Raw genomic sequence first — 72,089 nt, forward strand, 5'->3', positions numbered from 1 at the left:
ATCTATGCTAAACACTGACTGCAGAAACATTTATAAGCCTGTGTAAGAAGGGAAACCCTCAGCCAATTATAGTTAAACTATTAGTTTGCCGTATTTAAATGTATTTTTAATCTAGACTAAGCCCACACTTTGCAATAGCAAACTGTGCTACTCTGGTGAGTGGGAAGTTTATTCAGGAGACAGAATGTAGACATGAAGAACAGGATAGCTATTTTGATTTCGTCCTATGCTTTCTGCACAGCAATGAAGCAAGAAAAACATGTTCAACTTAAACACACATTTGCACACACACCAGCTCGGCAGGAGGCTGTCAGATACACTCTCCATAGCACCGACTTTCTCGTTCTTTGTTTTTTTTTTTTTTTACCTCATTGCAAGAGACAAAGTATACATGCTGCATATAAAGCATGGCCAGGTGGCAGCTCTCCTTCATTACCGCTCATTCTTTCTGACTTTTCCTCCAATTCACAACTAGTGATGCATTCTTAAAAGTATTCGGTTTACCTTGAATTTAGCTGTGTCAGACATCAACAGCTAGACACGAAAAATGTGTCCAGCAAGTTATTCACATTCATTTTTTGAGTGTGAGAATTAAAAAGGCATTCTGGCAACCGTGAATTGAATAGAAAAATGCGATTTTTGCCAAATTGAACAGTATAGCATTCAAAGAAGTATTTAAAAGTGAAGCCACAATGTGCTGAGTATCAGTAATTCAGGGACAGTTCATTCTCTTTTAATCCTATGCCTACGGTCGACATTCTCCACTACCTTCAAACCAAGCCAGGTGATCTTCAAGCAGGTCTGATTGGCAAAAAAAAAAAATAAAGGCCTTTTCTCAGATTCTTTCTCCACCTGACAGATGCTCGGTTCATTTCATGGCTTTATCTGTCAGGAAAACAACAGATCTTTCCATTGCACTGACTTTAACACCTCATTTACACTTTGATCCTCTTGCAATGAGGCTTCATAGATCTTTGCCCTGACCCCTTCGTCTAGCCATTTAATCTATTCAGAGTCTACACCTGTCTTTGATCGTGTTTGGTAGAAACAAAAGATAAATAGTCATATTATGCTGAACACATTTGTACTGAGTTTTAATTAAACAGTGATATATAATTACCATTCCCTCTAAATTCAGTAAGAATGCTGAGAAGACGTTGCTGTAAACCGCAAACAGAGCAAAGATGTGTCCGAGAGAGACAGGAACATGGCTTTGAGGACACACGTGCAGGAGAGCTTTTAATTAGACTGATCCTAAATCATTAAGCAAAGAGACAGGTCAGCAGGTGAGATTAATCCTGACACATGAGGTAAACAAGACAGGGGTGGAGACAAGACATGAATCAAAACAAAACACAACGTACACAAAGCAATGAAAGCATGGAACAGAAGTGGAAGTGAGTGCCGTAGTGCACTCGGCATGAGGGGAAGATTCATGATAATATGTTACCATGATACTTTGCTGGTCAGCTCACTTTATTTCCTATGCAGCAATTTATGGAACTTTATACTGTAGTCCACTGTTGAATCCACATGTTTTTTCAAAAGCATGATGGGAGATGTGACTTCCAAAATTACTAAAATGACAGTGCCATTGGATTCCCATGTGGTTCACTCCCGGAGCAGTTTCTTTTCCTTTCTGGTGCTCCACTTTTGACATGGCCAAACATGGCTGTTCAGGGTGGTATGACAAGTTTCATATTGGAAACACAGAATGATGGTCAATTCAGCAGTTTTGTGGCTGGTCCAGCTTTTAGGTGACCTCACTGATTTGGGACAGATGTACCTGGGGTTTAATTTCTTATAAACCTGTGGTTGTTAAAAGTCTTTGTTAGCAACTCTGCCAGACTCTGTGTCCCAAATCATAGTGAGGGATTTCTCCTCAGTGCCGTTCAGAGTTCTCCTTTTTTGTCTCTGCCACTTGTTTTTAGATGTTGCTGGATGCTTTCCCACACCTACTCACTCCCCGAAAAGCAGTCATTCACTGCTGATAAGTCAGTGGATATAAAGTAAAGGCTTAGCATTTCAGGTGGACAGTGAAGGCTGTTCCCAAGGCTGATGGTTCCCAAGCACACACTCAAACTGGATTAGCTGAGTGGCTAAGTGTTGCAGTTTGAGTTTTGGCCATTTTATGTTCATGGTAGGAACTGGGCCAAATTCTCCTGGCACAAAATATTCTTTGGAACCCTCTTCACCTGGGCGGTATACCGAGGTTAAACTGATACTTCCTCCCAGTTTGCCCATAAAGCTTGTCCAAACTCAAGAGGTGAACTGAGGGCCTCTGTGACTGTCTCTGCCCTCTGGAATCCCAAGATCCTGGAACACATGAAGAGAGGCTTAGTTGTGGCAAAGACTGTGGGCCAGCCAGGCAGTGGAATGAGGTGTAGTGATCAGAATCAATGGTGAAACTTCTCCCCTATATGAACAGCTCATTCTATGTGAGACGCTGGAGATCCTGGCAGACATGGTGCTCATGAGTCTTAAAGGAATGGGTAGAAGATCAGAATATTGTAATGTATGTGATAACGTATTTCCCCAGCATGTTGAGTTCATGGACAGACATGAATATGACCTGACAATATAAAGGCTGGAACATGACTACCACCCTTAAATGGAGGCTTATATGCCACCTAAAGTAAGTGACGGGGCCCCCTGCTGGGTTCATGTTCTCTTGTGTTTAGCAAGGTTTATTGCTCTTCAGAGAAAGCAATTTAAGAATGGCTAAAAGAAGATTTATACTGCTATGACTCATGGATTATCACTGTGACTGACCAGTATTTGAGGAGAAAGGCATGAGTGGGGATGTCATATCAAAAGATGGATAACAGTGATATAGAAATGATCACAATATCTGTATATAAAATTTGCAAATTTGCGTAATGTGTTATCGATGTCAGTTGTTGACATTTGTTCAATATATAAGCCATACAGTCTTTCATGAAATACATGAATAGTTATGTACATTATAGAGACTGTTTAAACACTGTTTACATGCTGTTTTGAACACCACAATTCAATGCTGCTACCACCTGCTGCTATTATTCAAGTGTATGTATGTTTACAAGAACCCTCTCATTGTTCAAAATCCTCTTATTTTGCACAAATGCTAAATTACATAATGTATATTGGTCGGCGCTGTTTTGTGTATCTGTCCTGTAGTGTTTTGTTTTGTATTGTATTGTCTTTTGTCTTTTGTCTTGCACTGTTTGCACTAGGTTGTACACGCACTTTATGTGGCTGGGACAACTTACTTTCAGTCCTTATGTCTGTGCTGTTTATGTAGCTCTGTGTTGTTTTCTGTAGCACCAGGGTCCTGGAGAAACGTTTCATTTGGCTGTGTGCTGCGTCTGCTATACATGGTTGAAATGCCAATAAAAGCTTCTTACATGCAAGCAATCAATATCACACAAGCAAGAGTGTACAGCTGTGATTAGGCCATAGACATAAGGTTGAAGGCCTGACTTTTCAGAAAAATTGTGGTTAAAGATTTTGTTCATTTTGCTCCATTGTGTGTCTCTTACCATGCAACAAACAGACTGTAGTAATGGTTTCAACATAATGAACTACTGCAAGAAATGGAAAATCTACCAGTGTTATACTGCATACCAGTATTTTTAGAACATTGCTTGTCCAATCAAATAAATGGAACAGAACTGTTAGTAATTAGACAACAGTTAGTTCTAGTTCACTAATCTGATTTGAAGAGCAACGTTCCAAGCGTGCTTATATTTAGTACAACTGGGAAGTTTCACTGTTTATATCACGCCACATCCACGTAACATTTTAATAATAGAAACATTTACAATGCTAGACTTAGAAACATCATCAGAAGATGTTTTGTTATTAACATAGCTGTTATAGCTGTTTGACTTAAAATATGGAAACTCATCAGCTGAAATAGGAAGGGAAGCCAATCTGACTGGCTGTACCTTTAAAATGAATGTACAAATCAATACATGTCCAGCCAGCAGCAAACTAGCCAGCTAGCTGGCAGGCTATCCGTTCTTTAGCCAATATTTACTTTTTTGTAAGAGTAAACAAAACCTTTGGCTTTATAGTGTCTGAAAGGTCAGTTAATGAATATTAAGTTTTATATAAAAGCAAAATGGCACTCACGCTGGTGCATTTATACTGAATATTGTCCCTGCTGTGACTATCCGCAGCCTCGTGCCTATGGCTGAAAATCACAGCCATGCTGATATTCAGTAAAAACACACTCTTGCTCATGTGATATTGCTTAACGATATCACAGTGTGGTAGAACACATGTAGTTCTGGTTGTAATATGAATGATATTAATGTGCTCATTCTAATACATCATTGTTTTTATAGTAACAGCTCATATACAGGGATATAATGACAAGCCTATTGTGTGTGTGTGTGTGTGTGTGTGTGTCTTTGTGTGTGATAGTGTATAAGAGCATGGCCTGTCATGTTATTCTTTACACAATAAGTTAATATAGGTTATTATGTTTAGATTGCACAATATGTGATGAAGACCCAATTATGTAATAAAAGACAGCAGTGAGGCAGTGAGAGTCAGACAGAGAGACAGTAATTATTATAAAATTTGTGCCTTGATATACATACAAAACCTAAGTGCTGTTTTATGCTAGTGGGGGACAATTTTCCACACTGAGTTGAATTCAGAGCTCCCAGCTAGATTTTGGTGTGCACACTGTTCACCATTTGATTGGAAGAATAATTAGCACCACAAAAACTAGAACAAGGAATTACTTTTCAAAGCAGAGATCTCAGAGACAATGTGTGTTTTTATTTTATTAGGGACTTTTTTGAAAGAGTTTAGGCAGACTGTTCCACTGTATATTTACATCACTGTTATATCAACGTATCTGTAAAACAAACATTACATTTTATGAAAATAAGTATGCACATAAAGCAAAATACAGGATCAGGTTAGACCCACATCTCTCCAAAATCTTGCGCAGGGGTGACTAGAGATTCTTGCCTGGCTATTATGGCAGGAGATCACTGTATATGTAAGTGGTTGGCAACAATAATGCAAATAATTCAAAAATAATCACGCAGTATCTAGTCTTCCTTTTGTCTATGCATGTATACTCTTTAATATTCTATGACTTCAGTATGGACAGTATGACAGTACTTTCTGTACAAGTAAAAAAAAAAAAAAGAATGTTCAAACATACAAAAATATATATTCACTGTAAACAAAAGAAACGAAAACTGCATACATTATGTACAGAAAAACTCGGTAAAAGATATTTTTTAGAAATAAAATAGAGGTAGGCATAAGCTGCAATACAAGATAAGTGCCAAGCATGTTTTGAAGTTCATGTATTGAAGAGGAATGGATTTTTCCGGAATGGCAATAATCTCTAGGAATTCTGTGCTCTTTAAGAATAATCGGCAAACTGCACCTGCATGCATAATTTATGTAAATAAGAAAATACCATGCAAAAACAAAAGTGTGGGTTATCACTTTATTTTAACCCTTTTAGCCCTGGCAGTATCTATTGTAACTGAAATGTGTCAGATTTTAGCATTAATGTAAGAACCAGAAGAAGAAACTTAGTTTGTCATGATATTAAGCTTGCGTGTTCCACAGTGTTTACTACATGACCATTCAGACACACTCAGATCCTTAATATACATCCATTTGCATTCTTTAAATTACACACAGCCTCTCACTCATTTTTATAGTCTAAAAGAAGAAACAGCAAATCAAACTGTGAACTCCATGGATAACCTTTGTTTGTAGCCAACATATTCACCGATAAAAGATCCATCCTCACTGAACTCGCAGTCCTCGTTCCCGTAGTCATCTGAGCTGTCCATGCTGCTGTTGTCTTCTTTGATGTCTCCCACTAGCATAGGCCGACTGTTCTTAAGAGGCTTTTCATCACTGTCGCTGTAATAAAAAACAAAACAAAATGACTAGCTTTACCTGAGGAAGCTGAGAGAAAAGGTTAATAAGAAGGAGACAAAAGAGGTCAGGATGGAGTCACCGTTTTGCCTCTAATTGCAAACTGCAAATGACAACAGCTTCAAAGGACAAAAGTTTATAGTGCATCCTCAGAGACAGAGTGCTAAACAATGCGAGGAACAGTGTGTGTAAACAAACAACCTGTTTGGGCTTCTTTACCTCATTGAGGAACACACTGAGAAAAAGCCGTAAGTGGACAATGAATCTCACTGAATACTAGATTCAAACACTGTATTGAACAGACAATGTGTTTAAAACAGACCCACAAAAAGATAAATAGAAGGAACACTATTTTAAACATTGCAAAAAAGATTGCGACTGGAGATATAAAATATAGGGAGGTTTTTTCTTTTCACAGCTGTACATTAATATTGAGTTTGGGGGTGAGTATGAAGCTTACAGAACAAAGAGAAAGTCCTTTAGGAGATGTAGTATTAATAGGAAAGATGAGGGACTTGTGATACAACAACGTTTCTCAGACTGCAATGATGACATTTAAACATAAGGAATTTAAAGGAAGTAAAAGGTTAATTAAGGATGATTTGCATCAGTGGATGGTTCGAGTAAACAGAAAGCTCCAAAAGTGGTGGAAAAAGTATTGAGATTTTTTGTTCTTTTGGGGTCGCCACCGCAGATCATCTGGTCCGCATATTTTGATTTTGGCAACGTTTTAATACCGGATGCCCTTCCTGAAGCAACCCTCCCCTTTTATCCAGGCTTGGAACCGGCACTGAGAGTGAGGGTTAGCTCCCTGCCCAGGAATCAAACCCGGGCCGCAGCAATGAGAGCATGGGATCCTGCCTCTACAATTAAAAGCCCTGCACTTAAAACCTTACTTAAAGTATTATCAGCAAAATGTACTTAAACTCTCAAAGTAAACATACTCATTGTTCAGTAAAATTATCCCTGCCAGCGCTTTACTATTATATATCATGCATTTGGATTAATATTACTAATGCATTAATGTTTGAGCTGATTTGAACTTCCTTATACATTGTTTGGTAGTTCCATTTCCAGCAATACATCATATTCTATAAGATCGTCACATGACATCATCATTGCTGTCCTGTGAGAACCACATATCTCAGAATCCAACTTTTCATGAGCTCAGATGTTTTCAGCTTTGGGAAAATGTATTTTCTAGCTAGTCCAAGGAGAGGTGGGTTAAATAGATTGTTCAGATTAAGAAGTACAGTAACAAAGATACTGTATTTGATTGTACACTGTATATAATTCCATACCACATACACTATATTGCCAAACGTTTTGGGACATCTGCCTTCACATGCATAAGAATGTAAAATGGAGGTGGCCCGCCCTTTGCAGCTATAAGAGCTTCAACTCTTCTGGGAAGGCTTTCCACAAGGTTAGGAGTGTGTTTATGGGAATTTTTGACCATTATTCTAGAAGCGCATTTGTACGAGAAGGCCTGGCTCACAGTCTCCGCTCTAATTCATCCCAAAGGTGTTCTATCGGGTTGAGGTCAGGACTCTGTGCAGGCCAGTCGAGTTCCTCCACACCAAACTCACTCATCCATGTCTTTATGGACCTTGGTTTGTGCACTGATGTGCAGTCATGTTGGAACAGGAAGGGGTCATCCCCAAACTGTTCCCACAAAGTTGGAAGCATGAAATTGTCCAAAATGTCTTGGTATGCTGAAGCATTAAGAGTTCATTTCAATGGAACTAAGGGGCCGAGCCCAACCCCTGAAAAACTACACCTGAATTCAATGATTTGGAGGGGTGTCCCAAAACCTTTGGCAATATAGTGTATATTATTTTCACTAGACTCTTTCTTGGTACCTACATCTACAGAACAAACACGCACACATATACACAGATTTGCACAACATACTGCTTCACTTGCCATGCTTTCTGTGTGGATCCAAATAAGTGCCAAAATTGTAAGGTTTGCTTGCAGGAGAGAAAGACACGGTGTTATGAACACTCATTTATACAAAAGCCTCACATTAGCATCCAACCACATCAAAGAGTATCATTTACCTGTATTCACAAGAAGTCTCATCATTCATGCCTTTAGGCTCCAGATGTGGTCTCATGTCTTCCTTCTCTTTCACTGCAGAATGAAGAATTAAAAAAAGAATCAATGAACTGCTTTCATCAAAAAAAAAACACCTTTATATTTCACAGTAAAAAACACTGATGCTTTTCTTTGAGTTATATTCATATGCAACTGTGTTGAGAATAAGACTAATGTTTTACACTGTGAGATGAATAATGAAAGAAGGATCCAAGGACATTGATTACCTTGAACATTGAATATGTAAGAGTCCAGCATTTTGTAGGAAGCAGAAACACGTATTAGAATATCAATGACAGCTATAGCAACATAAATAAATGCTGAAGTTTATATGTAGTGTCCAAGAAGGTACTTTAAGGAAAACTCCCAAATGTTAGCTCACAGAAAGTGGTGTCAGTGGCACCTTACTCTATTCTAAATATTCCTTGCGAATCAGTATGTTGGTACTAGAACACGCTTTTATTCGCCACAAATACAAAATAGAACGGTGAAATTATTTCCCTTGCATATCCCAGCTTGTTAGGAAGATTCGGACAGACATTAAACCATGCCCCTGAAGCAGGGAAGGTTAAGGGCCTTGCACAAGGGTACAACAGTAGCAGCTTGGTATTGCTAAAGCTTAAAACCTTGACCTTCTGATCAGTAACCTAGTGCCTTAACCATTGAACCACCGCATAAACAGGGAACTGGCTGCAAAGAGAGTACGTTTGCAAATGCAACACTCAAATCACTGTGTACTGTAACAAAAACAGCATCTCTATATACAAAAGATCTTTTCTTTTCTATCATAATGTATTACATTACTGAACAACGAACAATCCGAATAGTATGCATCTAACATTTAACACTCCCTCACACACTTCACATCAAATTTTTGATACAGTAGTCTGTAATAGCAGTTCAGTTTTTTTTTTACTCCATGGTTTGCATCTTTTTCTTATGTATTTAAGCTTCTGCCGTTCTTTTTACGTCTTCCATTTCCAACCAAAAAGGGTTTTCTTTTTTCTTCCATTTTGGCCTGTTTCTACCTTCACATTTACTTCCGGATTTGTCAAATGAAAAAGATGAAATTTGCAACTCATCTCCGCAGGCATCCGAGTGAAACCTTCCCATATTAATGGACATAGTGAGTGAATGTGACTGAGAAATAAGACATGGCATGAATCTATGCAAACCTATTTCCAATCAGGGAGAGATGAGATGAAGGAACTAGCTATGATTGGTTCCACTTTGGGAGAGGTGTTAAAACACCTATAAGCAGATTAACATTCACCTTCTGACTAGCTCTGCTTCAAATCTGTCTCTGACTGCAGCTGCGACTTCTACAAAATATCCATCTTCCTTGCTGGCTTAGCTTTAACAATTGCTTTAATGGCAAGTCCTCACAATGGTGTGGTTATGTGCTACAATGGTCACTGTATTTCACCCATCAAAAAGTAGTTTCACTTAATAACAAAGCATCAGAATGGGCTGCTGAAGTCTATGTATGAATGATTCCTGACTCTATTCAGAATGTGCTTGATCAAACTTGGGAAAAAAATGTGGGTGGAGAATGAATCTTCACTGATAGCCGTTTCTACACCTTTGCGGCAGCCAGTCGTTGGAATGATGAGTGGATCTGGTCTACATGAAGGTGCCGTGATGGCATGTAAGCCTCGACTCTCTCATTAGTATCTCTATCTTATTTTGCTATCGTGTTTTATCCAAGATGTCCATGTGACCATTTCCACACAAAACTTAAAGACAACTCTGGAAGGCATTCAAGATCCGAGAAAGAATCGTAAGATGCCATTTCAGCTGATGAGAAGTGCATTCAGACCAGGGTAATCTCTCATCCTTCTTCCTTTTCCAAAAAGCAGATTCTAGTACTCATAACATTATATCACAGGAACCAGTGACTCTCTCCATTCCAGCTCTCTTGGTTGCAGCAGCTATCTTGATGGCAGCAGACCTCATCAGCCAACTGCAGATTCTGACAGCTTCCATGTAATGACTGTTTTATCCATTCATGCATTCAATTTTAATGAAACTGGATACACATCTTTCATCACACTGCAGGACTGACCTCACCATCAAATTATTATAGGGTACTACACCACCAAAAATGTACCCTTTGTCAAAAGAGAAGATTCAGGTGGGCTTGAGGCCTTAATATGGACATTCTCTCCATATCCTTTGAATAACTATAATTTCTTTATACACCTCCACCTCATACAAGAGAGAGATGAATGGAAGACCTTCTGTAATGCTATAAGGACTGGTTAATGTTTCTTCAGTGTTTCAAGCATTTATCAATTTTATGTTCTGTGACATAGTAAGTAATAGTATATTACTATATTGGTGACATCTTGATACCCGATGCTTCTCTGACCAAATGTATCCAGCAGGTTCTGAGACACGTACTTGATTATCAGTTTTACATGAAGGCAGAAAAGTGTATTTTCTAATAGATTTCAATCTCATTGACACTACTGACAGTCAAAGGGTCAAGGTGCATGAGCACAAGGGGGCAGCAGTGATTGACTGGCTTAAACCATATACAGTCAAAGAACTGCAGCATTTTATTGAAGCTTCTATTGCCACTTCAGCAGGAACTTGAGCTATATTGGGCTCCCCTCACATCTCTGATCAAAGGAGGTGAAAACTAAACTCATCTGGAATTCTCAGACCACAGAGGCTTTCACTCAAAAAAAAGAGATGTAGATCAGCTCTAATTCTCATGCATCCTGACTCTAAGCTCCTTTTCATGCTGAAGGTGGATGCCTCAAACATGGGAGTAGGAACCATTCTGTCTCAATGATAAAGCAATTCTGTCACAAACATCTCCTGTAGACAAAGATATACATAGTATTTATGACCTACCTAAGTATTTATGGCCTAGGCAAACAAGACTTTCTGACTCTCAAATTGCCACTGAAGAAGTGGACAGATTGGCTTGAGAGGACCTTGCATCTCTTTCTAGCCCTGATGGATCACTGGGAATATCCAGTCAAGAGCTTGACCCCTTGTTAGGGCAAGTGGTCTTTGTTTTTTTCACAGTTCAATATTACTATCTCTTTTCGTTCATGCTCCATGAATGGGAAAGCTGACAGCCTTTAAATAACTCATGAAAAGGAACCTGCCAAAGTTGAGAAGGGTTTCATCATACCAGATTCATGTATCCTAGCTCCAGCACCCCTGAGACCTCAACAAAGAAATTGGACATGCCCTGGAGACAGAGAATAATTGCCCAGAAGGTGAAGGTATGTCACACAACAAATATGAGACAGAGTCTTAGTATGGGCTCACATAGTACTAGCCAGTGGACACCCAGCTATTTCCTGCACTATCCAAATATTAAGACAGAGGCCCTGGTGAACTTTTCTGACCCAAGATGCTATTATGTGAACTCTTGCAGCATATGTGCAGCTACTAAATGTCCTTGATCTCATCCAACAGAAAAGCTCAAGCTATTACCCGTACCACACCAGCCACATTTTGCCATGTGCTTTTACTAAAAACAAACCAATAACCTGTAAGATAAGGATAAAAAATTCTTGATCAGTCTATCTATAATAGTCATTTAGGTTTCTTTAATGGCAAAGTCACAAAAGCCAATAAACCTTTGACAAACCTTATAAAGGGTTCCGGCAGTATTTAAAAACATGTATGGTCATTAATGTGTTATAAAGATCCTAATGTGGACACTCAACTCTCCGTCTGCATTCTGTAATAAGTAAATAACCCAAGAACCTTACAATATAAAGTATTATTGCGTTCCAGAGTTGTCTTTTTCAGGAATTTAAGAAAGCCATGTGGAGTTTTTTTCCTCCAAAACATTCCTAAAATAGCACAAGTAAATATAATTAAAAAGTAAACCACTGCCAATGACTAGTTTCATGGGGAAAAAGTCACATTTTGTGGGCACAGAAAACCCAAAAGATGATGAAATATTTAGTGTTTTGTGCACAGTATCGTGTGTGTTTGTGTGTACATGAGATGAAAGCTGAGAGAAAGAGCCTTAGGCATGCAGCTTGGATGAAGAAAAGTACAAAGCTGTTTTATCTTATTTCGACTGACACTCCTGGTAATGCAAACAGTGAGTGTAGTACTTCTGGAATCAACACCCTCATACCTGCATACATTCCACCTTTGTTCTTGGTCACAAAGCAGGCAATTAGTGCTACCAAAGTGAGCAGTGCCACGGCACACATGATTCCGATGAACCAGCTGTTAGTAGAAAAACTCCCATATGCGCCTGTTGCACCTGCGAATACATAAATTAATCAGCATTAGTTCACAGGCTAACAGATCGTTTCTATAGTATAGAAAGTAGTATGGAAGTATAATAGTGCCAAAGCCCATAGACAAACCTAATTACAAACTTTTTTTTTTTTTTACAGCTACTAGTTTCCCCAGTGCAAACTATGTCAAGACTTTGTTTTTTCAGTTACCTTACATTTATTGTTTTTTAGAAGCACTTTACACACTATGCGTTGCCACAAAGCAGTGTAAGAGATTCAGATGTAGATTTCTACCTCTAATGATGACAATATAAAAAAGAAATCCATATGACAACATGAGGAAAAAAACCTCATGTGGGAATCTATCCTCTTGTGGGTGACACTAGATAGTAAGCTTATAAATCATTACTCTTCTGCAGTTACATATTCTAAAAACAAACATTATAAAGTGTGTTAAAATTATGTTCAGGGTGAGCATTACAGTCTGAAACTGTTCTCATAATTCTTTGGTACACGTCTACAGTACCCGAGGGTATTATCCACCGAAGAAAGGGTAAGGCTTAAGACTGATTTTGGAAGTGTATTCTGTATAGGACTATTCACAGCAGCAGACAGTCAAGTGGTGAATCTCCACGCAGAAGTATTAGGATGAATCAGGCACGACCGGATGGTGAAAGGAGTTCGCAGTAGAAATGTGTCAGGACCAGGCAACAGGATTACATGAACGATACCATTTAAAATGGATTAACTTACTTTTTTGGCCTTCAAGCTTCAGGCAATAACTCATAGTGAGAAAGTGATTTTGTTTTGAGAGATTTATCAGGAATCAAAAATTGAAATATCTCAGTTAGATCTCACTTCCATTTGAAATGATGTGCCCTCTGGATCAGGAACTCTCTGTATTCAGTTGCCTTTTCTTCAATTCTGATCAGTCCTTTCCTGCCACTAAGAAGCAATACTATGATACCAATACTATGATGCTGTCAGCACTGTGCTTCACAGTAAGCGAGTAGAGAGTTAGCAGTACGTGGTTTGTGCACTTAGAGTTCAGCCTTAACCGTCCATTAAGTGCCCGCCATATGCTTTTTACTCAGGAGTGGCTTCTATCCAGCCACTTTACCAATAAAGGCCTGAATTTATGATATGGTTGTCCTTTAAAGAAAGTTATTCTATCTCTGTAGAGGACATCTGAAGCTCTCTTGTAGTGGCCATTGGTTTCTTTTGTCACCTCACTGACCAAGCCCCTTCTAGTCTGGGTAATACGTTTAGTACTGACTTTAGCTAAAGTCCTGATGATTCCAAACTTATTCCAACATGATGGAGCCCAGTGAGCTTCTTGAAAATGTTCAAAGCATTACAAATGGTTTTATACCTTTGCCCAGATCTATATCTCAACATAGTTTAATCGTGGGGGTCTACAGAGAGTTCCTTGTGCTTGTAAATGTGAAATGTGGTTTATTATACACACAGATTTGTGCTTTTGTAAATCTAGTCAACTGAATTGTCACCAGACAAATTCCAACATTTCATGATAATCAAAGCAAACAGGTGCTTGCAAGCTACACATTTGTTAAACTTTCTAAAAAATCTCTTTTTTATCATTACTTTGTACAGATTAATGGCCAAAATGTAATTTACTTTAAATTAAACCTATATTCAACAAAATGCGAAGGGGTCTGTAACCAATTAAAGTAAGGCAAAACCCGTAGATAGCATACCGTTTTTGGCTACATCTGTTAGATTAATGAAAAGTACCTCAAAATTGTATCCAGATTTCTGAGTAACAGAGAGAATTGTTGCTATAAATTATATATGGGTGATTTATATAGACATATCTGGGATGCCTCTGAATTCATTCATGGGTAATACTTATTATCCTGTCTTACTTTTTTAGCTTCTGTTAAGCTAAGTACTTTAAATCCCCGATCAGTTAAAGTTTCATCTACAATAAGCCTCAGATGTGAGGGAGCTAATATTTAGCAGATAAGATCAGAGATCGGTTGCTGTATGAATTTTCAATTATGTTTAGCTCTTCAGCTCCGAGTCTCAAGAAAGTAAAATCTGATGCCTCAACACAGCTAGCAGATTAGAGAAAAAGATTTCGTCTTTTGTCTCGCCCTAACTCTGGATTGTCATTGATTATCTAGACCCTGTCACAATGGGTTACAAGAACAATACTTTCCCAAGTGTGATGGATACAGCTCTGCTGTAAAATGTAAGACTTGCCCTCAAATGTCACCCAATCTATAAACCTTCGTTGTTTTTGGAACACCACTTGGGCATCTAGCAGGTCAGGGATTAAGCCAGAGCATATCACAGCATTGGGCATTGCCTTCATGAATTTACACATCTCTGCAGTTTTGCCTTTTATCACCTCTAAGTAACAAGGGCGTAAATCATTAGTATCTACATGGTCCTCTGTTATACAAAGGTCTTAGTGAATCCTGTGCATTTGTGTTGCTTAGAGTTGCTAGGCATATCAGTCTTTTAATATTGTGTGCAAATGTTTGTGTAAGCTAAACTGAAGTTTTGTGGATAAACGTTTCAGAAATCTTTAAAATGAAGTTAAATTAAAAACTACATTGTGTTTTTGTACCTTGCCTCCTGGCCTGCACACATCTGGCCCAGACTCTAGTCTAGTCTAATCGTTGTGTGTAACTCTGCAGGAGAAACTTACGTGCTGAAGTAGCCGTTAAACTCTCTTCACTGACAGCTGGTCCACAGCCCACATGTGTACAAGCACTCAGATCAAACTTGTAGTAGCTGGCTGTCTCCAGATCATGTAGAACCCACTGTGTAGTGTCTGGTCCACTGATGTTTACTCTGTATACTTCACCAACATCCACTGTACCATTGTCTGAAATAAGTCAGATAACAATGGGTTTGTTTGTGCATATTTTCATTTAAACAAAAAAATGTTCTATGTTGTACAGGTCTTAGCTTTCTCAGTAAAATCAGGCAAGATTTCAAATAATTAGGTCCTTTCTGCTTAAATTAAAGCAACTTAACTTCAGTCTTCACGAATAACTTTTGATCTGTTCGAGAGTGTTTTCTAGAAATTTGCAAACTGGTCAAAATGTAGCTAGTGTTAGTAACTCCAACCCTCTAACTAACTGCTGGCAAGCCATCAGACTGTTTGTTGGAAAAGAAACAAAATAATACTGGCATACATATCTGGTACTGCAGATTGTATCCTGTGAGGACACCATTGGCCTCAAGTGGTGGAGCCCACACCAGTGTGATGGAGTTATCCTGAGGATTTGTTGCTCTGAGTATAGGAGGCCTTTCAGGAACTGTGCACAACGAATATCTTACAGTTACATTACTTTATAAAAGGATGAGACCCAAATTTTTCATTATTTTGTTTTATAGCAACACAATTACTAATTTAAAATGTACGTATATGTAAATTTTATAAAAGTAACTAAAATAATGATATTGAACATAATTTCCTTTTTCATATACAGACAAATTATTGCTGTGCTATTTACCACACATATTTTAAATGGCTAAATTTAATACTATGGCTGTAATTTCACTCAGGATTGCCTTGGTTTATGTTCATACTACTAATTCAATCTACTAATGAAGAAATTTGTTTACTGTAAGAAATGGAATATTTTTTATGTTATCTATTATGAATTATGTTTTTTTTTTAAATCTGACCACACTGAGTGTGTGTGTGTGTGATATATATATATATATATTTAAAATATGCCATTTTGAACAAAACACCATAAAGGTTAAACCCATTTGCAGCCCAATGTGAAGCTCTAGTTATAATGTAAGTGATGCAACTAGTGCTTGCCTCCCTGCGGTGTTGTGAAGGTGATCGGCTTGCTGCTGGGACCATTGCCCTTCCTGTTAAAGACATTGACAGTGAGGCGATATTGGGAGAAAGGTTTCAGCCCAGGCACTATGGTGTCCGTGTGATTGCCTGGGAGGATCAGAAACTGCTTCTCAGCATGAATTTCTGTAGAAGTCAACAGGCTTTTTGTTCTCCGCAAATGCACCTGAAAGAGAGAGACAAAAAAATGGAAATAAGGAAAGGAAGGAAGAGAAAGTGTGTGTGTGGGGTGGGGGGTTGGGGACACATATTTTAATCATTTGACACAACTTCATATTATTGTATAATGATTTGTGAAACGTTGCCACAATTTCCAGTAGCCTACTTCACTTCCGTTAGATTTTCTTGCCTTTCACCTTAATTTTAACATTAACTTCACACATTGTAGAAGTGTTACTTTTAATAGTGTAGAATACCAATATTTCAACACTCAGAGGAAAGAGAGAACATAAAATGATTGTCTATTTATAAGGGGATTCCTTGTAGAAAAATGATGTTTCTCTTCAGACCCTATCTAAAAGATGGACACTCACATTGTAACCTTCAAGATGGCCCCTGAGCTGGGCTTGTTGGACAGGAGACCATTTGACCCGCAGCAGCGTGGAGTTCAATACCTCTACACGCACATTCTCAGGAGCTGCGCCTGGCACTGGTGAAGAAAAGATAGCGTTAACCTTTATAAGGCTTTAGAAGTAGGCATGCAGATGATTGAGAGAGAAATACATTTACATTCATATGCTATAACTAGCTACTACTGAGGATATGGGTTATAGTACAAACAGGCAACACATACACAGTGAGTTTTATTGTAGTTTACACACTGTTTTGTTTTGTTTACATGGGCTTGGTTTTTCACATCGACAGTCACTCTAATTATGTTAATGACAGAATGTCCCAAATGGTATCAGTAAGCTCAGGCATAAGCCAGTCTTACTGCAAATAATCCGTAAAATAAAAAGCTACAGTACATAACATTTCTTGCTGACAAAGTAATGTACATTTCTGTAACTTCACCTTTAATTATTCTTCTTTAGCCATCAACATCACTTCAATAATTACACCAGAGAAGGGAAATCTACAAAACTCCATTCTCAATGAGCTGCTTAAACTCAATATTTTGCAAAAAAAAAAAAATGTTATAGGAAAAGAAGCCACAGAGGATCTGCTACAGAGGTTTCACGGTCAGAAAAGATTCAATGAACTACAATTAGCTCTGCTACAGAATGAATGTTATAGATCCACCACTATTTGGAAACATTAAACATTTAATAGCATAGCAGTATTTTACTCACTGTCTTCTCCAGAAAATCCAGTCACCACGCTGGGTTCCAGTGCCCAACCATAATCGTTATAGGCGTGGATCTTAACTTCATAAGGAACATATGTCGGGGTATCTGTCACAATAAAGGAATGCCTCTTGAGAATCTTCTCTGTCCAGCTTTCCTCAACACCCATCTGCCTGTAGCTAAGCCTATACTCTAGGCCAGGTCCATTGTGTTCAATTGGATTCAAAGGCTAAAATATAAAGACAGTGAAAGCAGCAGTTATCAAAGTGGAGTTGCACATCCTTCTGATAATTGAAACTTTGGGTGATTTCACTAGAATGGTGTCATACAAAGCTACTTAAATTTACATTACTGGAAAGGAATGTGCTGAAAAGTTACAAAGGTCAAGGTAAGGCATATATAAGTAGCAATATTAATGGTACTGCTTCAAGAGAAAATTCCTATAAATTTGCATGAAATCAGGTTGCTCCTGATTTCATGGGGCAAAAAAAAACTGTTTTCAAACTTCTCAACACACCTGTTAAAGTATATACTTAATATACACAGATGTTTGGCGACGGCCCACATATGTGGTCATGATCAGACATCCATACCTTTGACCGTATAGTGTAGATGAATTCACATTTACTCATATTTTCAGACCTCATTAATGAGGATTTTATACAGTATATTTATTTTGCAGTACAACTGCAGTATACTTATAATATATCAACAGCAATGTCAAGTTTGTTACCTCCCAGGTAATGTCCATCTGATGAGGTGAATGACCAACAATCGTTACATTTTCCGGATTCCTATCTGGGGCTGTTAAGGAGGAATTCTGAATTAATAAAATGTGTCTTAAATATAAAAAAAATATGTACATATATTATTGTGAAAGCACTTTTCAAGGACTTTCGTGGTCTGCCGTCATTTGAACCCTTGTCTAAACATGCATAAACATCCCCTGAATAAATCTAAAAAATATAAAAAGAAAAGGTCAAGGTAGCAAGGTTCAGGGAGACCAACTGCTATAGCATGAAACATGAAATAAAAACTTAGTGGGTTTTTTTTTACCAGCAGGAGGAGTTTTATATCTCTCGGACGGTTTACTGGGATGACCTCTGCCAATGGCATTGACAGCACTGACTCTGAACTGGTAGTTAATGTGTCCATATAATGAGAGAGGAGCAGAGTTCTTTTGGCCAGATACTCGCAGCAGTGGCCTCCATTCGCCTGGGTCCCAGTGGTTCTCCTCAAATTCAATGATGTATTCTGTTCAATAATAAAATAATCAGTAGTCATTAATTACATTGAATATTTTACACACATTGTTCAACAGCATGCAGTGGTGAACCTTTTTGTTTGTTTTTTTTTTTTAGATATGTATTAAGTGTAAGCTCTCAACATGTGCATTACCTGTTATAGGGCTTTTATGGTCCTCGGTAGGCATCCAGTGAAGCTCCACACTACGAGCTCGCAGATCTGATAATGTTAAGTTTACTGGAGGGTCAGGAACATCTACAGTGCACCATACATATAAAAAGTGTACATTATTGTCATCAAACTAACCAGCAGTTTGCGTTTTATGACATTTGAATAGCATGACAGCATGAATAAATGTTTTTAATATGTTATTGACAACAAACCAAGAATTATGGTTAATTATGAATAAATTATGTATTACGAATTATGTTTACTGTGGTACCAGCTTTCAACAAATTAGAATGAAAAATTGTTGAATTCTATTAAAGACTAATTCCGTACAGAAATTTCTTGGAGTGTGTTAACCTTCTGTTGATGCATCATCATTAGCATACAACACTACATATTATATGGACAATCATTAATTATATTCCAAAATGATTATTTATTAAAGCTAATGATAAATAACATACCTAGCACAGTTACATATGCAGATGCTGTATCTTGGTCGAGAGACGTTCTAGCAATACATGTGTACATCCCTTTATCTGTGTGGCTCACATTGTTGATCTGCAATATGGCCTTATCATTGTAGAAGCTGTTGATATGACAAAATATTCTTCAGTAATATAACTGGGGGGGGGGAAAGCCTGCAGTCCTCATAGCAGCTCAGTATTCTTCAGTTTTCGAAGATGTGCAATTTCAGTCATGATGTTTTGCTTACAGATGTGAATGCAGTTTTATCTTACTTCTAATCAAAACAATGATTGACTTAAAATATTTTTTCAGTCTCTAGACAATGATAGCACGTACACTTATTAAAAATGTTGTTGACTTGCCGTAATTATCTAATAATTTACAGTTAAGCTATGCTGCCCACCTTGAATCATCAGTGTAGTTGGAATCTATCTCTTTCCCATCCTTCTGCCAGAGAATTTGTAGCTCATCAGTGAATGACTGATCATACTGCACCTTGCACAGAAGCTCTGCCATGCTCCCTCTCTTGACTTTTATATCTTGAGGAGGGGTCACGATTTTGGTTGGTTCTATCAGTCACAAACAATATATTTCACTGACCATAATCTCAAATTAAAAATAAGCAGTGTAGTTCAACCAGTTTAGTTCAAGAACATCACTGACCTTTTATATGAAGATGTGCATTAATGCTGGAGCTGCCTTCTGAGTTGTTAACAAAACAAAAATATTTTCCTGTGTCTTCTAACTCAGTTGTGTGAATCTGCAGGGAACCATTTTCATGGAGAATGAACCGTTTTCCTACCACAGAACCTTCAAGGCCTTCTTTTCTCCTACAGAATGAACAACAGTGTTAATTGCTGTATCTGTATCTACATCACACATTTGTCACCCAAATGAGGATGGGTTCCCTTTTGAGTCTGGTTCCTCTCAAGGTTTCTTCCTCATATCATCTAAGGGACTTTTTCCTTGCCACAATCGCCTCAGTCACCTCAGGCTTGCTCAATTGGGATAACATCTAGGACTGTCTGTCTGTTTATATGTTTGTTGTTTTCTTATGTTGTTTCTCATGTAAAGCTGCTTTGAGACAATGCTCTTTGTTAAAAGCGCTATACAAAAATAAATTGAATTGAATTGAATTGAATTAACCAATCATTAACTAAAGCGCTAGACCTGAATCTGGTTACTATTAATGTGGCTTTATATATTAATTCTAACCATGAATACCTGAGAAAAAATATTACATTATTGCATTATTAATTATGTAAAACATCATAAACATGTGTACGCTTCCAACGTTGTGTACTTCCTACAGTTAGGGCTATTACAGTGAGGCTATAATACACTGATACACTGTCTTAAGATCAGTGCTGGGTTGCAGTTAAACATAAACAATTTGCAAGTTCTTATCTTCGTTGGTCAATATGTCATTTAAGCAGACAAAAGAATCATTTCCAAGAAGCATTTTCAAAACTGACCAGTGGATATCAGCAGGTGGAGAACTAAACACTTTGCAGTCCAGGATGACACTCTTCCCATACACAGCGCCATACTTTAGAGAATTCTGTGTCAAGATCAAAGGAGGAATATCTAGGGGAAAAAATCAAGACGAATTAGTTATTTATAAAACGTTAAAAAACATTTCCAGGTAACAGTCATTTTCAGTAAACAACAAACAAAAAACAAAAACAACAAAAGTATATAACGTATACACACGTTTGCACACACAGGCACGCACGCACACACACACACACACACACACACACACACTGAACTCTCAAATCTGCAAACAGTTCAGTTGTATTTAGACAATAGAAACATTGACTAATCATTTATCCTAGTTTAATTAATGGAATTAGCCTATGAATGGACCTTTAAATGGACCTTCCTTTTTCAAATCTTTATATATATTAAGTTTGGTCCGTGGTAAAGGGTACTGTTTGGGAAGAATTACCCTCAGATTGGCAATTACTGGGGTAAGATGAAGACCAAGAAAATAAAAAATACTCTAAAATATAACGAATCAATGAGATTTCAATATACAATATTACAGACATAAACATAGTCTATATTTATGAATTTAGCTTTGCTTTTAGCATTGCTGGCCTACTCATGAATAAACTGAGTTGGGTGTATCTCCTTCCGCCTGTCAGTGAATTATCGATTTCCTCTAACAGGAAACAGAATGTTACTAAACATCAGTGACTGTAAAAGGTACTCTGCCAAACTCAAAAGTTTGCAGCTGACATCATCCAGATGAGTCCAGCTGCAATGTAGTATGTCATGTGGTACGACTGTGTGACGCTAACAACTTGGTGCTGAACTATTAGAAAACCGCCAATGATTTCAGAAGAAAGTGTCTGGCACCCTGCTTCCCATGGAAATAAATTGTTCGATGGTCGGCAATGCAGAGTCACAAAAAATCTTTGACACTGTCTTTCAGTAGGATCTCACAAGGGACAGAAACTTTACAGCAATCACAAAGTGGGCTCTTCAGCATTTGTACTTCCTAACATGGCTACTGGGTTGCGGGGTGTCTATCCCACAAGACTTGGGGCACAAGGCATAAATCTAGATTTAGATTAGATAAATTTACCGCATTTGGTCATACGTCCTTATCCAAATAGACTTACATTTTATTTAATTTTTTAATACAACTGAGCAATTGGGGGTTAAGGGCCTTGCTCAAGGGCCCAGCAGTCTCTTATTATTTGCTTAATTTCTGTTCTGTATTGCTTTATTGCTATATAATATTGTAAGTGTAATATAGTCTTATTTAGTTTAAAATAGTTATTAATAAAAAAGGAATTTCTTTTATATAAAATAATCAGGCAGTGGAGCTTTGGCGGAGTGCCTGAAGTTATTGGTTGGGTAGATGGTAAACTTGGGAAAACTGTTGAAAATGGGTAGTTTTTTTACAAAGATAGTTATAGAATTATAATTCTGTTCCATACACAACTTACTCATGACCATGATGTTGGCATTGTTCAGCAAAGTGCCATGTTTGTTGGAGGCCTGACATTGATATACGGCACTATTATTTTCTTGTGTGTTGTACAGGATTAGTGTGTCATGTAGCACTGTGATATTGGATGAGGGCAATGCTGAAAAAGAAAAAGAAACAAAAGATTGTTCTGGTCAATTCTTAACAACAATGTTGTGTGCATAAACAAATCGAATACACTGTGTAACTGTAAATCCCACCACAAATCAGGGTCTTGCACTGATTATTATTAAGCACCAAACACCACATTAATTTATTAATCAATTAACAGTGCATTTACAATAACCTTAAACATAAATGACGAGATCACAGTCAGACAGTGGCACTGTAGTTAATAACGTGAAATCATACAAGAAGTCAATGACACTCAAGAAAAATGTACTGTACAAGGTCAAAACTGCATGTAACTGAGCCACACACATCTGCTCTAGTCAAGCACGCATTCCACATGCAAAGGTTCTTGGTTAACTCTGGGGAAAGTCTGTAATTATGTCTGCGGTCTGAAATCTGATGTGTGTAATTTGTCAATTATATACTGTATAATTCTCACTCTGCACATTTAACTTAACACAACTCGGAATATGACCCAACCTCATTCACAGCAGGTACATCATTTGGCTGCCTTAAATTGGTTGGCTAAGGAGGCTGTGATGTCCCATTTTACCGTTTTATCCATTGTACCGTTATTTCTGACTCTTCTATGCCATATTTGTCTTCCTCTATTTACTCCACAGTTCTGTGTTTCTGCAGCATTCTTTATCCATTGCCAACAGATACCACTTTGTGGATCAATACCTTGTTGTGATGGAGGGGCCTGTGCACTACTAATGTGTACCTCAGTGCCTGAATTATCCCTCAGGGCTATGTCATATGCATCTTAATGCTCCCAGTAAACCCATTCTTAGTGAACAGACCCGAGGGATGAGTTCAGACAAAGAGTCAACCTAATGACCCTCATGAAAGGTACTAAAAGGACAAATTGCACCCCACCCAGATTACGTTTATTTGTGGTGCTTTGTGATTAAAGGAGTTGGAGCCCAGGCTCCAGGACTTTGTTATTTCAGGTATGATATCAAGAGAGATGACACTGAAGTACAATGAAATCACTGTCATTCTCACAACACTGGAGAACAGTTGCAAGTGCAGAATAATAAAACTGGCGGAGGGGGTGGGGGGGTGGGGGGGGGCTGAGAGCAAAACAAGAACATGACGTGAAAACAAGCAATAGGAAACGTATGTGGCATCCAAACAAAAGAGACACCAAACAGGTGTAAACAGCAAATGACTGGAATAACAGAAGAAGATGTTCAAAATCCATGGCAGGGTGAACGGCTAGCAGTGAATAATTCATGATGGATCCAACTGTTATTTTCAGGGAACCAGTAGGAGATGACTTTTGCTTTGTGATATGGCACATTATCATACTAGAAGTAGCCATTATTAGATTGGTAAATAAGATACAGTTACAGAGGTAAATATATAAGATGGCCAAGTAGTTACAGCAATCAAATGGTGCTCAACTTTTATTAAGCATTCTGAACTGTCCATGGGTTTGTGCTGCTAGTGCCAAATTCTGACCTAACCATTTCTTATTTTGCTGCAAGGTCAAGATTTATCAATCCAGGCAATGTTTTTCCAATCTTCAACTCATTCCAGTCATCCTCTTCCCACTGTATTCTCGGATTCCTTGTTTTTGACTGGCAGACTGGTTGTAGCCATGAGATTTAATGTGGTGTGCATTCTAAGATGTTTATTTCTGCTCGGCATAGTAAAGAATGTTTTTTGAGATACCGAAGCCTTCTTGTGAACTCGACCAGGCTGGCCATTCTCCTCTGACTTCTCTTATCAACAAGAGATTTGTTGGCACACTCTGGGTAACATCCCCCCCACACCAGATCATTCTGTGTAAACTCTACAGACTGTGGTGTGTGAAAATCCCAGGAGATCAAAAGATGTCTGTCTGGCACCACCGACGATGCAACATTTTCTCCCATTCTGATGTCTGATGTGAACATTATCTAAAACTCTTGAAATCTGTCTGCATGATGTTAAGCATTGTGCTGCCTCCGCATGAGACTTTCTCTCAGTTCAAACCAGTCTGGTCATTCTATTCTAATGCGTATTCTAAAGTGTTGAAGACAACATATCATTAACATTAAAACTCTGATCCATAGAGCCTCCATTTTGAAAATGCTTGCAGTGTGGCACGGCACCTTATTCTGCTGAAAGGTGCCACTGCTATTAGGGAATACAGTTGTTCTTTGTCTACAACAGTATTTAGGTGGGTGATATGTTCAAAGTAACATCCACATGAATACCAGAACCTGAGTTTTACTAGCAGAAAATCGCCCAGAGCATCACACTGCCTCCTCCAGCTTGCCTTCTTCACCAGATAAGCAACACATGAAAGAAAAATATGATCAGCTCTGTCCACCTGCCTCCCTTGCTCCATGATCCAGTTCTAATGCTCACATGCCCATTGTAGGCACTTTCAGCAGGGTACAGGGGTCAGCATGCATACTCTGACCGTTCTTCAGCTTCCCAGCTGAACAGCTGATGCACTGTTTTCTACTGTACTGTACCATGATACACTGTATTTGCTACAGTAGCTCTTCTGTGGGATTTGACCAAACAGGGTTGCCTTCACTCCCCACACACATCAGTTAGCCTTGGATGCCCATGACCAGTTGCCGGGTTCACAGCTGTCATTCTTTGGACCACTTTTGGTAGATACTAACCACAGCATCCTGGGAATACTCCCACAAGACCTGCTGTGTTGGATATGTACTGACCCAGTTGTTTCGCAATCACAATTTGGCCCTTGTCAGAGAGGCCCGTATAATTAACATTGTGAGATCATAGTATACTATGAGTCATTTTGCATATGTATTCTGAATGTATTTGAGTATGTGTTCAGTTACCTTAGAGAACTTACCTTGGAGAGTTTCACCATTCCTCATCCAGGTGATTGCGGGTGGTGGCTTTCCAGAAGCTTGGCATTTAATTTCTACTTTTGATCCAATTGCCAGTACCTTACTTTTTATTGGCTCTTGCACCCAGTGTGGTGGCTCTAGGAAAACAGAACAGTGATTACGAAAATATCCAGACTTAAGCATTATTTTTACTTTCTGTGAACTCACACAGTAGTTCTTGTTATACTAGAAACAGCAGGTGATTATTAAATTATAACTTAACCCTCTTATTCATATTGGGGTCCACCTGAAATTAAGTGGAAGAATGTTGAAAATAAAATGATTATATCCACATTTAACCTATTTATTTAGACCACTGATCACTAATAAACATTTTTAAATGAATGAAAGGGTTATGAAATGACGGGGGTTATATTTTATTTCTCCTTCCATCTCTTATCTGCAATCTTCTCTACACATGAGGTATACTGTATGTTAATAATTAAAGTATATTTATAAGACCTTCTCTACAGATATTGCTTATAATAATCATAAAAAAAACATATTGGAAAAAATAAAGTGATGGTAAAGAAAATCAATCGAATGTTCTTCTTAGTAAGCGGAACAGATATCCTAAACCCATTTCATTAATACTCTGAAGAATAAATTCAAACCTTCTACAGTGATGTCGAACAAATGAACTGCTTCACCAGCAGAATTCTGTGCCTTGCACTTGTATTTTCCACTGTCTTCCTCTGTGACACTTGTTATGATCAACATTTTTCCATGGTTCTTGATATTGGTACGTTTTGGCAACTTTCCTCCAATCTTGGTCCAGTTTATTGTTGGTGTGGGGCTAACAAAAAGAGTACATTAAAAATCATGCAGATCATACAGCATGCCGTTCTCTTTATTACTGTTTCGAACAATAAACACATGACGGTCTATGGTTAAATCCAACAACATGTGGAAGAAGGGTATAATTAAAAAATGTAATAAATAAAACATCCTGTATGGTCCAATAAAATTATGTCCAAATACTAGGTTTTGATTAATTGCCTTTTTACAGCATACACCATTTTCTTCTTATCTAAATACAAATCCAAAGACATAAACCCGAATCGGGTATATAAATATATCATGCAATATATATAGCAGGACAGAATTTACATGAACGCAGACAACTGGACACTTCCAAAACATATGAAGAAAGGTACCAGGAGAGGTAGGCTGTAGTTTCATTTTGAATCTTTTATAGGGAGATATATGGGAATAGTTTTAAGCTCCCACATTTCAGCATATGATAGAAAAGCAAATTAAGGACAACACTGTAAGAATGATGCAATAGAAATACCTAATATTTTTTAATATGTACACAAACTTACAATCCCTCTGCAATGCACTCAATCTCGAGATCCTGTCCTTGCACCAGATATGTTTGGAACAGATCACCAGAGGGCACTAGAAGATTCGGTTTTCTATCGGAAACTGAGAATGCAAATTCCAAAAGATACAGTAACTCAAATGTAATCCATGGTAATCTGATAATTAATAACTTTTTTAACAACCATTTGAAAAGATGCTTGACTCACTTGCGACATCTGTCTCACCAGTTGGATTTGCTGGAAGGGAAAGGGGAATATTTTCTTATACAACTGCACACAAAGAAATGGATCAGTATCAGTAAGTGGGGGCCACATGTCTGAGTCCGCTATCCAAATTTGTTTCATAGAAAATGGCTCGCATGCTCTACTCCTGAATGTGAGATTTGTGCTAAAAAGTTTTATATTTTTTACATGAAACAGTTCATGGTTGTGGGCTCAGACACCTGGGACTGTACATATCAGTGGGCAGGTAAAGTAGAGGTTGTGACATACATGACATGACCTCAATAGCCATTGCAGTTTTCTGGACGATGGTGCGAATCCTTGGGAAAGAAGCAAAACAGCAGTAATCCCTACGGCTGTCTTTTTCCAAAACGTTTGAAAAGTAGAGGTTCCCATTCGATCCCATTGACACTCGCTCATTCTGTTCAATGTGTTCCAGACCTGCGAACAGCCAGTTATGTGGGAAACAGCTGATTTATATCCATTAATTTTGGCATGAAAATAAGCAAGAAAAACAATAATGTATGCAATGCAACCCCATGCAATAAGGGATATGTTGGGGTTTCTGAGTGGAATTACAGAAAAAGGTTGTGAGAGTTCAAATCCAGATCAATACAAGTGAGCAAAATTGGCCCTGCTCTCTGGGTGAACAGGACGACATACTATCTCTTCCCTATCAACCACACTGATGCTAGCCAATCATGGACTATGAGCTGAATGGATGCAGTAGGGAGCGGATAGTGTGTTCTTCTGAGTGTGTTTTGCCGCATCTTGACACTGCATGAGCAGCAGTTTGAAAAGATGGGGTTGGCTGGCTTCAAATGGAGGAAGAAGAAAGATATAATAGCCTTTTACCCTTTACATGTTGGTAGCTGCCATATGATAAGGGAGACCTAACTGCTTGGTAGGAATTGGCTATGGCTGAATTAGGGATAAAATCAGGAAAATAAAGAAAGAAAAAAGAAATATATAACAAAGATGAAGAAGAAGAAGAAGTTACATTTTGAGTTCATATATAAATGGCCATTTTATAGTTTAGTTTAGTCAAACAAAAATAATTTGTTTTCATTTTACTTTCTTTCACTTGACTGTCCAGACCAAGCAGGTCTCCCCAGTCATACAGTGGCTATCAACTGAGAAGGGTGAAGGCTTTTAACTACAACACAAGCAGCTGCAAACCCATGAAGGAAAGCAATACACTCTTCCATATACATGAGCTCACAGAGGCCCACTATTGGCTAAGCCACCACTGTGAATGACAGGGCAGAGAGTGCAAGCCAACCCTCAGTGCAAGCAGGGCCAATTTTTCTCCTTGGCTGCCATCCATAGACAGACGTGGCATTATCAGGATTCAAATGAAGGTAAATGCTTTTATGCTCTGCCATGTTATAGTCCCTCCCACCCTCACCTGCCGCCTTGGAAAGAATAATAGCACATAATTATGATTAGAAAAAATAATAATTACAAAAGTAATGTCTTAACAAGGTTCGAGACACTTGTAAAGAGACCTAAGTTTACAAATCCATGCAACATTTTAAGCCTATTTTTTGGGATGCAGGTGCTTAGCAGAATTCAATATGTTATGAATTCGAACGTCACAAGAAGCCTGAGGCGAAAGTCAACAAACAATTAATGTTTATAGTGCTTATAGTGTCCTAATTGTGTTTCTTCTTAAATAAAATTCATATCTGTGATATAGTTTTGTGCATGGCAACAACCACCTGTCATTTTGTTTTAATAGTTCTTAACAAAGAGAACCAAGAGAATCTATATGTGTACACCTTATATTTATACCCCAAAGGAAACAAGTCATGGTTAAAAGGAACAGTAGAGTTCCTGGGAAATAAGATCAGATAGTTTTGACTATGAAACGGCAATTTGTTTGCATTTATTCAGAATACTCCTTAGCTGTGCCATTCATTTTGGCACATATATTGTTTAAAAGAAATACTTCTAAAAAATTATAAATAATACTAAATTTTTTTTTAAGATTAGCTGTAGTTTGAGTGAAAAATTTAATTGTTTATAATAGTATAATGTTTTATTTTATATGTAGAGATTTATACATATGTGTGTGTGTGTGTGTGTGTGTGTGTGTATTTTGGCCATTTCGATGAAAGGTGCTAATCATTTTGGAGGACACCGTACATAGTTTGAATAGCAAAATGATAATTTTACCTAAACTTTTTAAAAATTGTAAAGCTTTTTAAATACTTTCCTGTCATAGAGAATATCTAAACAATACAGTGTGCAAATACCTGACTTCATTAAGATTTATTTTTATATTTAAAATTATATTTATTTAAAATTATATTTATTTTATTCATATTTATATATATTTAAACCTTAATACCTATTTAAATATGAGCTAATGGTGAGTTTAACTAACGAAGAGCTAGCCTTAATTATGACATGAGTCTTATGAATTCATGCGTGAATAACGACCACTTTAACCATTAGTTAGTATATGAATGTTAGTTAATGTATTAATTACATTTTCTAGCAATTGTTAAGTGTGCGCTCTAAGAAAGAATATGATTAAAATGTACATCATTTCTAATTGTTGTATAATTTGCTATATGCAACTGCATACTCAAACATCATTGGATGGTGTTGGATTACTTTCTTAATTGGCAGTGATCCTCTTTATTGAACATAGAAAGATGCACTTATAATAAACACTAGCAATTTAATCTCTCCATCCATTTCTCCTCCCTTCTCACTGTAGTACAAGAATATGCTCTGGGCCCGGGGCTCTGCTCCTTTACACAAAAATTAATACAGTATCATTTATTCATTTAGTAACAGCCATTATCCTTTAACATTTAAGTTCTATAAGATTATTCTCCACTACTTAATCTTAGATGTCACTGTATATTTTGACTGCTTTACTGTGCTTATGTCAATTATTTTTCTTGGCTTTAAAGTGAACAAATACCCATTTGTCTCTTGTTGTGGATCACTGCCTGCAAAATGCTAATTGCGAACATGCTAATTAACTTTAAACTAACAAACCTGCACTGACATGTACTGATGTAGGTGGTCATTATTCATGCATAAATTCATAAGGTTAGTTTTTCATTAGTTTGTGATTAGTACATGACTTAACTCATCATTAGTTCATATTATTCCAGGTATTAGTGCATTATTATTCATATACCAGTGTTACCAAGTATATAGCACCAAGATGCTCAGTTATTATGCCAGACTACAAGCTAAAAACTAAGACAATGATCCATTAGCAGTGGAACTCATCCGCTTACAAAAAAATGACTTACCGATAGTCATCCAGTAGAGATAGCGAGGTGGAATGCCATTTGGTGGGTTACATCTCAGGACCACTGGATCTCCCTCTTTAACCACTACTGGCTCTATAATTTCTTTTGGAAACTTTGGTGAACCTTTGCAACAAGTAACAAAAGAAAAAGAACTTGTGATCAAGTCCTGCAACAAAGAAATGTAATCTAAAAAGCAAAATCTGATATTTCTGAAAAAATAACTTACTAGGTACAATGAAATGGGTTTCAACTGACATAGCTACTCCCAGTTTATTGGATGCATAGCACCTGTATGTACCCTTATATTCTGCAAGGTATTTGTCATTTGGAATAACAAAACTTCCACTGTTTTCAAAGGTTTTGAGTTGGACGTCATTTTGTGGGTTAAAGTTCAGGCCATTTTTAGTCCAGGAAAACCTATTAAATCCAAAATTCAGAACAAGAATTAGACCTATTAACCGTACTCATTTGTGTATCCCATATACGTATAGCCTGATAAACTGTATGAATATAATGTTTCTTGACTCTAAAATACGGAAGAACTATATAAATATTTCTCTTTCAATGTATGCCCATATCATATTTACTATTTGAAACAGCACAGAGAAAAGACTACACCATCATTCAGTCACATGCTGGTCTTACTCACACTGGTTTGGGATTCCCTGTAGCTTCACATGTCAATGTGAAATGATCATCAAATGCAAAAGCAACAACAGATCCTTCAGATTGAGCTGTGATTGTTGGTGGCTGCTCAACTGCGTAAAGAAATATATAGAAAAAAATTGTTAATCCAAGTGGGACAGGTACATCTTAATGTGATTAACCCAAATAGCCTATATTATGAGTGTTTACATGAATAATACACTGCACTCACTTTCACTCAACTCAGAGAGAGAGAGAGAGAGAGAGAGAGAGAGAGAGAGAGAGAATATATATAAATATGTAAATACACATTATCACTTCCCATGTGTATATCAGAGACCCCATGATTAGAGACAGACCACTGGTTAAAATACATAATGCTCAGCATGACAGCTGTATTATGCAAGCACCTTCCATCAGTCAACAGTTTTATACTGATACATGTGCAGATATAAGGACTATTGCTTCATTGATTAATGGGAATGCATATACACTGCCTGGACACAATAGTCACCACCTAGCTTTAACTAAGCAACTAGGTAAGAGCTATCCATTGACAATTAATATAGTGATTAATATGTTTCAGCTGGTAATAAGTTATTTAACCCTAACTGATGCAGTTAGTAGCTTCTTATTTCTTAAACAACCATAAGACATATCCTGTGGTAGTGGAAAAGATGTTACTCTGATTCAGAAGGGTCAAATTATTGGCCTGCATCAAACAAAGAACACAAATAAGGAGATTGCTGAAACTACTAAAATTGGGATAAGAACTGTTGCTTTGTTAATAACTTTAAGTAGCAAGCTTCAAGTAAATTGATATGTGGTCGGAAATCACTTAAACGTTTGGTGAAATCAAATCGTGAAACAAAAAAGCAACAGTAGAACAGATGGCTATGTTTTATAGTGAAAGTAAGAGCATTTTCACATGCACAAGGCTCATGGGCCTGGAACTAAACAGCTGTGAATGGCCTTAAGAAAATCACTGAGTGAGACTAATCCAAATAAAATACTTCATTTTGCTATGGATCATTAAGATTAGACTCTAGGAATAAGGTCCTGTGGTCTAATGAGTCCAGATTTACCCTGTTCCAGAGTGATGGGCACATCAGGGTAAGATAATAGACTGATAAAGTGCTGTACCCATCATTTCTAGTGCTTACCATATGAGCCTGTAGGGGCATTGTCATGGTCTGGGGTTGCTTCAGTTGGTCAGGCTCAATGCCTGAATATACTGAATGACCAGGTTTTCCCATCAATGGATTTTTTCTTCCCTGATGGCACGGGCATAATGCCAAGATGACAATACCAGAATTCATTGAGCTCAAATTGTAAAAGTCTGGTTCAGGGAGCATGAGACATCATTTTCACACATAGATTGGCCACTACAGAGTCCAGACCTTAACCCCATGGAGAATTTTTAGTGTGCTGGAGAAGACTTTATTCAGCAGTCTGACTCTCCCATTATCAATACAACATCTTGAGGAGACATTAATGTAACTCTGGACAGAAATAAATGCTGTGAAGTTGCATAGGCATAATAAAACACTGGCATGTTTAATTTTTGTGTGCCATAATCAAAGCAAAGCAAAGGTGGACCAATTAAAGTGTGGGACTTTTTTTGTTCAGGCGGTATATACTGTACTGTATGTACAAAAAACATTTGAACATTTAATCATTCACAAGCATTTCTGATCTATATTTTTAAAAATGCAGTTCGCATTTACAAAAAAAGTTCACCTTCTGCACAAAGTATAAAATATATATCTATCTTATTTTTAAACATATTGACACAGCCTACTTAATATGTAATTTAGGGCGTTTCATGACAAATAATTAGACACACACACACACACGGAACATCGGCATCTTTGCTTCCTTGGCTCATCTGCTGATGCCCAGATCTTCCTTATAAAGGCATGCCATTTTTAATCAGTCCTTGCGTACATTTTGCATGTTAACGTGGATTTGATTCTCAAATTAAGTCCCAATTATTTAGGGTTTATAAATATATTTAAATATTGAGTCTGTTTACCATCCCATTTACCATACTTTCCCCACATCCAATTACAATAAATGTTTTGTGAAATCAAATTGCTGCATTAATTATACTGCAATTCTTATAAACAGTGCAGTTCAATTCAGAAAATTTGCATTTATTTTCTCTAGAAGCATGGTTCTGGCAGAAGGTCCAGCTTTAACATAAATGGTTTTTATTAATGTAGTAGTTCTAATATGTTATCTTTCCTATACTCTCTTGCAGGAATGTGTATTCCATATAATCTAACATTTTGAAAGAAAACTTTTAATTTTAATTAAATTGGAGGAAACTCAAGTACCAGCACTCTGCAGATTTCTGCACACAGAAAGTTTTTTGCAGGGTTTGTGCTTTCTCATTTATCATGTTTTTTTTTTTGTCTCGTTTAATTCAAAAGAGAGAGTTGAGGCCATTATATACAAACATTTTTTTGAGTCGTTCATTAGGATATGAAATTGGTCAACTTGGGGCAGCAAGGTGGCTTAGTGGTTAGCCTCACAGCAAGAAGGTCCTGGGTTTGAATCCCGGGTTCGAACAGTGTGTTCTGTGTGGAGTTTGCATGTTCTCCCTGTGCCTGCGTGGGTTTACTCTGGGTACTCCGGTTTCCTCCCACAGTCCAAAAACACGTACATTATGTTGATTGGTAATTATAACTTTCCCATAGGAGTGAGTGTGAGTGTGTGTGGTTGTCTGTGTGGGCCTGTGATGGACTGGCGTCCTGTCCAGGGTGTACCCCTGCCTTTCGCCCAATGTGTGCTGGGATAGGCTCCAGCAGATCCCCGTGACCCTAATTAGGAATAAAGCGGTATAGAAAATGGATGGATGGATGGATTGGTAAACTTGCTGTGGTATAAGCAGGGCCAATGGTATAAACATCCAAATGAAATATAATATTATTTTGTCACAATGAAGAGCTGCAGTCTTCCCACCATGTTTAGTTTAAATTGTATTTGTAATATCTGCACTGCCATCCACAGGGGCAGAGGAATAGGGTTCAGGTAGAGCAGTATTATCACGTTGAAACTTACTGTTATTTATTTATGTGTACTGTATGCTTGTTGGCATTATGTGGCTTGCCCACACATGCAACAATCGCTTGTGATTAAGCCCCAAGATGCACAGAGATCAGTGACAGGAAAATAGGCAGAGACAGGACCAAAACTAAAACAAAGGCACATGAGAACAGGTAGGAATTCCCAGTTCCCAGAAAGGCAATTTGTGACACTACTGTGCATAACAAGATTTTTTTTTGCCAGGTTTGTTGTAAAAGTTATAAAATGCCATAATTGGTTGTGATTCATTTTCAATTAACAGCATAAACATAGTCCCTGAAAGAACAGATTAAACCAGGATGTTGATAGGAGAAAGATGAATTTATTTAAGCATATGCACAATTATATGATAACAATTATACTTTTATATTTTAACAGCTACCACCTAGTGAGAAACAAGATTAACCAAGCCATCCATTAAGGATTACGACTCAATCGCAGTCAAAGCAGAAAACCTGTATTTTTTGTTTTTGTTGGTTGGGTTTATTTATTTTTTTGGGTGGCATTGGCAGGTAAAGGCACAGACCTCAAGGGTTTATTGGCATAGAGACTTATGTTAAACTGGGATGGTCGGATTCCATCACCCGCAGCTCTCACATGTTCCTTCAGTTTTTTTTCCATTTTGATGATTGTTTTGTGTCATCAGGTGCCCTCATGTCTGTACGGCTGATAATGGAATAGTTTGATACAAGAAACTTAAAATTAAAACTCTAATGATGCTCTTATTAATTTCATTTTAATACATTTACCATTGCTTGACTTTATAGTATACAGTTAAAGAAGTGTAATGGCTTATAACCACACTATCCAGATGAGGATGAGTTCCCTTTTGAGCCTGGTTCAAAGCTCTTGACCCCTTTTTTCTGACTTTTTGTGGATACATTTAAATTTAACTTTTACATCCATTGTTCATTGTTAAAAGTGCTGTATAAATAAAACTGAATTGAATTGTGATGAAGGCCTAGACAAAATAAAATTGTGATTGTGTGATCGTTTTAACATTGCCATAAATTACCATTATGGCAGCTCCACTGAAATGGTTATAATAACATGTCGTTAACAGGGGAACATTGTGCATAAATTATTATAACTCATGACCTTTTGTGCATCTGTGCCCTGGGGCCCATTGTCACATAATCTATCTCTTGTTATTTCATGCTAAAGGGGGTTCTACCAGTTGTTAGTTTAAAAGGTGGTTTTGCATGTTATTAATTTAGGATGATGTTAATTAGATTATTCTTGAATGAAGATAAGGCATTTTAAGACAAAATACAAAATAATTCCAAAGGGTAAAAAAAAACAACAACATGGCAACCTTGGATAATTTCTATTTCCCTTTTGATTACACTCACCTGTTTTTCTGTTTCTCCTTGATTTATGTAGCTGTTTAAGTTCTAAGCTATCTTTGTTAAGTTTCAGTTGCCTGTTGAGTGCTTGATGCGCGTTTTAGGAATCATGTTATGAATACAGTATGTTTTTGTTTATCTGTTAGCGCTTAGCACTAGCAGACTTACAGACTTTGTTGCAACAGTTTGGCAAAGCCCAAAGAAACTATGACTTGGGAATCAATAAAAACAATTGACAACATGTTGCAATATTGACAAAAAAACACCATGGTATAGCATAGATAACCTAATTAAGCCCAAAAGAACAAAGGCACAATTAGAAACAAATGCACATGAGAACAGGTAGGAATTCCCAGTTCCCAGAAAGGCAATTTTCTTAAAGAGATTTTAGTCCGGTTTGTTGTGAAGCATAGAAGCATAGAAGCTATATTGAAAAACATATCTTGTCATAGATTATCAATGGAATTGGCTATTCTCAGTATGTTTAATAGCCAGGGAAATGCATTTATTATTGAAATAGAGCAGTGGGAATGTAATATATAAGATATATAAGGTACTGCAGATAAGTTTGCACATAAAAAGTTTTTTTTTTCTATGGACTGGGTTGCACAGTAAGGTGCTCATGTCTCAGTTGTACCAGGGTGTATATATATAAATATATAAAGAGAACAACAGCATGTATAATATATAGTGCTTTACATAGTCCAGTTCCAGAGGATTTTAAAATAAAATTATAGGAAAGACAAGCAAACTTACCCTCAGAAGGTACATGTAGGCAAAAGGCAATAGAAAAGAAAGTGAACTGGAGCCCAGCATCAAAGCCCCTGAGTCCCCTCATCCCATCAACCTGATGTTTGCTCTGATTCCCGTCAAGTTCACAGACTTTTAGAGAAAAGAGATCTATAAAGTTAGAAAGTGAAAAAGAATAAATTGCAGCTTTCTTTTTTGTGCTGGAAAATTCTACTGAAAGGCAAATATGCTACAAACATGGGCAACACTTTTACGATACTGTTCAACTACTGAAATGTAACTGTGTAGGAACTAAGCAGGAATGAATGAGCAGTTCTTCAGTTATTCCTATTACCTAAGCAGAACAACTAGTTAAATACTTAATATGTATGTTAGTAAGAGTTCCCTATGTTATATTTTCAATGTTATATTTGAATGTTAATTTTTTTTTCACTAGATACAGTTTTATTAAAAAATCACAAATAACCAAGCCTTCCTTAACCTATTGTAAATGTTTATTTGCTTTATTATAGGTCTCCTCAGAAGAAATCAGGGTAGCAGTGTTATTTATTTAGCCAGTCAGTTGGAAACAATAACCTGCAAATGTACAAGGCTCTAATGTATCAATGGGTAACAAATATTCTCCATTAACATATTTCCGTTTTCTTTTCTAAATAACTTCGTAGAGACGTTGGTAATGAAGTGCAATGTGTAATACAGCTCGACGTTATGAACTAATAAAGAAAATATAGTAACACCTCATTCATTTTATAGTTCATTCTTTCTCTTTATGTTCCTACTGACTATTTTAGCCTGATTTTTGTTTCTTAGCCTACCTACTGTTGTATGAATAAGTTAAGAATGATGTTTTAAATTGTGGAGGGTAGATTAAACAAAGTTTAAGCAAGAGTGAACCTCACTCCTAAAGACTGACGTTTTAATGTATTGTTCTTCAGGGGTTAATGACGAGGAAGAGTTTTACATGATAATTTATTACCAGTTTTCATTATTTAATAGAAAGTTATTTAAAAACACTTGAATAAGTTAATGGAGAATATTTGTTTCTTATTGATATATTACAGCCTTGCAAGTTTGTAGGTTATCGTTCTCTGTTTCTTTCTTTAGAACTTTAGGCTGACTAAAATGAAAAGCTCCGCTGAGACCTAGAATAACTCAAATAAACATTTACATTTTAGACACAGGGGTGCTGGAATAGGTTGAGGTTTATTTAAGCAGTAGATCTCTAGGAGGAGTTTTGTTATCAGCAATTAATACTGGTGGGATCAATAATTAATCAGTAGTTATTACAAAAGAGCATTGTAGTTCTCTGCAGGAGAATTATTCTGTAATTACTGCATAGTAAGATTGAACTCCTTCAAACATACTTACTGAGTGATTAACTAATAGTTCTTACTCATATTAGTACATTTCTGGAATTTGGCAGATGCTCATATCCAGAGCGACATAAAAAAGTGCTTCGAAGTCTAAATGTATCAATAAACACATTTAACACTGGTTCAGTAGGATAGCATCTAAGAAACGGGAGGTTTCTTTTTTTATACAACATACAACAATACATAAAACAAACAGGGAAAGATAAGAGCTAGTTTAAGTGTTTCAGGGAGAGGTAGGTCTTCATCCGTCGTTTGAAGACGGTCAGTGACTCAGTTGTTCGGACATCTAAGGGAAGTTCATTCCACCACCTCGGTGCCAGAACAGACAAGAGTCTTGATATATATCTACCTCTTTCCCGGAAAGATGGTGGGATCAGATGAGCAGTGCTAGTAGATCTGAGGGAGTGTGATGCAGTGCGAGGTATGATAAGAGCTTTGAGGTGAGATGGTGCTGGTCCATTCTTGGCTTTGTAGGCAAGCATCAGTGCTTTGAATATGATGCGTGCAGCTACTGGAAGCCAGTGGAGGGGACGCAGCAGTGGGGTGGAGTGGGAGCACTGCATTTTGGATCATTTGCAGAAGATGAATTTATTCATATTAGTGGTTGTTAATAGAAATAGTGTTAATGAAAAACTATTCATCCGTTCCTGCTTAGTTCCTGCTTAGTTAACTGAGTTGTTGAAGTGTTACCAGGTCATCTTCTCTGTAGATCCAGATCACCAGAGATGGACCTCTTTAATTTAACGTTAACATAGGCTTAAGTTTAGAGAACTAAGAATGTTAATAGTGTACCAAACTATTATTTATGTCCAAAGTGCTGATAGTGGTCCATAATCCAATTGAAACATATCAACTGACAACAGTATCGTGGTTGCACGGTTGCAACGAACCATCCCTATCTGCAGTAAACATGCCAAAGGCTCATTCCAGGCATACTAACTCACTGTGGCGTGCAAAACAGGAATAAAAGACATCACACACCAGTCATGTCAAATAACAACAGCAATAAAAGGAAGAAAGAAAGAACATAACAATTATACATAGAACACAACAACTGTAACAGCGCAGAGACAAGAAACATTACAGTTTACTTTAAAAGTGTCACCAAAGGTCTACAGGATTAAAACATTATATTTTCCTTAGCAAAAAGTTTCCCCAACAGATGAACTCCCAGCAGATACACCATTAAAAAAAAACTACCCAAATCCTGTGTCACAGTGTTCTCCTGCTACATACACAAACAATAACACACTGAGAACTACTGACATGGTGAAATGCAAAGTAACTTCTCCATCTGAACATTTAGAGCATGTTTTCAGATAAAAGCTGGAGTTAATTCAATGAAGTAAGAAAAAAGATAAGCTTAGTGTTGTGTCCATGCACAAATCTACTTTTTTAACTAAAATATACTATAACAAAAATTAACAAAATAAAATTAATGACTTGTAGTGGTGCAAAGATTTATTCAGACCTGCAGCGTATGCTTCATCTTAAAGTTTCAGTCACAACTTCCTTTATGACTATGGAATATATAGAAAAGTACAACCTAAGGGTTTAAGTATAATCTAAGCTGTTTGCAGAAATGTGCTTAGGGGAAGATCCAAGAAGAAATGTTCATTTCGGCACATTTACAGTGTGATTATTGTAGCTACAGCTAACATCAGCACTGTTTGACACAAGTAGACTTTTATTTTATTAATATAATACTACATGAAGAACAATGATAATGAAAGTCAGTAGCTACGTCACGATGCAAAAACAAATGCACTGCTAATCTAATACGACTACTAACAAATGTTGTATTTCTGACAGTGGGGAGGATTTTGTCAACTGTCAACGTACAAAGTGCGGTCCCTGAGAGTGTCCTAGATACATTAAACTCTTTATGATCAAAACTAAATCACTAAATCAAACAAATGAAATATCTTTACTTACTTACACAAGTCCCACTATGTAGTATCCTCAACAAACCAGCCCAACAATATACTTTAATGCCAAAACACAGGACAGAAATAGTTACTATATTAAATACATGTCTATGCTCTCAGCATGCTGCACTAAGCCACGCATTCTCTCTCTCTTTCTCTCTCTCTCTCTCTCTCTCTCTCTCTCTCTTACACACACCCACCCAAACACACACACACACACTTCTATGCCGCGTCTCTTCAACAAAGCACTAAAGCAGAGTCACTTAGACGTGTGTAAGCAAAGCCTCTCCCTCAGCTAGAAAGCTCACTATGCTGGGGACAAACATTCCAGCAAAGTCTAATCTTTTCAAAAGTCATTAAGGTATGGCACAGGAAGTGACGGAGTTCCTGACTGTCGTATGTAGTAAATTCCAGCTATTAGGAATAATTACAAGCACTTTTTTTTTGCCATGTGTTTATAAGCAGATAGAATCAATGCTTTTGTTTTTTTAGGATTAGAATATAAGTTCTCATTAAAGACTATCTAATTTCCTAATGCTTTGTGAAAGGTAATTTACACTGCTAATCTTTTCTTTGGCTAATGTTATTGTTGCTTTCTTAAAATGCATTTCATAGACATCATATGTGGATTTTCGTTTGTTTTCGTTTGCATTTTGTCTCATTGATTTATACAGTGCACCAGAGACAGCAAGTCGTTTTTTTATTTTATATGTGGAGGGTGACAGTTTACAAAGAGTCGAGGAACACTTTTTGTCAGTCACATATGGCTGAACATGTGGTATGACTTTACTGTGATTACTGTGGAAATCCGGTTCCGTTCCACTCAAGACAACACACCGGATACAATGGACATAAAAAGTCAACACACCTCTGTAAAAAGGCCTTTTTATGTTGTAAAAATAAGGCATGTAATTGTGCTCAGATTTATTCATTTATCACATTCCAGCTCATGTGCACATAGTAATTATCATACACTGGAGATCAGCTGTTTCTATAGGATTTACTTAGAAATATTCTGATATGCTTATGCCGTAGATGGGAAAGAGCTTACAAACATGTACACAATCTCATTGTTGAAAGTTGTCAGGAGAGGGGTATTAAAGAGTTTCCCAAACATTACTTTTACCTGGAACACAGTGAACACTGACGTTACCAAGAACAGGACATCCCTCCAAAATTGACTAAGCAAAATGTAAATTTATCAGGGTGGTGCTGCTAACAGACCTACAATGGTATTAAAGGAGTTGTGGAAGTATCTGGTCTTTACCTATTACATCAGTCAAAAATCACAAACAAGCACACCAAACCATGTGGCAACAATATGACAGCTTATCACCAAAAGGACATGGTGAAGCATGGTGGTGGCAGCATCATGTATATGGGGCTGTTTTCTCTTCAGCTGGAACTGGTGCTCTAGTCAAAGATAGAGTGAATCATAGATAGCTGGAAATGCAAATAATTTCTGACACAAAACCTGCAGGTCAATGCTAGACAGCTTATGGTGAAGAAAATTTTCAAATCAACAAAGGAACAGTTTTAGAAGAAGATCAACATAGCCCAGATCTAAGTCTTATCGAAAAGAAGGCTGTGCACCAGAGATCCCCTCTTGAGCAATTTTGCAGGGAAGAGTGAAATAAAATCGCCAAATCGAGCTGTGCTAAGTTGGTAGACTCTTACCCAAAAGGAGCTTTAATAAAGTATTAGTTCGGGGTGAGGACGCTTGTGCAACCAGGTTATTCTGAATTTTTCCTTCTATGTATTTCATTTTTAATGCTAGTTGCTATATTACATTAAAGGTGGAAAAAATGTAGCATGATTTATCTCATTTATCTCACAGGGTTGTGTAGGCTCACATCCCCTGTAGGCGCAACCTGTATTTTGTTTTTGCTTTAATTTCTATTACAAATAATTATATCACAGAGGCTGTGCTTGGATTGTTTAAGCGAACAGTAACTCACTGAAACATTTATATCATGATGTTGTGTTTTTCATGAGTAGTCAGGAGGCATCCCCTTGCAACAGCATGATATTATCTAATATCATTTCAACTGAGAAACCTAGAAATGAGTCACATTAGAATAGCTATGCAAATACAAACAATCTATGTTTGAATTTTTTTTTATCTATTTATATTCATATAAATACAAATATATTCAATATTATAGAATATATATTCAAATACAAACTAAATCAGTAATTGCTTTTTAGCTAAATGGTGTGTTAGGGCCCTTTAGTGAAGTCAGAATGAAATGATAACCAGATATTAAAGTGCTAGACATTTACTTCTGATTGAAAATAAAAAATAAATAAATAATAAATTTCGTTCAGGAAAGCTTGTAGTTTCCGGATCTATGTTGTGAAACTACTATGAGATTATTAATATATTAATATAAAGTCAAAATCTATTAGGCGTGAGTCACAGAGTATTAAGATTTACGTAAATAATTGAAAGGATGAGAATTCGTGCCTCTTCTTTAGAACTCTTGAGGTGAGTCAGCTTCCTAGAGCGGAAAATGTAATTGTTCTCGATGATAGGAGGTGCATTTAAAGAAGAATAAGTGGAAGAGGTGCCCTGACTTGCCTGATAAACACTGAGGATTAACAGAGGAATGCAGATCTATCACTCGAAAGTGTAAAAAACAAACAAGTCAAAGCTAGTGTGACAAAACCAGGCTGATTACATAGCAGTTGGAGTAACTGATGGTTTCAAGAGACCCTAGGATGTTTGGGGATTAAGCTCTCTAAGCCTACTAATCATATTCATGAGAACTGACACCTGTAGAGAAAATTTGTGGACTGTGGTATAAATAGAGCAGTGGTCAGACAAGGTTCTGTAACGTGTGGCGTGTTTGGTAAAATACTTAAACAAAAGATTCAACAACAAAAAGTATTTGACATGAGTCATGAAGAAACTGAGGAGTGTTAAAACCATTCGCGCTTCGAATAAACATTTTCTGGGACGCTTCTTGGCTCTTAGTAGCTAGCAGGTACAGTAAGTTCCCCTATACATAATATATTGCACTTGATACTGAGTTATGCACTATTGTTATTGAGGAGTGTTCCAAATGTTACGGCTGGACCTGCATTTCTCTCAGTGGAAGATAGGAAATCTTGTTAGTTTGTCCTCAAACAGCTGTCTCGTGTGGTTTGTACTGTACATTTGGAGATATCTTCTCAGGTTGCTGTGGAACAGGTTTTTGTATTTGTTACTGAAATACAAAAGAATATTGAAGGTTTCGACGTTTATTACACTACTTTTGATACTGCTAGCTGCGTTGTAAGGTTCTGCTTGTTTTGTGTAAGCCATAATTACATAACTAAAAATTATATCTCAGTAGTGAACATCACCAGTAAAGACATACTAATTATAAAGACTTTGTCATTCATTTTCTATGGATGCATGACTGACCCAGACTATCAAAAATCCATTTAGTGTATATTTGAAATAAGCATATGTATAATCTTTAAGATTCATTCAAGACAAAGAAATAGGCAGAGTCAAAATCATCCAAACAAGCTGGTTATGCTAATCACTAAAGTACACTCAAATACGAATTCATAAAACATACAAAAAACAAGCCAGTCCTTTTATTAACCTGCATCTTTTTAAAGTCATACTACATACAAACATGCAGTGCATTAAAAACAGACTTAGGGCATGGTTATATTTGTCGAGGCAGCAGAAATCTAACTGTGTTTGACCCATATAAGCATTTAATCGCAGACACACGTTCATAAACAAACACAAACACACACCCACACACGTTTCTGTGTTTTTTTTTTCCCTCCAACCTACAGAAAGAGTGCAAACAGAAGGTGCATAATTTCACTGCATCCATGAAGTGTCACACATGGAGGATGCACTGAGACTTAATGATAATCTGGTGCTCAAACATCTCAGCCGGATGTTTGTCTGGAATCATTTCATGTGAAGGTATACTTTAGAAGCGCATTTGTATCTCAGCGCACAAATGAACATCAGCTATAAGCTAAACTAGAATATGATCATGTCAGAATGTCAGTGTTTTTGCAGCAGGATCAATATTAAATATCAATAAATATCTCGTCCCTCCATCTGAAATATAGCACTTGAAAGAACTCTAAAAATGCCATATTAGAACAAATGACGTTTTAGATTTCCTTTAGGGAAACACTTTCATTAAAGAAAGTCCATGAAATACTCTTACCTTCAGCAGCTTTAGCTCTCTCCCTGACACTTGCACAATCGCTTACTAATGTTTAATCCTGTGGTGAACATAGACAAGCGTGAACACAGCCATGAGAATTCCCAGAATTGAACGCAGCTACCATATAACAAGCTGCTGACAGTCTGGAACCTGTAAAACCAGTGGGCTTGCACATGAGCTGTGGAGGGAAAAGAAAAAAAAAAAGGTATGTAAATTTAAAGAGTGTATGCCTCTGGCTCAAATTTCCAAAAGATCTTCAAGGGAGACAATATTGATAGCGATCAATTTTCAAGAATTTAAAGAAGAAAACTTAAGGATTTAAAGAATTTAAAACTTAAAATCCTGCTTCGGCTAAGCACTTTAATTATTACATCTCTTGTTCGTCTAACGTTACTGTCATCAGATTAAAATGCTGCAGCCTTTTTAACCACATACAGGCGGTTCAATGCCATAAGTAAGGGTTCAATGCCATAACCGAGAATCATTATAAACAACACATTCTAATGCAGAAAAAAAGAAGAATCATTCCAAGACTGAATCATTTAGTACTCACATGGTGCAAATTTATCTACTCAGTCTCGTAGGCAGTGGGAAACTAAGTGCAGATTAAGTGAACTAAAGAGCAGCAGTTAAACAGATGTTCAATATGTTAAACATACTGAAATCAATATACAGCATATGAACACACAGAAAACACTGATTGTGGCTACTGCATCATCCTACTTAAATATTTGTGGCGCAGCAAATTCCAGGTTATTCACATAAGTCTTTTAACACTCGCTACCTGCACTTTCTTAGAAATTGCATATCAGTTTGTAGCACATGGGTGGGGAGAGAGAGAGAGAGAGAGAGAGAGAGAGAGTTCAGTTTAGCCAGTGCAGCTTTTTTGTGGATTGCTCCTATATTTGGGACACGTAGAAAAAGGACCTGACAGCATGTTAAATCCCTCTACTGTGTCATTCACTGAATGTCAGAACTCTTGCTTAATCACAGTAGGCTTAAGAGTATAAGCAAATCGCTACTTAAACATATAGACATGCACTATATTGCCAAAAGTTTTGGGACACCCCTCCAAATCATTGAATTCAGGTGTTGTTTTTCAGTGGTTGGGCTCGGCCCCTTAGTTCCAGTGAAAGGAACTCTTAATGCTTCAGCTTCATACCAAGACAATTTGGACAATTTCACGCTCCCAACTTTGTGGGAACGGTTTGGAGATGACCTCCTTCCTGTTCCAACATGACTGCACACCAGTGCACAAAGCAAGGTCCATAAAGACATGGATGAGTGAGTTTGGTGTGGACGAACTTGACTGGTCTGCACCTCAACTCGATAGGGGATGAATTAGAGACGGTGAGCCAGACCTTCTCGTCCAACATCAGTGCCTGACCTCACAAATTCTCTTGTGGAACCTTGTGGAAAGCCTTCTTCTCCTTGTGGAGCTGTTATAGCTGCAAAGGGCAGGCCAAATCCATATTAAATTCATGCACATGTAAAGGGAGATGTCCCAAAACGTTTGGCGATATCGTGTATGTTCCCAGAAGTACAGGTCATTTTATTAAAGATGCCACTTCTTTGACATAACAGCAAGATAAAGCAAGTTAATTTCTCAAAGCGAGGCTGACTGGCTGCCACTAGTCAAAGAAATTAAGCACGCTTGATTGCTATTTTGACACATGTACTATTAATAAAGGCAGGAATGTGTGAATATCTTCGAGTAATATGTAGTGAATGAAAGTTTTTGCTGCATTTTAGAGGCCTGTAACTGTAATTGAAATGTTGAATGGTATGCCAGAAGCCCTTCCTTCCTATTCAAATACAATGTGTGCATTAGAATCTTAGATAAGAAAACATCTCTTAAACATAAGGATAAGGAATAGATAAATGAAAGATTAAAATGAGTCATGGTTAAGACTTCAGTCCAGCCCATACTTGCTTGCAGATTTATAGCTGCTTCCCATCGATTCATCCATTATTCTCTCATGCATGCTACAACAAAGACCCAAGCAGAAGTGGAGGAATCGTTATTGCAAATCCCATGTCCAAGTAAAAAAGCAAATCACAAAATAAAACATATAATGTATCATGGCAAAGTTAAATAAATAGTTTTTGAATTTCAGTAGATATTAGATGTAGTATGCTTAGGATTCTTTTCACACAGTGCAACAGGCCACTTCCTTTCACCTTATCACTCATTATATCATCACAATCACGTTTTGACACAAGCTCTGTATTTGTTCCTATACTGTTTTATCATTTACTGTATAAATGTATGTACATGAATTGTTTGCCATGCAAGAATAGAGAGTTTCTGATTGTTGCCTCTGTGTTCATGTAGCCACAAGTTTAATAACACTGACACAATGCTAATTTAACTGGTCATTTTTCCCTGTTCTTGCCCAGTTTCTGGGAGTAGTAAATGCGTGCTTTAATAGGGATGGAAAGGAGCAACACGGGGTGTTGACACTGACAATCTGCTGCTTTAATGGGATACTCAAACCCACTTTCTTATTATGTAAGCAACAAGAAAAGTTTTCTTTCTGTCATTTCTGCAACTGATATACTGAAATTCGTAAATAAGTTTGTCATTATGAAAATGCCGCGGCTCTGCTCCGCATAAACAGGGGAGGAGGCATGCTGATTTGATTGTGGACTGCAGCAGCACGCCTATCCTCACCTCGTGATGTTATCTTTATTCACACCCTGTCCTTTTTACAATTATGCTGCTCTTTGTCTGGGTTCCGCCTTCAACCTAGAAATATATTTTTCCACACCCACCAAGAAAAAGCTGTGCCCTATTTTTGTGTTTATATAATGATCACTGTTTATGAGTTAGAAATGTATGTAGTTTATGATCACCTTCCCAATTAGCCAAAGGGTTTCCTAGGAGCGAGGTATGATTTTGACATATAATTCTATAATGCTAATTGCTGCCTGCAATTTATACAGTTCAAACCTTCCAATATGCCAATGCGGTACAAAAAGCTTGATCTGGAAAGCTTAAAAGTTACGATAGCTAGAGATCAGGGAATGTATGGCATTTCCAATGTCAGATGACCGTTCTTCATCGTTCAGCAACAAATTGTAATGACTTTCTGTAAAGGGAATTAGACTGTGTAATTATAATGCCTGGTGAAAATGTGGTGTAGCTGAGCCACATTAGCATTTTGATGCATGATGCATGAATGAATGTGTTTGTTCTAGTCTGTGCGCCTCAGTGAAAGGCACCATTAACACCAGGTCTAGAGGACTGCAGAGTGTTAGGTCATGGCAAGAGTGATGGATAGGGTGGTGGTGGGGTGGGGTGTGGGGTGGTTTGGGGTGAGATGAAATGTTTCTCACCAAAAATAGGAATCAAATAATAATGGTGTATGTGTGTGTGTGTGTGTGTGTGTGTGAGAGAGAGAGAGAGAGAGAGAGAGAGAGAGGGAGAGAGAGATTAAAAGAAAAACACCAGCTAGTACTAGGCAACCTATTCAACAGCAGCTAACCATTCACCGACTAAACCCCTTATGACTCATTCTAAGGACATGAAATTAAAGCAGCAAAGTGGCACTGCCCAACATTTACATCCAACTGTACTTGTGTGTGTGTGTGCAGGTGTGTGTGTGTGTGTGTGAGAGAGAGAGAGAGAGAGAGAGAGAGAGAGAGAGTAAAAAAAGTAAAAAAAGAAGTATATTAATGCATTAATACAGGGCATTCATTGAATGCTGTGTTGGTTGGTAGCTAGGGAGGTTGGCAAGCATGATCTTTAAATTTCTTATCACACATCAGAGAAGCTTTATCCTCCGTGATGTCTGCAAACAGGTGACAAAATCACTTAGTGTTATTGACTGTTATAGTATGACTTTCAAAAGGGCATGTGTTCTATACAACTAGTTACAGGTGGAAAAATGAACGTGTAAGGCATTTTTACTGAAAAGCCTTGGGGGATTGTGTGTGTGTGTGTGTGTGTGTGTGTGTGAGAGAGAGAGAGAGAGAGAGAGACACAGAGAGAAAGCATGCATGTATGTGCATGTGTGTGTTTGCTTATGCAAGGTTTCTTGAGTGTGTGTATTCCAAAAACCCTCAAGGCTTTGCACATTAATTTTTTCCACCTGTAATTAATGCCATTTGAAAGTCATATTATAACAGTAGCAATAACTGATTTTGTCCTTTATACAGAGATCATGGAGGATAAACCTTTTCTGATGTGTGACAAGAAATATAAAGATCATGCTCATCACCCTTCCTACCAACCTACATGTTCAAATTCCCTTTATATAGTATGTCCTTTCCTCATTGATGTTGCATTCATTTCATGTCCCGTAAAAATACATGAATGTTCTCTCTGTTGTGGTCAGATGTTTGAAAATGGGCTTTTTAGCTACTGCTCCAACAGTATCTATGACTGTTTAATGGTGCAAAAAGCTCAGATTGCCTCAGTCATAATCAAGACAATAAAGTGTACACCTTATTTCATTCTTAAGCTGTATCTGTATGTCATCATATGTCATTGGAGGGACACTCCTCCAAATCATTGAATTTGGAGACATTGGGCTTGTCCCCTTAGTTCCAGTGAAAGGAACTCTTAATGCTTCAGCATACCAAGAGATTTTGGACAATTCCATGCTCCCAGCTTTATGGGAACAGTTTGGAGATGACCCCTCCTTGTTCTAACATGACTGCACACCAGTGCACAAAGCAAGGTCCATAAAGACATGGATGAGCGAGATTGGTGTGAACTTGACTGGCCTGCACAGAGTCCTGACCTCAACCCGATAGAACACCTTTGGGATGGAGACAGCAAGCCAGGTCAAAACTGGGACATCTGCCTTTACATGCACGTGAATGTAATATTCAACTCTTCTGGGAAGGCTTTCCACAAGGTTTAGGAGTGTGTTTATGGGCATTTTTGACCATTCCTATAGAAGTGCATTCGTGAGGTCAGGCACTGATGTTGGACGAGAAGGTCTGGCTTACAGACTTTGCTCTAATTTATCCTAAAGGTGTTCGATCGGGGTGAGGTCAGTACTTTGTGCAGGCCACTGGAGCTAAGGGGCCAAGCCTAACCCCTGAAAAACAACACCTGAATTAATGATTTGGAGCGGTGTGCCAAGCAATATTGTGTATATCAGGTCATGTCATAGTAGCCAGCTGAAAAAAAGCTTGCTTAATATTCCTACAGTATCTTGCGTATAAAACATCTACAATATTCATCAAAGTATGTTGATCAAATTATTTTTATTTCCTCTCCAACTTATTTGCATTTGCTACCCGTATTAAGAAAATAAGCTTTGTCTGTCTTTGGTCGTGGGTAACCTTTTTAAATCTTTTTTAATTTAATGACAGGGCTTTTTACATGGTTCATCTCTAATAATGCAGATTATTAGATTCACAGAAGTTTCCCTGAAGACAGTTCTGCATAATAAAAATAAAAATAAAAATCAGACAATGCTTATTGCTTCCTATTTACATAGACAACACTATTAAATGATACATAAATGACATCAAATGACAAAACACTGCAGAGATATTGCATGGTTGGATATCAAGAGATTAGTGACACTGAATATTGCTGAGATTATTGCTCTTAGCTTTCAGCTGCTTCTCAGGTTTATATTTATATTTACTCATATGGAAGATCTGCAGCAGCAAGGTGGAGGAAAATAAAGACGAATGATTTGAAGACTTCATTTTCTTCTTCTCATGCATAGCTAAGCCCCACTTTCCTGGAGATCTAGTACCTAATATACTTCAACCTATTCAAATAGCTTAGTGTCTTAAATATATGTGTCAATATTTATTACAGTTCTTCTCAGAGGAGCACAGAGGCAGTGTTGTTTTATTTTTATGCATTCAAGGTCTAAAGAGAGACCTATTACATTTTACCAGGCTGATGCAATGAGTAACAAATATTCTCCATTAACATACTTACTTATGTAAAAGATGTCTAGCAAAACCAAGACGTAGCAATAAAGTTCTAAAGAAAAGATCCTGTATAGGTAGATCTTTGGACCTTTGTGTAATTAATTATGCAAGCTCAAAATGTCTGCTAACTTTTTTTTTTTTTTTTCCTGGAGGGATATCACAATATACCCCCATACCTTCAATGCTGATATCATCTTATCTTAAAATGAAAACGAAAAGAAATGCAGATGATATGATAATCATCATACATTGTCTGGTAAAGTCAAACCGTGACTACCCTCAAACAGAAATCAGTTAAAATTCATGTAATGACCTGTTACAAAATGGCTCTGCTGGAATATCAGCTTACTTGAAATGTGACAGCCTTTTGTTGTGCCATCTTAGGCATAAGTCAGATAATGAATACAATGTAAGTCCTCAGGCTTTTATTTGAACCGGTGCGTGATACTGTTTAATCGCTGGCCAGCAGACCATGCGAAAGACAAGAAGGTAATGGGGCCAAGTATGTGACAAATATAAAGCTTGTTTACATCATGTTCCAGAAACTGAAGGACATTGTTGAATGGAAATATTTCGGGTCTTGGATGTGTGACAAGAGAGAGAGAAAGCAAAACAGAGTGACTTTAAATTGGAAGGCACAGAGAGAGCTCTGTTGAGCAGGGCAAGCATGGCTAAAAGAGTGATGTCCAAAACATGCCCATATTCAGTAGGAGAGATGTGCACAACTGTTTCTTGTCAATGCTAAAATAATACACAGGAGATGCAGGAGGCAAGTAAACAGAAACACATGACAAACTGTTGAGTTACAGGTTCGCTAGGTTCAAATATCTTGTGTTATTCAATCTACTGTTAAACCTAACAACCGCGATAAAAAACTTTTTAGTTTATGCGATAAGGAAATGTTAAGAGAGTGTGAAGATTATTCAAATATGGTACTTTACAATACTTTACAAGAAACTCTTTTCTTTGTCAAGAGTATAAAAATGTAATCACATTTAGCTACGGCCGCCTGGAGAAGACACGGCCTCTTTCTTTGTTCCCAGAGGACTCCTGGCTGATATACACTCACGTCACTCAAAAATAAAAGCTATTTAACAACTTCTCTTAAATGATTATGAAAACCAACACAGAAAGATTAGCAGCATGCAATACTGAAAGAAATATGGTCATGTGTCTTAAAAATAAAGACGCCAATTCAGCCAAAACCTGAAAAACGTTTAAAAAGAATGCTACTAGTGCATTACAAATGGATTGACACGGGTCATTATTTGAGGTTAATGCGTGGTATGTATCAAATATGATCCCTCAAGTTTACATTTCAAAGGCAATATCTGTCTTGGTCATAGTGATATGATGAATTGACATGGCTGTAGAATAGAAATTTTAACACGTCTGAGGTTATACTATACCGGTACGGTGGCCCCAAAAATTATTTGGGTGCTTAAGCCATACTTACAAGTATACTTAATGTACGAAATACACACACACACACACACACACTCTTTTAATTTAAGTAAGGAAAGAAAGAAAGAAAGAAAGAAAGAAAGAAAGAAAGAAAGAAAGAAAGAAAGACACTTTTCAAGCTAAACACTTTCCACAAAAATAGATTATGTTTAAAAATAATAGATATACTGTTTAAAATGAGACAACTGGACATTAAATGATGACTTCATTAAAGATCATAGCTGAATTGTTTTAGTTTGCCAACATTTTGACAACATCTGGGAATAAACTCAGCCAGTTGCTGTTATAGATTCAGAGGAAATTATGGGAAACATTCATATCATCTGCTTATTTCTTCATCATTATATCCTTTAATGCTTTATAGGATTTAAGTCCAGAGACCAATCTAAAACAAAAAAAAAAAAGGGTAGCTCGTGTGCTTTGGATCATTATCCTGCTTAAAATCCACTTCTGTCACTTGAATCATTTCTTTGCATCTGCTATTCCTCTGTATTTTTGAGTTCATAATGCCAGCAGTGAACAGCAGCTCAACAACACCACTGCAGGGAAAACACTCCCAGACCTTGACATTTCCACCTCTGTGCAGTTTGGCTGGAATTCATCTCCTGGCTTTCCACCCAAACACTCCTCTGCCATCTAAACTGCGCAAGTAGAATTTGGATTAATCTGAAGATAAGACACTTCTCCATGTCTTTCTGTGCATGTTTTTTTTTTTTTCTTCATTCAATTTCTTCATATTGAAGATGAAAAATTGAGGGTTGAAGTTATATCCAGTGTTGTCATGTCATTTAGATTTAGTACATCTTTGGTACAACCCTATAAAAGGTCTGGTATCTTGGCTGAAGATCAGAATGCAGTGTCGAATTCCCTAAGTGCCCCCTGAGGACACAAAACTCACAGCTTCATGCATGTAATACCAATAACAAGAATGGTCTAACTAATATCCACATGTTAAGGCATGCATTTTCTTCTAAGAGGATGCTGATATGTATTTTCATCTAGATACAATTTTATTCAGTATGTTTCTGATAGTGTATTTATTTTTACAATTATAATGACGCAATTATTTAGAAGTTGTTGACTCGCTGTTATTGGAAAGATATGCAAATGTGCTCACCCCCACAATCAATGGCTGTAATGTGAATACATCACCATTATTGTATTATGCATTGAATTCCAGAGGGAAACAAGCCTCCGAAAATGTTAAATGCATGGGTCATGAATGTTCACACAACCATGACCATAACAGCATCCTTACCTCATTAAGCACTTAGAAAAGGGGCTAATTTAGAAATATGGATAATCAGACTACAGTTAGGTTTTTACGGATGACAATTTTATATGTCACTGAACCGTTATATAATAATTTACAAAGTAGTGACAATGGAACAGACAACATTAGTGGTATATTGCAGTGCATCTCATCATTCCTTCTAAATGGCAATAGCAGATAGTGGTGGGACTGTTAACTTAGCATAATGGTGCATGTTTGGGAAATGATAGGCAGGGGAATTCTTTCCACACAAAATCTCCACGCAAAAAGATTACAGTTGGATTACAGTTCTCTGATGAAAGTCATTGTAGCATTGCTGCACTTCCACAAGTAAGTGTTCACTTGAATAGCCACAAGCTGTCATGACATATTGAAGGAATATGGTAGTTAACTCATTCATGCACATTTCTACTCAAGTCAAGTAGCTTTTATTGTCATTTCGACGATATATAGCTGACGCAGAACACTTTGGAATGAAACGACGTTTTCTCCAGGACCATGGTGCTACTCAAAACAACACAGAGCTAAGGACTTAAAGCTAAAGTAACATCAGAAGGACTCAGCCATTTCTATCTACGCAGGGCACTCAGCTACATGTTTACTCTCTTGTCATCTTGAGACTGAACTACTGCAACTCACTCTCCGTGCCATCTGACCCTTGAAACTATTCCAAAATGCTGTTGAATAATTGTTTTCATTCTCCTCTCAAGTTCCCCCACACCATCTTAGTGCTGCATTCTAGTCCCAGGTTTTCTGTAACTGCCTGAGCAGATTTAAAACACTGATATTGGTCTAAAAAGCCAACAACAGACCAGCTTTCACCTGCCTGAACACTTATGAAACCCTGTTCTGTGCCACATTCCCTTCAACCATATAACAACGCTAAAGTGAAATCCACTTCACCATTTCATTTCTACTTCCTGGCCCCCAGGTGGTGAAATGAACTTCAGATGATCGTCCAAACTGCAAGTCACTGGCTGTCTTCAAACAAAGACTAAAGCCTTGCCTCTTCACCAAGTTCTTGAAATAAAAATCCTTTTAGTTGTGTGACTTTTCATGCTGTTCTTAACAGGATTTTAGCTTGGAAATTTAAGTTCCTGTCCGAGTTAACTAGCACTGAGATGTGGTTTTCATAGAGACTACAATGCACTTTTGTAAGTCACGTCTGCTAAACGCTAGAAATGTAAATGTGGGCTGTGTTTGTTTGATTCATTTGCATGTAATGTGTCTGTTGTTGTTCTGTGTGTCTAAGTGTGTGTCCGTCAATAGGTGCATCGCTTTGGTGATGCTTCCTGGGCGCAGTACTCTAAGCTTATTGATATTAATAAATCAAGTGCAATTCATTTATTCTTTTAAACTTCATTAATTCTGTCACATTGTCTACTGGTCTAAAGTTCAGTGACCAGATTCATGTTGCATTGAATGTTGTTTAAACTTAATGATGTGCTTACTAACATGATAATAATAGGAGTGTGCACTTTGGACATCCCATTTCAGATTTATTCTCCCCTTTGCTGTTAAAATGACCTCTACTCTTCTAAGAAGGCTTTCTATGAAATTGTGGAGTGTGATTGTGATGATTTGCCCCATAACCATCAGAGCATTAGTGAAGTCAGGCACTGATATCAGGTGAAAAAGCCTGGGGTGCGATCGGTGTTCCAGTTCAGTGGGGTTGAGGTCAAGGATCAATGCAGGCCACTTGAGTTCTTCCACTCCAACCTCGTGAACCATGCCTTAATGGGCATCAGTTTGTGCAAGGACATTGTCATGCTGGAACTGATATGGCTCTCTTAGTTCCAGTCAAGGGAAATTGTAATGCTACAGCATACAGAGTCATCTAATACACTTGTGTGCACGCCCAGTTATGGGTATGATGTATGTGTCTGGCAACCCATGTAGTGCATTTTTGAATTTTATGATAGATTACAAAGTTTTATATAAAAAATGCAAGTCACTATAGACCTTTGCCTGGTTAAGGACCAGCCACAACATGGAAACGCTTTAAGAATAAGCTTTTATTGCCTATTGTGGTGAACCAGTGTTTGTAGTGCATCCATTGTCTATTGCTGCCACTGAAGTCCAGAAAATTCCGTTAATCCTCTATAATCTCTGAGGGATTCTCATGATCCTGAATCTACTCTGCAGAAAAGCAGACTGTAGAGAAAACAGGGAATTTTATTAAATTGATGGTCTCACTTACACAGATAAAACTGGATATCAGTAGCATTTGCTCTTTGTGTGCCAAAAAAGGTGGGTAAGCAGAAAGGTACTTATCAGTAATGCTGACAGTAATGCTGAAGTCTTTTCTATTTTCCCTGATTAGTCAGCATAAAGGTTCTGGCTGAATGCACTCTGTATTTTCTTAAGTATATGTGTGTACTGGTTTGCCCTGCATCTTATGAATTCTTGTGAATGTAATTTCCACACAGCCTTTAATATCTAGTCATCGATATTATTACTCAAAGAATATTAAAAGATGTGTTGATGTTATTGCTGTATCTAAGGACAGTAGATGGAAATTCTAGATTTTTTTTTCATTTTATTTGTGATGCTTATCCTTATAAATAATAATAATAATAATAATAATAATAATAATAATAAGCTACAAGCACCCAGACTCAGTGAGCTGGGCTGATTGTTTCCTTTCTGCAGTTGTATATAGTCGAGTGGAACCAGGAGCTTTTTAGCCACCACTACTGCTCAGACCTTTGCTGTTGGTGTTATGGTCCTTTGATATTTTTTGTTCAGACAGGTCTCAAGATGATGTTAGCCAAATTTGGTGAAGATTGGACAAAATCTGGAGAAGGAGCAGCACTTACATGGATAATCATTTTCAGCATGTTATTGTAACTTTTGACCAGTAGACCAAGATTAGTGTCAATGTGCAAGATTATTGTTAAGATAGAGGCTCACTTCCTGTTCGGCAGACTGCCATTATATTTGTTGGCACAGTAATGGGAAACTGTTTGGAAAATCAACATTCTTTTGTCCAGAGAATGAAAAATGAAAGGTAAACACATCTAAATATTATTTTTAAATTCAATGCTGAAATATTATAGCCCTTATAGCCTTTTTTTTTGCATTTGCCAGTGCATTACAGGAGAGCACTTATGTCAAAATCAAATTTCCATTTATAACTTATATTCAGACAGGTTTCAAGATGATGTGAGCCATGTTTGGTGAAGACTGGAGGAGTAGCAAAAAAATCCCAATTATATGCAAGCTTTTTTATTGCAACCTTTGACCAGTTTTGCTGCATAGTCCTTGCTCATGGTCCTGAAGATGTCTACCACTTTATTTGGCTAGCACAACTTACTTTCTGTCATTAGCTTTGTGTTGTTTTGTAGTTCTTATGGTGTTTTATGTATCACCAGGGTCCTGTTCATGTATTGCGTCAGCTGTATATGGTTGAAATGACAAAATGACAATAAAAACATCTTGACTTGTCTTGACTTGACTTGACCAAGTTTTGTGTCAGTTTGCAAACAGATAACTCACATCACATGACTGCATTTTCCCTGATTCATGTCTTGTTTATGTTGTTGCCTTGCTTTGCTATCCTTATCATTGGTTCTTGCGCTTTGTGTTTCAACCTACAATAAATAGAATCTACACTTGCCTTTGATTTCTCACAAAAAATATAGCTGCGAGTCTACTTTATTACGACACAAATATTATATTTTATTCTCAGGCATGATTGTAAAAGATGCCCACTAGACATTATGACTGGACCCCAATCAATACAAGGTAAATCTGGCCCCAAGCCATGCTGCAAAAATAGTGACCCCTTCTTAAAAGATGATGATAATAGCAGAAATAATATTATCGTATTTTCTACCACGGTTGAATGTGCAAATGATTGATGAGAAGGTGTGCATTTAAATTTTGTACAGCAGCACGGGTCAGAATTTACTTCTGGCTGTAACATGAATAATAGGTTAATATTAATGTGCTAAAATGTTGTTGTTGCTATAGCAACAGGTCATTCACAGGATCCGCAACGAAGGTAACAATGCAAAACCTGCAATCATTGAGGTACAGACTTTCTTTTGTTAGAAAACATTTATTTATCATTTATGCAAGCTCTGTGATAGTTACACTTTCCAGTTTCTCTGTAAAATGACGACTGCATTTTTTTGTTGTGAGAGAGAAAGAAAGAATGTAAGAGAGAGAGAGTGAAAAAGTTCTATGTTAACAATTTTAGGTCAAAGGAGCCAAGCGATGTTGGGGGATGTGGTAGCTTAGTGTTGTTGGACTTCTGTTTGCAAGGTCGTGAGTTTGAATCCCAGGTCCACCAAGCTGCCACTACTGGGCCCCTGAGCAAGGCCCTTAACCCTCAATTGATGAGTTGTACAAAATAAGATCAATTCTAAGTTGCAGGGCACAAATCCCAGCACTCTCAAAACCTCTAATGGACCTGCAATCAAATATATAGCCAAGTGACATCACAGTTGTATCCTGGTCTGGAAAGCCATGCTGATACAGGTGATAGGAGGTCCCTAGACAAATTGGAGTGGAGAAAACTTGAGGGTTTTACATGAATGATGCCTCTAGGTAAATATCACATTTATTTTTTTTTAATTAATAAGAAAGGATTGTCCTTGTGTATTTCTCTTAGTGAGAGATGCGCTAATAGAAAAGCAGTTGTTTTGTATATTTTTTCTACTCACAGATTTCAGGGTCAATACTGAATGGCATCAAGTCCTACAGAAAACATGGAGGTTTTATAATAGTCATAATAATAATGGAGACGATCCCTTTTTTCCCTAGTCAGGCACTAATATTAACTAAACACAACGAATCCCAACAGAAGCAGAAATAATTGACTGTTGTTATATCGGTGAAAGAATTTACTGCTTCTACATGCAGTCATATTGTTTGGATGAACTCTGCAAAAAATGTGCTTTGATTGCATTTTAAACTGGCTATAGGAAGAATTATTGTCTAGTCATGCAAATAATTGCTCCTTCCCTATGTGCTTAGTCAATGCATGCACTGAACGAGCAATTTAGCTGTAATCCAGGCATATGCTGCAACGATTAGAAATGTACAATTAAAGTATAAAGATTCAACATTATTATTTATAAGCTAGAGTATATTTTGCAGAAGAGGAGCATGGTGGCTTACTGATTAGCATGTTTACCTACAGGGATGTTCTCCCCATGTGGGTTTTCTCCAGACACTCTGGTTTCCTCCCAAAGACATGTGTTGTAGGCTGATTAGCATCTTTAAATTGGCCATAGTGTGTGTGTGTGTGTGTGTGTGTGTGTGAATGATTAAAATCAACAGCTAACAGTTATGTGATCCCAGATTTATTTATTCTTTCACTGAGCTCTCTGTGGGTATTTAAATTTTGGTGCAGGCACAAAGGATTAAGATGAAGTGGATGTAGTTAAGGCATCACACGTAATTTAATTGTGCACTGATGTCAAAAAATGTACAAATTACTTTTTAAAGGCTTACATTTAGTGCCTGATGGCTAATGTCTTTCATCATTGGACGCTATTCAATTATGTAAATTTGTAGTTATGATGCATATATGGACTTGTTATTAAGTGCTGTCCTCTAGTGTACTAGTTAGGAACAGCAACCAAAGATACACTTACACACAATAGCACCACACCTTCGAACCTGGATTTTTCAGTTATCGGCCATATGCAAAGCTTTATATTCACAGCATCCTTTGCCTATTCTCTGTGGGAAATGCATGCAATAAAAGGGTCACTCAGTTTGGAATGAGTGCTATAGGCAAAAAGAGAACAGAAACCCAACAGTCTACTGGGGATAGCCAGTGGTGCTTCTGTTCTCACTAAAAGCATGTCCTCAGCCACTGGTGCTGGAGTGCTTATGTTTGGTCTCTGGTGAGAACAAGACCATTGAAGCCTGTGGCAGTGTGCTTCAAACAATGTGACTGAACATGTGAGAGAGAGAGAGAGAGAGAGAGAGAGAGAGAGAGTCTGGTTTGTAATGTTAAAATTATACTCAACATTTACTATCTACCGGTGCTGATTAGAAATACTTGTCAATCGGATAAGATTGTATGGTCACATTGATAAATATAGTGTTTACAATATTTAAAGCGGCTAGAACATTCTTAAATTTCACTCTCTTTACCTTATTGCAAGCTTCAGAAACTCACAGAAGAGTATTTCATAATGAGTTGTGCTACACCACATGTTCAATACACATTCAATGAAAATTCAAGGCAGTGTTCTAAGCAAAATACTGCACTGTAGTTTGCTTAAATATAAAGGCACCAAAGGTGTACTGACAAACTATTTTGTATGGTTTTACACAGTTCGGGACACTATCCAATTATTCCTGACTCTGGGGATAAACAATTTGCTGCTATTAACAAATTAGAGAAGAGTTTTTTGAGAACAAAACCTTTATCGTGCAAGCCGTATTTTCCTAAGCAGAAAATGTACTTTTAGCTATCCTCAGTCAGCTTGGTTTAAATGTGAATGCCTGATCAAGCAGCAGTGGTGTAACTCTGCTAATTCTGCAGAATCAAAAATCTACCCCCAGAGTGATCCAGTTATGTAATGACAGCTAGCTAGCTTAAAAATATGTTCTGATTGACAGGGACGAGGAAATTTCATAATAGGCTCTCAGCACTAGACTGCATGCTTTGCACTTCTTCGAGGCCAATGGGAGCAGGCTAGCCACCTAGCTCTAATTACCTAGCTAAAGTACAGACAACAAAAATGTGAAGTCTGGTACCTAGAAGACACAGAATGAATGAAATACCCATGCTGATGTCAAGTCTGTAGCACAACAAAATCCCACACACAAAGAACTAAATATCCAGCAGCAATAAAGCTACATTTGAATCAACTTTGCTTATACTGAACTCTATCACTCTCACCGTGTCTCGCCTGTATATGAACCGAGGAATGTAGGGATGAGTCATATATATTTTATATATATATATATATATATATATATATGTTTATAAAGAACACAGCTTAAATACAGTGGCTGTATTCTTAACCTTTCTTCTTCTTATCTAACGAATAATGGTTCTTATAAAATATAGGATATATGCCTAACCTTAGTATGTACAGCTTGTCTTCCCGTGTCTCTGAATATAGGATACTTTCCAGTAGCTTTCCAATCAGATTTTTTTGTCACGATAGAATCATATTATTGAAATGTATTTCACTGAAAAAATACCCCTCATGATAGAGAATAATGAACAATGACTGGGTCAGGGTTTGACCTTTAGCTCAGACTACTATCCATGCAATGCATACAACACACAAACAACACACCGGTGAAGAATAGCAACTCTAAAGTATACATCTTCTTTCATGGACTACTCCTTTTAAGTCTACACCATTTAAGACCATTGTAGGATCAGAGCATGGCTAATAATCTGTCACTGTATGTGCACTCTTACTGCCCGATGTGACGCCGGTGTCTGATCCTGACGCACACACCCCCTGAGACATCCGGATGCTCAAAGCTTTCCGATCTTGTGACTCACCTTCCGATGCTGTAAATGGAACTAGATGGATCCCCTAACGATCACCAATCCCTTAAACAATTTGTGCTCTAGGGGATAATCTGACATAGATCCTGTAGATTTGTCCGCTGTAATCATGACTGAAAGACTGCCCTCTGCTCACTATAGCTCTATGCTTATACTGTATAGTATATCTGATACTCTATCCCAGTATCTGGTGTCGCCCAGAAAGGGGATTCGTCCTCAAATTTTTCCTTGCTGCACTTGAGTACCCGGTGATCTTGTAAGGCAGCACTTACTCTTGGTTTTATTAAAATCACCACAATTTCAACTCACTACTTTTGTAGTGTTGTTTAGCAATCTAACACATGATTGACCATAATTGGCAGCTTTGTATGTAATCCAACTTGTTACAAGCTTTACATTGCAGAATACGAAGAAAATTCATTAACAGTGATCGCAAAACATTGTTGTGCCGAGGACGTCTTGATTAGCAAACAAGCTCCATGCGGCAGTGTTGAGACATAATGTACACATGTTGTGCTGAGGTTGGCTGTGTGTGTGTGTGTGTGTGTGTGGGTGTGGGTGTGGGTGTGTGTGTCCTAGCTGGATGCCTTTTCATCTCAAGGCCAAACAGCCAAAGAATTCCAATCAGATTTAAGTTTTACAATACATAGTTACCTCCCAAGGACACCTGTTATGAGCACGACATTAGAAAAGAAATAATTTAGAAAAGAAATAATTTAGCACAGAAACAGTTTATTCAACAAAAAAACAAAAATAATAATTATTATTATATCAGAGGCTTGATTTTGGCCTAGAACCCCCATTTCTCCATGTTCCATGTTAAATAGTGATCACGGTCCTTCGATCCTAATTTTATTTTTTATTTTTTGGGCTATGCTTGCGATGTAGAAAAAGAAGTGAGATATTATTCCACACACCTCAGAATTGTTCTATGAATATCCAGGAAGTGAGTGTTTATAGCTGTCAAATGAGAAGGAGATAGATGTGATTTTAGATGTGATTTCAAAGCTCTACTGCCTACTCCCCGAAACATGGGAGCTGAAATCCTCCTTCATTTGTGTTTCAGCACCCTGGAAAGTTGCTGGCCTTCTTGGAGCAGTTTCATGTTTCTTTAACATATAACCTCAGCAGGGCATCAGCAAAAAGCATTTGCAAAAAATCAGAAACTAGCTTTACTTAGTCTATTCGTGAAGTCCAAGAATGCAGTTCTGGTACCAAATATGAAACTTTCATCTTGCATCCTTCATGCTTTAAGACTATGGATTTAAACTTCAATACCATTTCCTCGTCTGTGGCATGGCTTGTGGATGATAATAATAGGACACAACTGGATAACCAAGGATGCTACGATCACAAAAGTAGATTATTTGCGCAGATTTTTTATTTTTTTTGTTACTCTGTCAGCATTCAGAAACATGTGGCTTTGCAGGTGGCATTTAGTCAATGTGTTTAATTATTCCTATACAAGAAAGTTCATATCCTGTTCCATCACTGTAGGGTTCCTTCCAGGTTTTTAAAGCTAGCAGAAGGAATACAAATGAATGCTGAATGACTGAATTGTGTGTGCATTACAGAAATACATCAATTAGACAAGGTGTCATAGTGACATGATGGTACTGAGGGTAATGTTGCTGGCTTACAGTTTCAGGATCCCCAGCTCAATACTGAGCTCAGGTTGCAGAGATCTTCTTTTGGCTATGAGGGTCTACTCTGGGTTCTTCAGGCTCTCACACCTCCCTTGATAAAGTGTTTTGAATCTCTCCTAGTTGATAAATGCAACGGTGAATGGTGCTGGTGTCCCAGTCCATGGAGTATCTCCTCTTACCCACAATATTCTAGTGAGATGCTCCAGATTCACCTTGATCCTGACCAGAAAAAAAGCAGTTAATTGAAACAATGCAGCTGGATAGCAATAAATGGATCACTTCTACCAGTAGTCCTCCCTAGCAAGATGTATGCTACTATGCTGATTAATATTATCTTTAGTAAGATTCAGTAGATTCAGTGGATGTTAGCCAGACCACCAGGAGCTTAAAGGCGGTCATGTGGCAATGCAATATCATTACAAGGCTTCATACACACTTTTCATGTATTATTCCATAGTTTCTTCAAGCTGTATGCATTATTTCTGGTTTATTTCTTAAACAAGCCATATATTTTTATTGCTGTGCTCGTTTATATCGTATGCCTCATAATCTTTTATTTGACTTTAATTAAATGAGATTTATGTTCTAATGTGTCCCTGCAAAATTCTAGGTCATATTCAGTTAATATAAAAAAGCAATGAATGCTTTAGCTGTGTAATAGATACCGTGTGAAAAACATTTAATTGGTTCAAATCATGTGGCTGTAAAGGAAAGACAAAGTACTCACACTTTATGAAAAAAGTTTAACAAATGCAAATTTTTATCCAGAACTATTTCTTCATTCTGCTGTAAGAGAGAGAGAGAGAGAGAGGGAGAGACAGATAGAGAGAGAGAAATAACAAAGCAGGTCTGTATAGGAAATGAATATTCACAGTGTACAGGATGAGTGCCGAGGTCTGTTTCAGCTCCTTATGAAAACCAGCGATGTGTGTAAGATTGGATACAAAGGCTTATTAACAGTGAGAAGATAAAAGCCAGCTCTAGGAGAGAGGACTCTAATCTTCCTTCTCAGCTCTAGTCTGTTGAACAGGACCACCAACACCATTACTAATTACTGATAAGCCTAATTAAGTTTCAGCCCTGAACCTTTGGATTATTCTAACCAATCAAAAGATTTATATAATGAGCACATGACCAGAGAAGGCTAGGCTTCCCTGTCACTGTGTTACACACACACCCATATATATATATATATAAATATATATGATATATATGAAACACAAGTGGTAGCATGAACAAGGAAACGCACAAAAACATGAAAGTCAGCACCGTAGGTCTGCCGGCTGCTGCAATCTTTTAGTTAAAATTTGTGCACACACAAAAATGCAGAAATATTGATTGCTGATTCTTGCATTTATACATTGACGAATGCCAATCACCCGTAAATCACCCATCTGATTTGCATTTGGTGATGTATCGTCCAGGACACTACACAGAGATTGCTTCTCCTTAGTATCTGATGATGTGATTTAAGCACTGATGTGTGTCTAGTGTCTTTTAATACAGATAAACTCACTGGGATTTGAAGAGTGTAGAATGCTCCATTTCTTTATTCTTCTTATTTTTCGACTTGTGGTGTTAGATAATGTAACAGGAATAATTCCTTAAGTAATTATATATATTTGGATGAGACAGCTATTGCTTACCATCAAGTGATTTTCTTTAGAATATTGTCTTTAACAGCCTTATCCCTTGTCTTTTTCCAATGGCCATTGGTGCTCAGACCACTGCAAAAAGCTAAACCTCTAGATGTTCTTTGAACAGCTTTTGCTCTGAGGGCCCTCATAGAGTCTCCACATCAAATACATCAGTTCCAGTCTCTGATGGATTGAGAGGGGTAAAGTCCAAAGTAAAGGGGTAAAGTTTCCAGAGAAGAGATCTTGGACCTGTCCAAGATGTTCTGAATCACCTTATCATGGCATCTCCCTAACCCTTACTCTTGTCATCCATAAAGCTGCCTGGTTGGAAATTTTTTGGTTTTCACCCACCTAGCTCATGCGTTATTTAGAATAATTGAATCGGTTGTGTAAAACCCTGAAGCTCTACCATCAAACTTCTAGGTCGTTTGTGTTTTATTCCCTATAATGAATGAATTCTATATACCTGTGTTTAAACTTACAAATTGTATCTAAAAAAGGCCTACTGTGTGCTGAAAGATACAGCACATTATTATGTCTTAGCATAGCTTTACTGTTTTAAATGACCTGGTAGCAGACTTGTTTTTCTACAAAACGACCAGCATTGATATTAAAACAGCCTAAAAGTCTGTACCTTTCAAGTATATATATTTTATTTCACATCTCCTCACCCATGACCAAGTTTAAACAACCTTGTACATTATGTATTCAATAAACACTGTTTATCACAGCTGAAATAGAGCTCTGTGTATGCTGCACTATGAAGGGGTACTGAATGTAGCTGCTTTCTGCAGTGCTTCTCCTTGATTATTTAGGATACAATATGTTAAAAAACTTATCTCAATATTTTCCGGGAGAGAATTTTTAGGAGATAGACGAACATTATGGGATACAAACAAACAGCAAGGCCATTCATGACCATAAATGGCCTTCCAGTGCTGCTGTCAAAAAAAACATTTTAATGCCAGCCATTAAATAAATACTTTAAATGTAGCTTCTGTGTGCACAGTGTGATAGACTGCTGCCCTGACTATCTTCTAACCTCAATTTGAAGACATAAGAAGTGAAGTATCAGTTCTGCTGGTGCCTTTTAAGAGTGGAATTGTTCAGCTGTAGCTGTACCACCAAACAAAATAACAATAGTGTATATACACAATCAGGCATGATATTATGACCACCTGCCTAATGTTGTGTTGGTCCCACTTTTGCTGCCAAAACAGCCCTGACCTGTGGAGGCATGGACTCCATTAGATCACTGCTATGTGCATCATGGGACCTGTTAGAGGGTGGGATATATTAGGCAGCAAGTGAACTTTTTGTCCTCAAAGCTGATGTGTTGGAAGCAGGAAAAATGGGCAAGCGTAAGGATTTGAGCGAGTTTGATGAAGGGCCAATTTGTGATGGCTAGACCACTGGATCAGAGCATCTCCAAAACTGCAGCTCTGGTGGGGTGTTCCCAGTCTGCAGTGGTCAGTATCTATCAAAAGCGGTCCAAGGAAGGAACAGTGGCGAACCAGCGACAGGGTCATGGATGGCCAAAGCTCATTGATGCACTCTCATTGATGAGAGAAGGCTGGCCCGTGTGATCTGATCTAACAGATGAGCTACTGTTGCTCAAATTGCTGAAGAACTTAATGCTGGTTCTGATAGAAAGGTGTCAGAATACACAGTGCATCGCTGTTTGTTGTGTATAGGGCCGCATAGCCACAGACCAGTCAGGGTGCCCATGCTGGCGGTGTCATGTTCTGCTGGGAAACCTTGTGCCATCCATGTGGATGTTACTTTGACATGTACCACCTACCTAAGCATTGCCACAGACCATGTACACCCTTTCATGGAAATGACATTCCCTAATGCCTGTCACCTCTTTCAGCAGGATAATGTGCAGTGCCACAAAACAAAAATGTTTCAGGAATGGTTTGATGAATACAACAATCCAATCGAGCATCTGTGGGATGTGCTGGACAAACAAGTCCGATCCATGGAGGCCCTACCTTGCAGCTTACAGGACTTAAAGGATCTGCTGCTAACATTTTGGGGCCATATAACACAGCACACCTTCCGGGATCTAGAGGAGTCCATGGCTCAGGGCTGTTTTGGCAGCAAAAGGGGGACCAAAAAAATATTAGGCAGGTGGTCATAATGTTATGTCTGATCTATATATACACTATATTGCCAAAAGTATTCGCTCACCCATCCAAATAATCAGAATCAGGTGTTCCAATCACTTCCATGGCCACAGGTGTATAAAATCAAGCACCTAGGCATGCAGACTGTTTTTACAAACATTTGTGAAAGAATGGGTCGCTCTCAGGAGCTCAGTGAATTCCAGCGTGGAACTGTGATAGGATGCCACCTGTGCAACAAATCCAGTCGTGAAATTTCCTCGCTCCTTAATATTCCACAGTCAACTGTCAGCTGTATTACAAGAACGTGGAAGTGTTTGAGAATGACAGCAACTCAGCCACGAAGTGGTAGGCCACGTAAACTGACGGAGCGGGGTCAGCGGATGCTGAGGCACATAGTGCGAAGAGGTCGCCAACTTTCTGCAGAGTCAATCGCTACAGACCTCCAAACTTCATGTGGCCTTCAGATTAGCTCAAGAACAGTGCGCAGAGAGCTTCATGGAATGGGTTTCCATGGCCGAGCAGCTGCATCCAAGCCATACATCACCAAGTGCAATGCAAAGCGTCGGATGCAGTGGTGTAAAGCACGCCGCCACTGGACTCTAGAGCAGTGGAGACGTGTTCTCTGGAGTGACGAATCGCGCTTCTCCATCTGGCAATCTGATGGACGAGTCTGGGTTTGGCCGTTGCCAGGAGAACGGTACTTGTCTGACTGCATTGTGCCAAGTGTAAAGTTTGGTGGAGGGGGGATTATGGTGTGGGGTTGTTTTTCCTTGGCCCTTGGGGTTGAGTTTGCCTTGGCCCTTTAGTTCCAGTGAAAGGAACTCTGAATGCTTCAGCATACCAAGACATTTTGGACAATTCCATGCTCCCAACTTTGTGGGAACAGTTTGGAGCTGGCCCCTTCCTCTTCCAACATGACTGTGCACCAGTGACCAAAGCAAGGTCCATAAAGACATGGATGACAGAGTCTGGTGTGGATGAACTTGACTGGCCTGCACAGAGTCCTGACCTCAACCCCATAGAACACCTTTGGGATGAATTAGAGCGGAGACTGAGAGCCAGGCCTTCTCGTCCAACATCAGTGTGTGACCTCACAAATGTGCTTCTGGAAGAATAGTCAAAAATTCCCATAAACACACTCCTAAACCTTGTGGACAGCCTTCCCAGAAGAGTTGAAGCTGTTATAGCTGCAAAGGGTGGACATCATATTGAACCCTATGGATTAGGAATGGGATGTCACTTAAGTTCATATGTGAGTCAAGGCAGGTGAGCAAATACTTTTGGCAATATAGTGTATATACATTTCATTCTCCATAATTGCCTAAACTCACAGGATGCCAGCGCTGAAAGACTGTAGTTTTTGTTTGCTCTCCAAAGCTGTCCATCTCTGCAATCAAATTCTAAGTAAACAACACAAAATATCACCACTTGTCTAAAAGAGTAAACATTTTATTTTATTCATGCACACACAGGTGAATTCATCTCAAGTATTAGTGAAGGACATTTCATGGAGTTGACCATAGAACAGAAATACAATGTTTAAAAAAAAAGATTTTTCTGATTCTAATCTGAGAAAAATAAAGAATGAGGAAAAAATTCTTGACTGATTTCAGACTTTCCTGTAGTCCAGGGCTGACGCACATACCATAAGAAGCATGTAAAAGCATATATGTTTATATTAGAGTTATTTATAATGTCATATTTCTATTAGTTGGAGAGAAACTGGTATTATTCTACCATAAAATGCTTTGAAACTGGGTAGGCACTGAAGCACATTGTTTACTGTTGGGTTATCCAGTTACTGCATTTCATAGTGGTGTTTTAATAGTTAATAGAATTTGTAGTAGTTGTCAGAAGTAGTCAAGACTTTCCTTCTCTAGAGCTGGAGGGCTACAGCGTTTTAAATAATTCTTTCTAATGCACATATAATATGCCATTTTACCTGCATTTCTGGTCTTATACAATATACTGTAAATTATTTGCACTCAGTTACAATGATAACATCCATTGTTAGGATTTATTTTTATTTCCAATAATTCCACATGGGAAAAAAAAAATCACGTTTTTTTTTTTTTTTTTATTGTGATCACTATTCACAAATCTTTTTGGCACAGCTTTGCTTTCTTAACAATCCCATGAGCTCTGTTTCATAAACCAATAGAAGGGCTTTTTGTACAGAGAAACACATATTAGTTTGCACTATGGTAACTGAAATATTTTTTTGGTTATGGTTATGGTGTCTTTAATACCAAATGCATGAAACTTGACGAAGGCTGCAGACTAATAAACTAGTAAATTTATATTCACGTTCATTTACATTTATGGAATTTGGCTGTTTTCCTTATCTAAAGTGACTTGCAGTAGTGTTTTGTAGTTTCTATCAAAAACACATCCTCATGCCATTTCACTAGGTCAAGGTCCAATAGTACCACCAGTTTGAAAACCCTGTTAGAGTGGTATTATTAATGCCGGCTGTGACAAGAAGCCAGTAAGTCAGCATTCTGGATGAGTTGTCGAGCTCGGATGGTGAGCAGGAACACGGTCTCAAAATGCCAAGCGACTGAATGGCTTCTATGGACAGAAATGGTCAGATTCTCCTGATGTTGTAAAGGAGAAACCTGCATTACATCACTTTTTTCAGTTTGCCAGGCAAAAAGGACATTCGATTGTCCAGTACTACACCACAGTTGTTCTTCAGGGATGCAGAAGAGCTCAGACTTGCTGAGATTTAGTGTAAGATGTTGAGCTGCAATCTATGATTAGACATCTGCCAGGCATGCAGAAACATAAGTGTGTGAGGGGGGAAAAAAAGAGGATGAATCGAGTGTCATCAGCATTGCATTGGCTTGAAAACCCATGTGAGGATATGACCTCACTGAGAGAGCGGTATAAAGGGAGAATAGAAGAGGACCCAGCAGTGAGCCCTGTGGGACTACAGTGGAAACGTCTGCATGCAGCAGATCTGGATCCCATCCATGCTAAGAAGCTAACCATTACCATGTCGTGCCAAAAAAATCCAAGACCCATGAGGATAGACTCATAGTAGAGTCATGTGACTTTTTTGTGTCGAGAAGGATGAGGACTGATGACAGCTTGGCTTATCTAGCAGCATGAAGCTTCTCAGGATTGGCCCCATGGGTGGTTTCTGTCTGCCACTGTGAATCCAGACTGGTTAGAATCTTGGAGGTTATTACAGGCAAATTAGAGAGACAGTCGATTGCATATAGCATGTTCAAGGAATTTTAGAAAGAAAATAGAGAAGTGAGATCAGTTGGTAGTTGCTAATGTCTGAGGTATCTAGTTTGTCTGAGGTTTCAAGTTTCAGAGTGGGAATAACCCTGGATGTCTTGAATGGAGTTAGTACATGACAAGATGTCATGAAGTGATGAAGGGAATAAGTCTTGTGAGGATGGGATGACTGAATATGTAGTGTAGGAAGAGAGTGAATGACTGGCAGATTTTTACCATTCTTTTCAGCAAAAGCCCTCGTCATCAGCATTGATATTTATAAGTCCTTGGGTTTTTCAGGTCTTTTGAATATCATACACCCTCTCTCAGGCAACCTTGCTCAGGCTGATTAGACCTCAGCATGTGCCCTAGCAGCTCACTCCCATGGATCTGCCCTTTAATGGGCTCTCTCTGCATCCTGTCTTGTCATGCAATGCTAAGTGCATTCTATGCTGTTCAGAGCGACTATCCTGCACCCTTCAGTCTATCTTCACATATAAGCACTTTTTCTGCTCACTTGCACTGTGAGTTCCAGCATAACAATCTTTTCTTGTGGATTTAAATCTCAGGATGATGTTGGGTCTGGGTTTATTTTATTTTTTTTTTACATGCTGCAAAAACTTCCCCCACATGAGCCGTCAGTTGCCAGTCTTGTGTTGTTTGGAGTAGTCCCTATGTGGCTGTGGTAGAGGTGCTTGGTTTTTCTCCAGCTCTGATGAACTTGATCTATTTCACCCTGAGTTTTGGGTGCTGGTTTTTGTTAATCGTTGATGCAACTGCTCAGCAATCATTTTTACTTCACTTGCACTTTCTCCCATAGCTCTCAGACAGCAGTTCAGGATGTGCTTGAGGATTCTTTAATTGTTGCATAGGGGGTATGCTGGTGTCTCTGGCTGGATGGACTGGGAAGGACATAATGGACTATGTTCATCACATGTGATCCTCCTCTCCACTGCCTTCTCTCATCCCCAATGACTGGTTGCATGTGTTATGGAGCTAATGCCAATGCTCTTTGCCCTTTGCTTATTGGCAAATAGTTATGTAGTGGCTAATACCAGCCCTTCCACTGGCTGCTTTCCCATAGAGGGTACATGTGTGTCACAGCCTGGTATGATTCACTGCCGCCTCTGCCTTCTACTTCCTGCCTATTCTTATGATGATCCCTGCTTCCTGGACTCTTTCTTTATTGCTGCACCTTCCTGGCTTGCAAGACCTTGACTCTTTATTGATTTTTACACAGCTTGCATGTGTTACCATATAAGGCTATGGTGCATAGTCCAAATGGTTTGCTTATGAAGGACGTCATCATTTTTTCTGCTAGCTGTTTTACGAAGCGTTAGGAGCATAGTCCCGAGCATTGTCTGAAACTCTGCTAGAGGAGCATACATCACTTCTCTTGCCCCATTGTGCTGCTTCCTCAAAGCTTTAAGTTCCCTCTTGATATTGTGGACGGTTTGTGGTTCATAAAGTACGTTAAAAATGAGACGATCACACTAATTACACAGGTTAATCCGAATAACAATGGATGGATAACTGAAGCTGTTGTGTCAATAAATTTCAAGTATATGTTCAACTTCTGTATGAAAACTGAAGCTGAGATGTTAATAGAGGGTAATAACCATAGCTGTAACCGACTGATAAATTAACAGTTGAAACTGAAACAAAAACAACAGATTTTTTTTTTACTTTGTCATGCACACACTCAGTAAAATAAACAAAGTTTCTTTTGTTGCTACTTGTGAACAGAGACAAATGTTAAGTATTGTTTTACGACCATCTGCTGCTGTTTCTGTTGATATCCTAGCGACTGTCTCTGCAATATGAACAATGCCGTGCGAGGAATTGCAGCGCAGCAGGTTTTGTACACAGTTTAGAAACTAAACAGGTTCAAATTCAGCATTGTGATCATAAGCACACAACAAGACTTTTAGTATTAACCACAACCACTTGACACTTGACATAAGGGATTCCTATTCTTTAACTCCCACTAGATTTTTACATGATATGACATATAGTTTAGATTACATGAAAACGATAAGCCAACATATTTACCACACACTGACGAAGATAAAATGAGAAAACAACCCAATTAAAGGCGGCGTGTTAATTAGTAATTAGCTATGTTAAATCAAATCTGAGCATACTCATCATTTTTTTATTTGCACCTCTTTGTTTTCCTTTCCTCAAGGAATAAAGCAAACAATAAAAGATTAATCAGGAACAAACAAATTAAACACTCTCGTGCATTGAAGTGTAATTTTAAATAAATGAAAATTTTCCTCCTAAAGACATGTTGCCCAGTAATTAACTGCTGTAATAAATGCACAATGCAGATTACACAATGTATAAAGCTCAAATAAATCCTTATGTACTTCGGACTTGTTGGAATGCTGAGGCTAAATGAGATTTCACTCCTCCCGTGATTTCTCTAGTTTTAGTTTTAATGCAAGATATATTGTATTTTAATTGACAGCCATCCAAGGTAGGTTAATAATTTGTCTTAGTGGTTCATACTACTGTATTTTTTTTATTTTGGTACAGATGGCTTGTAGGAAGCAATTGTGTATTCTGGATCTGTTAGCCTTCTATCTTCTTGTTAATTGATTTCTCTAATTGAATTTTAAGACTACTGGGCCCAGAAGGCTTGTTCATATAAGTCTTCCTGATTGGTTATAGCAGCCTGGTTCCTCTGGTTGATGGAGACATGTATGGATTATTTTTCCACCCACACATTGACAAACAAAATTGAAAAATATTTGCATTTTGAAAGACTCTGCCCATAAAGACGAACAGATTCGCAAAAACACGTTTCACAGAACAAACAAATAGGCTTTACAGCCTTGAGACACAGCAACGTGTAACTGCGGATATCATTTTACCGTTGTTTGTTGTATACTAAACTTATTTTACACAAATGAATCTGAAATCAGAGCAGCACAGTGGGGCAGTAGTGAACACTGCCAACTCACAGCTCCAGGGTCCCTAATTTCCTCCTGAGCTTGTGTTACTGTCTGTGAATCGCTCTCCCTATGTTTGCATGAGGGTCCTCTGGGTTCTGGTTTCCTCCCATCTCCCAAATAACATGCTGGTATGTAAACCGACAATGCTTTCAATCCAGGGTGTGTCCTGCCTCACATCCAGTGTTCCTAGGTTTTCCATATCCATCTAGACCAAGGTACAGAGGACACGGAATGAATTAAATAAGGAAAAAATTGGCAAAAAGGTTCTTGCACTTTTATTGAACTGCACATGGCGCTTGACAAATTTGCTAAAGCAATCTGACAGTCAAAAAAACAACAACAACCAAAATAGGATTTATACCCAGGAGACACAGCAATGTGCTCGAATGTTACAGGTGTGTACTTTTTGTTCTGCATGTGTGAAAATGAATCATGGCTGTGTATATTTTTGGCTCTGTCACTATTCCAGAGTACACTGCCTATACATGAATTCTAGGGTTTTGAATAAAGTATAGATTTTGTGAACCTGTGCCATACTGCTTTCTCATCTGTGAACATCATCTTGTGCTTCAATGCATCTCTGCTATGATTATAGTTTAGTTCTTTCTCTCTGAGATTTTTTACATTGCCTAAAGCTATGATGTTTGGGTGTTATCACATCAGAAAATTACCACATTGATCCCAGTCTGTCTGTCTCGCTTTCATATTTTCTTTACACCTTGTCTGAAACGAACACAAAGATCCATCAGCTAAAGCATGAAGGACAGAAGCATGCTGTAAGTGGATGATGAAATATTTATCATGCATAATTATCTGTTGATGCTTTTTTATAAATGAGACATATCCCATCTCCATGAACAGGGTGATAAATAATTTATCCCTAGGTGAATAAATGGCCTTTTGTCCTTTGGAGATGTGAATAAGAGAAATAAAAATTCAGAAAAATAAAGGAGGTAGGGAAATACAAATGGTGTGATATGAAAGCAGATAAT

General features: G+C 37.8%; 1 protein-coding gene across 4 annotated transcripts; it reads right to left on the minus strand.

Moving 5' to 3' along the window:
* Positions 1 to 4,753: 4,753 nt before the first annotated feature.
* chl1a (cell adhesion molecule L1-like a) lies at positions 4,754 to 43,515 on the minus strand. 4 transcript variants are annotated; one of them, XM_058409916.1, is made up of 26 exons: positions 43,359 to 43,515; positions 35,877 to 36,020; positions 30,689 to 30,797; positions 30,266 to 30,456; positions 30,040 to 30,162; positions 27,032 to 27,202; positions 26,747 to 26,776; positions 26,540 to 26,642; positions 25,829 to 26,010; positions 25,178 to 25,312; positions 22,202 to 22,342; positions 20,717 to 20,828; positions 19,905 to 20,071; positions 19,645 to 19,810; positions 19,238 to 19,362; positions 18,759 to 18,860; positions 18,417 to 18,614; positions 18,094 to 18,164; positions 17,367 to 17,589; positions 16,608 to 16,723; positions 16,036 to 16,240; positions 15,398 to 15,520; positions 14,905 to 15,084; positions 12,119 to 12,250; positions 7,968 to 8,040; positions 4,754 to 5,889 (listed from the first exon to the last, which is right to left on the minus strand). In XM_058409916.1, the coding sequence occupies exons 2-26, from the start codon at positions 35,956 to 35,958 to the stop codon at positions 5,703 to 5,705; spliced, it is 3,447 nt and encodes a 1,148-aa protein (XP_058265899.1). In that variant the 5' UTR covers positions 35,959 to 36,020; positions 43,359 to 43,515; the 3' UTR covers positions 4,754 to 5,702. The 4 variants fall into 4 exon arrangements, with proteins under 4 accessions (XP_058265899.1, XP_058265902.1, XP_058265901.1 ...); XM_058409919.1 differs by lacking the exon at positions 43,359 to 43,515 and adding an exon at positions 39,183 to 39,336; XM_058409918.1 differs by lacking the exon at positions 43,359 to 43,515 and adding an exon at positions 39,179 to 39,336.
* Positions 43,516 to 72,089: the final 28,574 nt, after the last annotated feature.

The sequence above is a fragment of the Hemibagrus wyckioides genome, linkage group LG15 (genome assembly GCF_019097595.1).
Source record: "Hemibagrus wyckioides isolate EC202008001 linkage group LG15, SWU_Hwy_1.0, whole genome shotgun sequence".
NCBI lineage: Eukaryota > Metazoa > Chordata > Actinopteri > Siluriformes > Bagridae > Hemibagrus > Hemibagrus wyckioides.

What these genes read in the sequence shown, in the direction of transcription:
- chl1a (XM_058409916.1), bottom strand. Translation starts at nt 35,958, where the DNA reads ATGAGGGGACTCAGGGGCTTTGATGCTGGGCTCCAGTTCACTTTCTTT. An exon ending in TGGTGAGACAGATGTCGCAA is followed by an intron (nt 26,643 to 26,746) that starts GTGAGTCAAGCA and finishes TTGCATTCTCAG; the next exon opens with TTTCCGATAGAAAACCGAAT. An exon ending in CCACCTGCTGATATCCACTG is followed by an intron (nt 20,072 to 20,716) that starts GTCAGTTTTGAA and finishes TTCATTCTGTAG; the next exon opens with GAGAAAAGAAGGCCTTGAAG.